This window comes from Sciurus vulgaris (assembly GCF_902686455.1).
Source record: "Sciurus vulgaris genome assembly, chromosome: 6".
In the NCBI taxonomy this organism is placed as follows: Eukaryota; Metazoa; Chordata; class Mammalia; order Rodentia; family Sciuridae; genus Sciurus; species Sciurus vulgaris.
The window spans coordinates 103,384,982-103,457,070 of record NC_136466.1 but is presented as its reverse complement, the minus strand read 5'-3'; positions in this window follow the sequence as shown (position 1 = coordinate 103,457,070).

Here is a 72,089-nt window from a genome sequence, read left to right as displayed (position 1 = left end):
TATGACAAAATATTAAAAGTTTCTCACAGCACAGGAGGAAGAGTTATTCTAAGACACATTAAAGTTGGACACTTTTGGTTTTAAGTTGCACTAGTTTAATGTCCTCCTTGCATAGGCCACAAGGGCCAGTACCCAGCCTCAATATCGATTTTGGGATATCACTTGTTTGTGGAGTTTATAATCAGAGAGTGTCAGATAAAATAGAGAAAACATTCTCAACATAAACTGCACTTCCTGATGAATCCACATCAGTGTAAACTTTTAGGAAGACAGGATTCATATTCTCAAATGTTATGATTGTTTTCCACAGTCCTGCTCTGTCTTCCCCATTGTTTCTGCTGGCTCCTCACCTCTCCTGTCTTTCTCTGGCTGTTCCTCCTGCGTTGATTTTCTCACTGCCCTGGCTGGTTAGCATGTTAAGTATCGTGAGAATAAGCTGCTCCCTGTCCTGGCACAGCTTGTTGAACGAAACATTTCCTTCCCTCATGCAAGCCAAGGAGTTCCTTCCGTAGGGAGAAAGCTGGAGCCCTGATTGGAAACACGCACGATCGCTGGTTTACATTTGGCTTATTTGCAGCAGACAGAGGTTGGGAGAGATAGGAGAAAGGGTTTGTCCTGGTTCTGAGGTGGTTCTCACATCTGCTTCAAATTAGGAGCACTGTGGAGTAGAGATTTTAAAATTAACTTAGTTGTGGAATAATAAGTAGGCTTCTTAATATGGGGGATTATAAATGATTACCCTTGAAAATGAAGGGACAGTTTTTCATCCTCTGGGTGCCTTACTTTTTCCAAGATGGATGGCATTAAATAGAAACTGGAGAGTATCCTGTACTTCTCCATCCCCAGGAGCTGACGGTGCATTTCACTCCCTCTTCCTCAGGGGCCAGGTTCAGGCTTTCAGGGCAGAGTGCTCAGGCAGGTGGGACTTACCAACCCTACCTCCCCAGTTCTCTGGGACCCACAGTGACCAAGGGTGTCCTTGCCCACATGTTCAGACTGGTGTCCACTGGGACAAGGCAGCATTACCAGCTTTACCTGTTCTGGAGTTCTCAGGTGGTACTCTAGATCTAGACTGTGGCACAGTTCTGCAAAATGGAAAAGCATATTTTAAAACTTTCTTGACTTTCTTCCTTGTCATTTTAACAATTGATCTCTTTGGAGGTCAGCCTAGTAATCTGAAGACACCCAACTCTCATAAGTGCTATTTTCTACATATTCTTATTTAATTGTTTTCTTCTTTTTTCCCTTCTTATATCAAATATTGATGGCACAGATGTTGTTACTATCTCATATTCCCTTGGCCCAGAGCAATTTGGAAATTTGAAACACTTCACAGCTGGCTATTGACTAGATGAATCAAGGAAGCACTAAAAGAGAAATGCTCTACCCATAAAAGGTAATTCTGGAGCTGCCTTAGACCTTTGCATTGTTGTCCAATGACTCTGGTTTTGGGACAAAAGCCCTGAAGTTGCCATAGATCAGACTGACCCATCTGAGGTCAACTTGACTTATTTTGGGATCAGGCAGGAGGAAACCTGGCCTGTGGAAATTAGGTCAATGAACTTCCAGACCAGTTTTCAAATGACAGTCAATCACCAGGATGTGGGGAACTGTAGTATTTACTAGGAGCTGCTTCATCAGAGAGTGTTCAAAATATGGACAGTGGGCATCCATTATGTTGAGGATTCAATGAATTCACTTCTTTAATAACCATCTAATTTCATGATTCTCTGATTTTCCCTCATTGAAGAGCCACTGGATTATTGATATTAGAGTTGTAACTAGTCTCTTTTGACTTGAAAGTCTGCTCATAAAATCCATCTGATTACCTTAGGAAATGAGGGCTTATGGTAAACACAGGTTTTACATATTTTTACGAGAATGTAGGCATGACTACTTTGTACTTTCTTTACTGGGGATCACCTCCTTATGGCTCAACTGAGAGAAGAGAAATGTCATCAGAATTATTTTTATTAATCCCATTAGGTATGGAAGAGGGAAGCAGGCCAAGAAAACTCAACACAGGTCCAAGCTTAGCTCTCCTGAGGCAGGATGTCTTCAGTTTGTACTCACAATTCTGATATGGTTATACAGGGAAATGTCACCACAGGGGGCTATGACAAATCACAACCTTTGTGACTAATAATATTTGTTTCAGTACTGGGGATTGAACACAGGGGTACTTTAACATCCCAGTCCATTTTCATTTTTTATTTTGAGACAGGGTCTCACTAAATTGCCCAGGCTGTCCTTGAACTTGCAATCCTCCTGCCTCAGTTTTTCATGTTATTGGGATTACAGTTGTGTGCCACCATGACTGACTGTAACAATCTATTATTTTTTCAAAATGTTATATTGAGTAGAAAAAAGGGAGGGGAGTTTTTGAATAATTGAAATGATATCACTCTCAAAGAGTTCCCAATCTTTTATTTTTTTGCTTATAATAAAAGGTCTAATTAGTGTGGTACCAGTAATGAGAAGTAAATATCCCTAATCTTTGGATAAAATTGTTTTAAATTTCTTGAGTTTACACATAATCCATTTTTACTTTCCAGCTTCTCTGCTTATAATGGTTGGATACTTCCAAATTCTGTGAGCAATTGACTTGTTTCATTCTCTAATTCAATATTTCCAGACATTCAGAGAATCTTATTGGTCATGCTCATTTAGTTGCAACAGGACATGGCCAGTGTCTAGATTCCTACCTGTGGGCCAAGTGACCATTCCAGGCTCCGTCATGTTGGCGTCCATGGGGCTGTCCCTGGAGACCTCTAAACAGAAATTTTCCCTCTAGAAGGAGCCATGCACATGGCAGTGATTCAGAACCCTGGCATGTTCAAGACAAGGTAGAATCAGAAACCTAGCTGATTCAGGCCTTCTAATCCTCCAAAGTCAACTCATTAAAGAGTAATGTGTAAGAATCTAACTTGCGTTGAAGCTGGAAGGAGCCTTGGATATTTGGATGAACTTCTACATTTTAAAGATCAGGAATCTAATGAAGAAATGTCCTAGTCAAGATCACAAGGTAAAGGCAGGACTGGGAAAGTGCAGGTAGATTCATTTGAGGAGTGATGATATGGTTTTGGCCATTATCTCTAGAGTATCTGCTCTCCACATAACCCACTCACCCCCTGCCCACTTTCTTTGGTAAAGAACAAAGTTTAATTTACAAATGAATATATTAATATCATAATTAGGAAATCAAGAAAGAAGGCAATAAATAGTTCAGGTTTAAAAATGTTTACCTCATCTACTTTGTGAAATGAAGGTAACTTTATCCAAATTTTGGTAATGTCACTCGCTCTTTAATTTCTCTCTATAGAAATAGATAATATATCCCTGACTACCTCAGGGCAGCAAGAAAAGATTGAGATTAGTATTAAACCCCTAAATCCCATGTAACTGAGAAAGATGTCAAGTTGATAAAAAGAAACAATTTTTAGAACAAAAAACCATAATCCATTGCTCTCAAGTACATAAAGGAAATACAGCCAGATCAACATATATATGTATACACACACTCACACACATATACTCACATGTACATATGTGTATACATATGTGTATATGTATAAATTAAATATATATGTTTAATGGAGTTTCTAAGAAAAAACTTTTGTGAGTATGTAATTAATATACTACTCAGTACCTTTATTTTTTATGTTCATAAATTTCAAAAGTTATACTTTTGGAGTATATCTAATTATCTAGAAATGTGAATACTACAAAACTAAATTTCATTCCAGACTCTATACCAATGAATAGAAATTTTTACTTAGTATAATCAGACTTAAAAGTTTACATAATTTTGAATATTTTTGTTTTAAAATGATATCCCTCAGTATTTGAGGGTCCTCATTCTAGAATCTGCAGATACCAAAATCTGCAGATGCTTAAGTCCCTTGTATTTGTTGTGTTATTTGCATATAACCTATACAGTACTCCTGTGTACTTTAAATCATCTCTAGGTTATTTACAATACCTGATGCAATATAAAAGACAGATAAATGTTGTTATACACATTGTTTAGAGAATAATAAAGTATAAGTGTCTGCAAATATTTAGTTCAGACACAACTTTTCTTTCTGAATCTTTCTGTTTGTCCTTGGTGGAATCCACAGAGGCAGAATCCCTGGATACAGAGGGCAGATTATATTTTACCAAAAGTTCTCAACAAACTTTACCACAATTAGGTGAGCATTAATAAGTATTATATATGGGCTATATTTTGCTGATGGGGATCTGAGTCTCAGGACTAAGAGGGAAAGGGAAAGGTGGCTTCACTAAAAACCAATTCCTAGACTAATGACTGCCTTAGGCAGGACACCACACCCTGCTGTTCCCATTTATTTTTCATTTAATTCTTGAGAAGTCTGGAATATGGAAGTAGGAAATAAAATAAGGTAAGGGCTTTTTATTATTAGAATTTAGAAATTTTAAAGGAAAAGCAGTCCTTCTTTCACCCTCTGACATATGCTAAAAAACAGGAAGAACAATGCCTTGTAAATTGATATTCAGGGCATGTGTGATTCATCTCCTTTATAGTTCAGGAACAGTTTAATCTCTGCTGTCGGGGTAAAGCTCTGGAAAACAACGAAGCCAATCTAGTCACTTCTGTCCTGTTTGAGAATTGCTGACTTTTTATCCTTAGTCAGTCTTGTAGGAAAATTCAACTTCGTTGGATTTGTTTTGGCAGGTTAGCACAACAATACACACACACACCCGGCTTAATTACAAGAAACGAAAAGAAAGATAGTTCCCTAATGACTGCTGCCATTATAGAGGTAATCATAGCAGTGTTCTTAATATTTTCCATTTTCTACCATTTTAGACAATCCAAAGTAGAAAGAGGGGCTGCTAAGTGTACTGCCAGCAAATGAGAGTGGGACAAAGCACACCAATGATGTGTATGTTAGTTTCTCCTGAGAAACTCTCTTCTAAAGAACCACAAGCTGAAGAAATCTGGGAGAAAAGACGTTTGAATATATTAAAGGACATTCTGCAAACTGGAGGTATTTATTTCACTTTCTATAAAAGGCCCCTTATTAACTTGATTCTATTTTATGTGTAGGGTCAATATCCATTCCGTTGCTCCTTTCACACACCCAAGAGTGACTCCAACTCAAATCACTACAGAATATAACTGCAAGAATCTCAAAAGCACTGACTGGATGCAGTGACACATGGTTGTAATCCCGGTGACTTGGAAAATGAGGCAGTAGGATCGCCAAGTTCAAAGTCAGCCTCAGCAACTTAGTGAGGCTCTGAGCAATTTAGTGAGACTCTGTCTCAACATAAAAAATACAATTAAATGGACGTGGCTCAGTGGTTAAACACCCCTGAGTTAAAAAAAAAAAAAAAATCCCTGAGAACAACAAAAAAAAAAAGATGAAAAAGGAATAATAGAGATTCATATTCCCAGATATATTTCACACACTTTTCTCTTGTTGGCTAACATGTACTCTTAACTAAAAGCACATAAGGTCTTTTTTTCAAGCCATCTTTGAGACAATGAAAGTAGCAACAGGTGACATTCCAACGACAGCTGTGGTGGCCAGAGAATTATTGCTTCCTTCACTTTGTGGCTCTGTTAAATTATCCAAAAAGTACAAGTGAAAAATTAAAGCCAGATGACTTTGTTCTATAGGAAATATTTCTTTAGATTCTGCTATGACTAGTAAGATGAAGGACTTTGCTGATCATCAACCTTCACCTACTAATTTACTTGTTCATTTTTTCAAAAGTAGTATTGAGCTCTGGCTTGTGCTGGTCATTATGTTAAGTGGTGTGTTGCAATTGTGAGTAAAGTAATAATGAGATCCCCCCTCCCTTTGATTTTATATGTATTGTAACATTAAGTTCAATTTTGGCCACCCTATTCAAATTAGTCCCTCATGCACAAACTTATTATCACCCCTCCTTGCCTTTATTATTTCTAGTCTTTATTGGTATCTATGGTATGATGTATTTACTTATGTACAGCTTGTCTCTCCCATCATAATGTGAGTTGTGTGTGTGTGTGTGTGTGTGTGTGTGTGTATTCACAGCTATATACCCAACACCTCAAAATGTGCCTGCAAATAGAAACACCATAAATATTTGTTTAAGGAAGGAAGGAACAAACAATTAGAGGCAATCACATAATTACAGAATGGTACCAAAGACCCTTCCTGTTTTTTATTTGAATTCATTAATTAGTATATATTGTATTTGATTTGTCAACTTCCTAGATATTTTATCATATCTTCTCTGAAAACATTAGGAATGACAGCATCGAAGACTTGGTGAAAACACAATGAATTACATTTGTGGATTCCTCTGATCCACACATCAAAGGTGCCTAGAAATAAAGATTGGATTTGCCTGGGAAAAACTTGTTCTTGATAAATTGACAATCATATGCTTCCAAAGGGCTCCTAAATAACTGGTTAAAATTTACCAATTGCTTTAAGAATACCCACTTTGCTGGGTTCTTATGAAATGTGTATGTAATAAAGTATATGAAAACTTTAAAAGTCAGCATTAGCAGTGAGTGGAACACAGAAGAAGCTGTGAGAAAGAGTGAAAAAGGACAATCAGAGAGGTCAATACAACTAGTCTCAGTGGTGTCCAAAAGACAAGTGACAAACTTTGTCAGTATAGTTGACAGCTCAACTTAATGCTTGTTAGTAATGCTTGTTAGTAAAGGTTCAGCTTCAGTGGGCTGGTAGGGGAAAAACTTTCTTAAAATAAATTCAAAATAGAATGGAAGTTGGAGACAATGGGCATAGATGATACTCCTACAGACTTTTGCTATGAAGAAAAGGAAAGAAATGGAATATGAATTCATGAATTTTTTGTATTATTTTATGAATCCCAAAATAGTAGCCTGTTGATATGTTATTAGAATTTTTTGCTAGAAAAGAAAATATTATTGATGTGATTTAAAGAAAGGATGATGCTTGGAGGAGTGTTTTTGGTAGATGAAGAGTGGCATCCGGTGGGTAGCTGACATTATTGGCCTTAGCTAGAACAGAAGAGATGCCCCAGGATTTTTGCCCAGACCTTGGAGGAAGACATAGTATAATTAATACTATGAGTTTGGTAAATATAGATGATACTGAATACTAAAATTGAAATTTGAAATGTCTTTTATTTATCAATATAAAGCAGGAACAGATAATCTGAAAAATGTGGACCTAAAAGAAGATAAGCTAAAATGCAGATAATAAAAGTATATAACTTAGGAGGGAGATAATTGGCACTAAAATGTTTTAAGATTTACATGTGTTTTTCAAGATGAATAAAAATTTTCAAAAACTTTAGACTATGTTAAATTAATTATGAAGGTTAACAATTTTTAAGTGCAATCACTGAAATAAAGAAATAAAGTATGTAAATAATGGAGTTACAAGTAAAAAATAGCTTTGTCAGCTGGAATACATCTTCCTTAGAAGAGTGACTAAAATATCTGAGAACCTGGAAAAATGGTTAAAGGCATAAAAAGTTGGTAGTTTGGGTAAGAAAATACTTTTCTGTGGAGGTCTTAATGTTCTTATCATTTTTCCAATTTCAAAGTCTTCATATATTTTAAAATATATCATGAAAGGAAGAGATTAAATACATTACTTAATGTTAGAAAATTGCACTAGGGCTATGGATATGAGTTATGCGGGACTTGAGTGTTTACGTTAAGGGAAATATTTATAAAAATGGCTACATGTGAGATACTGAGCTCTCCATCAAGGTTGTAGAATCATCTGGAAGGAAATGTTTTATAGGTCATTGGGGGTCAAAAGTTGAACTAAATGAATTCTTTCCCAACTCTAAGATTCCAAAATACTAGTAAAATTTTCTAAAAATTAGCTAATTGCCATAACATAAGTGTTTTATTCAATATTTGAAATAATACCACAAGATGACTGTTACAGATAAGATGTGAATTGTCCCTCAAAGAAGGTACGGGCCTTTGTAGACCGGTCTTATGATTGGGTGGTAAGGGCTTTAATTTCATCAGGGGATTAATCTATTGAGGGGTTCACAATTCGAATGAAATGTTAGGAGGTGGTGGACAGTGTTGGAGGTGGGACCTGGTGAAAGGGGGTGGGTCCTTGGGGACATGCCCTTAGAGGCTATATCTTGTCCCACGTTCTCTCTCTCTTCTTCTCAGCTGCCATGACCTGAACAACTTTCCTCTGCTATGCCCTGCCACTATGATGTTTTGCCTCATTTTAGACTCAAAGCAATGGAGCTGGCTGACCATGGCCTGAGACCTCTGAAACCAGGAATCAAAATAAGTCTTTCCTTCTTTAAGTTTGTTTATGTAAGGTATTTTGGTCACAGTGACAAAAAGATGATTAACACAAAAAAACTTTTTTCTTTTTTTTTCAGATGAAGATACTAAAGTTCAGAGAAGTTAAACAACTTGCTGAGAATATGTGACTTACATGGGACATAGTTGTGATTTAAATCCAGAATTGCCTTACTTGAAATTGAGAAACTTTTCATTTTGTTATGTTTCTCTCAATCCCAGGAATAGTATCATCAACCTTCTTCTCCTTCTCCTTCTTTTTTGGTATTGGGAATTGAACCCGGTTGAGCTCTATCAGTGAGCTACGTCACTAACTGCTTTTTAAAAATTTTGGGACAGGGCCTTACTAAGTAGCTTAGGTTGGCATCAGCCTCTGAAATTGCTGGGATTACAGGCCTGTGCCACATTCAGGGATCATCAACTCAATCTAATCTTGTCTAATTCTGAATGAGAAAAGTTCCCTCTGTCTTAAAAGAGCTGTATAGGATATCGTAAGTCAAAATTGTCAAGGGCAGTTTGATATATATGCAATATTACACATATTTGTAAAACATTTACATATATGTTTATAATTTGTACTTACACATAATATATGTAAAGAAGTCATCTTCATCCCTCAAAAATAGATTTCTCAAAGTGAACTTTGGGGATAATTTTTTTTAACTAAATGCTCCAAAGGTATAAAGGAAACATTAATTTTCATATAATTGTTCTTTTTTTTATACTTGACCCATATGTAATTGCTCTTCTTTTTTGGCATTTGATCTTTTAACAAGTCTGATGATATTGATATCTAGTACAAATCCTGATAATAAATTTCAATATTGATTTGTCTACTAATGGGAAAGAATTGGCTTAAACACACTACTACTTTATGTGAAGAAACTTAATTTGAAAGGTTCTTTTTAGTAAGTCAGTTGGTGTGTAGTGACATTTAAGACAGAAATGAAGAGCTGGGATTGTGGCTCAGTGGTAGAGCACTTGCCTAAGCAGGTGTGAGGCACTGGGTTTGATTCTCAGCACCACAAATAAATAGATTAAAGGTATTGTGTCAATCTACAATTAAAAGTGTTTTTTAAACAAGGATAGGAATGAGGTAGATGGGAGTTGATTAAAGTTATTTTAGACAAAATAGAATAAAAATTAAATATATCTCTAATCTGAATTTGTACTAACTGAAAAATCTTGGAACAACTAAGTGTAGAAAATATCCGTTGTGATCCTGAACTGAGATAAACAAAAAAGTAGATATTCTGATATGCTGATTTGAGATGCAATATTTCCAGGGTATTTTCCACAGACTTGAGTTAGATGGAATTTTCCTGGGAGCAAATTTTCTAGTGAGATTCCCAAGCCCAATTTGATGGCACTTGGTTGAATTGGATGAACTCCAAAGCAAACAGTACAAATCTGATTTCTTGTCTGGACTGACTGGTCAATCTGTTGGGTTCATGTCACTGGGGAAAAATGGCTTTGTTTGGGAGAATAGATTTGGTTGCAGCTTCTAGTAATTATCTCTTGGCTTAGAAAAGCCATGGAAAAATTCAGCCCGAAAGGAAACTGTGTAAATGTGGTATGGTGCAGTTGGGACCTTGTCATCTCTGAAGTTCTTATTCACATTTATAATTAGTGTAGATTCTCTTCTTTAGTTGTGTAGGGGTTGAATTCCAATTTCAATACTTGACTTCTAGGGGTGTCATTTTTACTCTTTTAAAATGACCAATATGCAACCATTGCTTTAATTATCGCTGGGTTTTAGAACTGTACTTCAGCCTGAACACACACTAAGCTTATTATGTGGAAGTGGAGATGGTGCAGGACTGCTCATGCCTCTCTGTTCTTGCTGCTGCTGGAAATTCAGAGATGGAGAAAAAGAGAAATGAAGACATTTGTTGAGACTCATGGTCCATTTTGGCTTAGTCAAAAAGATCCCATATCTGGTGTGGTGGTGGTGGTGGCAGTGATAGTAGGTGTGTGATAGGGGTATTATTTGAAGGTCTCTTCTAATGGTTCAAGCATGTGACTCATTAACAGTATTGTTAATATTCCTGTTGTTCTCAGCTTTCAGCAATCTTTTTTTGGAGAGCTATACCTTTCTTGCTTTAAACAGTTTGGCAAGGAAAGCCATGCTCAATTAGGGAGGAGCTATGCTAAAATATGGCTCTCTCACTGAATTCAGGTGAACAAGGGAAAGTACTGTTAAATAACAAAGTTTTCAGATTTTAGCTGTTAGCGATCATCTTGCCTCCCATGAAGAGGGAACCCACATGCAGAATAAAGTCAAGCAAAGAGAATTGGAGTTTAGATTACTGAGGGAGAAACTCTATGAATATAGTTTTGCCCAAATCCAGCTCTATCTCTTGATATTCCAGTGACATGAGTGGATGAATTTTCTTTGCTTACGTTTAGCTTGAGTTGCATTGTCACTGGCAGCCAAACCATGCTAAAACATCTACGACATCTAAGAGTCAGAGTGAGACAGAGCAGATACCTATCTCATCTCAATGATTATAATAGCAAAATGTTGTGTTTATCCAGCGTTCTGGGACTTTCACTAACAGACCAATACTTAGCAATTCCGAATGGACTCCTTTGCATTGCTCAGAAAGAATTACATAGTTCCTATATTTGTGAATTCTTTCTGAAAGCATTATGTTTTTTGTATTACTTTCCACTCACCCTCCTCTCCCATTTTCCAGCTAGAATGCTTATAAATAAAGATGCTCTTTACATTTTGGTATTATTAGAATATGATAGACATGGAATGCTAAGTTAAAGCTGACATTCTTCTTAGTTCATTCACTGTGCCCTATTTATTTCAAGCACGAAAGTTAAGGATGCACTGTTAGTTTTAATTGAATTTCCTGAGAACTTTTATGATCTAACCTTATTCTACAGTCAGAATTTTTTTAAAAAAGTGAGGTCCATATTTTTACTAGATATGTGTTTATAGTCATGTTCACTTTCACCAATTCCTCTGCCAACGTGGCAGGTTTTCATTCTGAGTACCATAAAAATGCATTTGTTTTAGTGGACAGAATTATGGAATTTTAATGATGATGTTTTCTTTGTTCAGCATCCAGACCATTGCTATGATTTTCCAGTCCGGTCATGGCTAAAATGTTTTAGGCAGTATTTAGGATGGCTAGACTCCACCAGGCAAAAACATGCTGCTAATATCATAAACCCTTGTAACGTTGGAGATTTTCTCAAGTGTAAATACAAAAGTGTTGGATAGATTTTGCTTTTGGTGGTTTCAGAGGGGTAGCCATGCAATAAATTGTTTTCAAAACAATCACCCTTACCATCTGTGCAGCAGAAAATAGTTTCAAGGGGCTGATAGTAACCCTTGGGCACCACTAGCGCAGAAGAGCTCAGGAAGCCAAAGACCACCTACTCTTTATGAGAAAATAACTGGAATCGCATGGTTTACACAACTGACTCTGCCTGGTGGAGGCCATGATAAAGGCTCTAAGATAAGGCTTATTTTTGAAGTTTTTGTTTTCTCAACAAAGCCCATTGCTACCTTGCTTGCAAAGCACTATCTTTCCTTCATACCTTTACTATTAGAGGTTCAGCAAGAAGCTCAACTTAAAAAACAAAAACAAAAAAGAGTATAAGTGAGTCAAGACCATAGAAATGATGAATTTACAAAGATAGACTGCTTTCCTTAGGTAAAAATATCCTCCTAATTTCAAACCCTCTCCAGGGGGCTAAGGAAAGCTTTAAATATCCATTCAAAATTCTTCACAGCCAGACATCCCTTTTAAAGGAATTGGGTTACATCAGTTGATGTAATTAACTCAGATTGTTTGGGTGATTCAAGTCCCAAAGGCAGCGATACATCTGTGCAGCATACACATCGCCCCTTCTGTGCAAAGGCGCCAGTGGTTTCGATTTTGGGTGTATATTTGAGGGAGGTGAAGGAGTGGGGGCAAGAGAAGGAGCTGGTGAAAGGTAATACAGGAGAGAATCGTGTACTAAAAATTTTTTTCGATGCTATCTGATTTCTGTTTAAATCATTCTTTGAAAAAGAAATAAAAACAGTTTAGAATCTGGTAGTGGTGAACATGTTAAAATAAACCATCTTTTGTTTCATTAGCCCTGTTATTCTTTACTGCCCTTTGAGCATCTGTCCAGCAGTGCAGAGCTTGAGGGAGAGGGATCATTTAGTCAATTGCTGAACTGGAAGATGTACCATTTTTTCATCTCTGACTTACAGGAAAGGGGCTTGAGAATCTGTGCTTTTTGGAGGAAATCCAGTTGCTTTATTTTATATTTGAATTTCATCTCACATAGAATCTTTAAACAGTAAACACATATTCATACTCAAATATTTCTGTCTCCAGATGGTGTTGCACCTGACCCATTTCATATAGTTTTCTGTTTAACTCTTAAAAAGATACTCAGAGCATTGGATTATGTTCTCTTTCATGTTAATTATTATAAAAACTCATTCCACAACAACCCACTCTGTTTCTTGATCAGAATCTTCATGGCTTGGCTAGTCTCTACTTAGTTTTAGTGCCACTTTGGCAAATATGGAAAACAAAGGATACTATCTTTATATATTGAAATTTTTTGTGTTATTTTAAAACTGTAAGTCTCTGTTACAATAAGAAGAATTTTTAATAAGAGGTGGATATAATGCACTCTATTAATCAATAGCATGGTATATATTATTAGACTTGAACTGACTATAATAAGATTGCCAAAATTAAAAATATAGATATTTTCCCAAGATAATTTTTGTTCATATTTAATGTTGCTTAGTTCAGTATTGCATATTCATTTATGGTAGAAAGATACCATTTTAAGAAAAAGTAAGAAATCACACATTTTTGACTAATTAAACTCAAGACTTTTTAGTTTTGGGGTACTCTTCTGGAGTAAAAGATTTTTTTTCTTTTTTTTCTCTTTACCATTTTGTTCATGTTCCTAAGAATGCTGGTAAAAAGATATCTGATTCTTAGTCAAAGGGTACAAAATATATGAATTCCAGGGCCAACCTGTACAACTCTGGCCAACTGCTTTCTTTCTCTCCCATCCAGTCGATATCCCTTCAGGGGACTTTCCTGATTGGTAATGAAGGAATTTACCTCTCACTCTGTGCAGGTCAGGGAAGGGGCTGTGATTAGATCTTATGTGCTCGTTCAATCTGGCTCCATCATTCTTAGGGGTTTCCAGGCACCTAGAATATGCTGGGTCCTGTCAATAGTCTAAGGTAAGATAAGAGCCAGTCCCTCTGGCAATGCCCTCAAAAATTGGAAAGTTGGATGTATGGTTCCATGTTTTCCCATGTCAGGGTGACACAAGAACTGAGAGTTTCTTTTCAATTGTATAGCAGTGTGCTGGGGTGAAGATTATGGTGGGAGGAGTGACTCCAGTTTTCATTTTTTAAAAATTCTTGTTATTTTTTAATTCATTGTATAAAAATGGGATATAACTTGTTTTGATGTGACTCATTTGCCTGGGGTGCAGGAGCCTCTCAACTAGGTTTTGAGTTTCTCACAAGAAGAATTGACACACGTGTCGCTGTTGATTCAGTTTGACCCTGGAGGGAAGGAGAATCTAGGGATTTTGTTTCTCCACTACCTTGCTTATGTTACTAACTATTCCTTTTGTATTTGAGGAGTCTGTGTTCTACAGAGGTGAAGTAAGTTTTCTAATACCATATCAGGAATCTCTGTCAGAAATGGACTTGAAAATCACTGATCATTCTTTTCATACTTAGCTTGTGGAATCATTATTCTAAATAGATTTATATATTTTCTCTCCAGATATGGACAAATTGTGCATTCTTATAAGTTTTAGGACATTTAAAAAATAAGAATCAACCCCTGTGTGTGGTGATGTCATGAAGGACAAATCTGATTTTGAGTTAAGAGACATACTGCTTCAATGTGACTGATATTTAGAATAGTGTTACACAACTTTTTGTAAACTATTTGTTACCAAACCTTCAGTTGGACAAGTTTCAGTTCCTTCATTTGCAAGTTAGGAAATATTTCTGCATAACTAGAACACCTTCCTTCTGTGTAAAGGCTTACATCAATGACTAGTTTACCTTGTTCACAGATTAATGGAATATTTTTACCAGCAAAATCCTAAATCAAATTATTTGATACTCCATAAGAGCATGTCTATAAGTTACACTGAACTTTCCTAGAATAATTAATACTCAAGTGGAAGACAGAACCATATGGGAACATGGTGGAGAGAATTCTCAGAAATCACCCTTGTTTCATGTGCTGCCATCATAGATGTGAAGTGTGTGGAAGGTTTGATTTTTCTATAGTTTAAAATTATTTCTTGCAGGAGAGAGAGCAAGATTCTCTTGAAATATGTAGAAAGGAAATTCTATAATCAGCAAAATACAGATTTTTCTTAGATACACAACATACCAGGAATTTTTATAAAAGGGTGCTTAAGTTTGAAATGTGAAATAGAACCTTCTAAGAATTATGTTTGCATGTGGCAGGTTTTCATAATGAATATTTCATAACTTTTATTTTAACAAATCACAACCCAATTTAGGTAGCAACAATTAGTTAGACACAGCAAATACAATATCAGCAAACATGTCTTTGGTATATTCCACATGGACTAAATTTCATTTTCTAATAACATTATCTTTTTATTTAAGGCTCTTGAGGCAGCAAATGCTAAAGAGGTTTTATTATAAAAACTACATTGTTTTTACTCTTTTACAGAGCTACTATTTTATTTATAAAAGTCAATACAGAATTTCACTGAAAAGGTGCATTCTAAATGTATAATTAAACAAATTAGAAAAAGCCCAAATATACAAAGATCTTAATCACACTGCCATTTGTAATCATAAAAGAGTGAAATAAAATTTCTGACATTGGAGAAATTGTAGAATAAAATATAATCCATATATTTTATTGCGTAATATGTAAAAGTGAATATACATATGCATATTTTTTGACATGAAAGATGTTTATGATCCACATTATTAAGCACAAAAAATAAATTATAGACTAGTATGTATGTATAACATGATTACATTTTGGTAAAAAATACACTCACAAACAATTTGGAAAGATACACCATAGATATAAAAATACATACATACATGCATATGTACTTATGCATGTACACACATACACACACTATACCTATACATACACACACATATGCACTGGTAAGATGTGTCCTAAAATATTAACAGTAATTTTATTCTTTTTCTATTTTTCTCTAGAGACAATAAGTTTATTTCCATATACTAAAAATACTCCATGGAAAATTTAAACTATTTACTCTCTAAGAGATAGATTGTTAATTTCTGTTCTTGGTCCAAGAATAGGAATATCCAAGGGGAAATTGCCTGCTTCTCTAAGAACTGTTTCTGGGTTTATAATGCAAGGACTTTGAATACAAAGAGCCCAATGGTTGTTTTCATTGCTTGTTTATGGGGACAGATAATGAATGATGACCCTTTAACGTAGACTGAATTGGAAGAGAACAGTGTTGTGGGGGGTGATGAAATAAATAATTCTGTTTTGGCATATTAAGTGTGAATTCTTTTTTAGAAATCCAAGTGATGATGTCAGTTGCACTCTTGAGTATTTTAGTCTAAGTTCAGGACAGAAATCTGGACTAGGGATGCACAGTTGGGAATCATCAGTGTAGGGTGGATGTTTAAAACCATGTGTCTGGATAACATAACCAAATGAGTAAATGTGTACATAGAAGAGAAGTGTATGCTGAAAGAGTAGGGCAATCAGAAATTAAGGGTTGCATGGTAGATTATCTGTTTAGTCAAAGGAGCAACTTGAGTTCATTCTCTGGGGTTAGAACATATTCCTTATTGAATCTAAATTTGTCTGTGAAAAACACCAATAAATGTCAGAAATCAGCTCTGGGGCTCTAGTACTGTTGCTCAGATGGCATTTTACTCTTGCTCAGATGGACTTTCGCCTTCAAAGCTACCAAAGGCTTTGGTCTGCAACACAGGATGTTGCATAATGACAGGGAAGTCCAGAGATACAGGTTCTAGTCTATGATCTTACTCCTAACTAGCTGGGTGACATTTACCAGATTTGTGTTTTCATCTGTTGAATGCCCTTTAATATTGAACATCATGAATTACAAACCAGAAAGCTGCCACTGAATTCGTTTGCTTGTTTATTTGTTTTCTGAGGTAGAGAACTAAGTTACAGATTTTGACATATTTATTTGCTTTGAGAACAGTAAAGCAGCCTCAAACTCTGGTCCCAGTGGAACTCCTCCAGAAGAGAACTGGTCCTCCAATCTGGACTCTTGAGCCTTTTGGAAAGCAGGACAGGATTTGAGCATGGTGAGGCACAGCATAGTTATTTAGTGACTTTAGAAAGTTCTTTGCTGAGGCCTGGCTTTCTCTGCTGGAACATGTCTGCAGAGAAGGTACCAACGGATATCTCAACTCTCACTCTAAGAGAAGACAAAGGTACTCTTCTAGTAATGTGGGCAGAAGACAATCTGCAAAAAAGAATAACAATTAGCAGAAAGCAATTAGGCAGCCTGGATAAGCCAGACACCATAGTTCAACAGCTGAAAAAAAGCCAATAGACAGAGAGAATATTCACAGAGGAATGACTTTTTAACATTAAGAAATGGGAAGGAAGAGGTGGTAGGGGAAAGAGATAAACAAATAGGGCTGTAGAATGAAGTCAGATAACAAATTTTAGAGCACTTGTTCATTCATTCCACAAATGTTTATTGAATACACATTCTATGTTGGGCACTGCAATAGACCTCAGGTTAGTGGTTAATACAATGAAAATGGCCCTTGGTCTTCATTTTAATGGGGGAGACAGAGAATTTAAGAAGAAAAATAAATAGACTGGACCTTATGGATGAGCTATAAAAGCACACTACTTTTTGGGGGGAAAGAGGTTACCAGGGATTGAACTCAGGGACACTTAACCACTGGGTCACATCCCAAGCCCTTTATTGTATTTAATTTAGACAGGGTCTTACTGATTTGCTTAGTGCCTCGCTAAGTTGCTGAGGCTGGCTTTGCACTCTTGATCCTCCTGCCTCAGTCACTCAAGATGCTGGGATTACAGATGTACTGTACCACAGGTATGTGCCACCAAACCCAGCAGAAGCACACTACTTTTGGGAACTTGGTCAGGGAAGGCATTCTTGAGTAGGAGAAGTCATTTTGGGCTAAAGAGTTGGGGAAAACCTAACAAAAGAGACTGAAACCAGTCCCTGAGGGAGAGAAGAAATTAGGTAAGGAGAGAAGAGGACAGAGGAATTCTGGCAAAAATGTTTAGACTGGAAACCATGGTGTTTTCAGAGCATTGTGAGTTGTAATGTGGGATCATTTTGGTCAATATAGATGTAGGCTAAGGCCTGGATATTCTTACCTAACATAATGAAGACCTAAAAATGATAAGAAATGACAGAAAATTAGTTCACACTGGTGCTATTTTCTTCTCTACCATATGTTGGGTATAAATTATATAAATTGGTTTTCTATCAACGATGGTTGAATTGGGTTCATGCCTATAATCCCAGTGACTTGGGAGGTTAAGATAGGAGGATCCTAAGTTTCAGGCCAGCCTGGGAACTTAGTGGGATCCTGTCTCAAAATAATAATAATTTTAAAAAAGGGTGTGTATGTAACTCAGTGGTAGAACACTATTGAATTAAATTCCCACTATCACAAAATTGTTAAATTCAAAATGTTTTGAGAAATCTATAATCCCAGAAAAGTTATTCAAGCAAAATCCATTCTGAGACTTTGTAATTCTTAATATATTTGTTCTTGGTATATATACACACATGCACAAACATATGCATATACATATGTGTGTTGTGAACTTAAGAGAACTGATTTCCTAGGCTTAAAAATACCGATATTAAGTGCTAAGAAGATGCTGCTTACAAGTAGAGCATGATGTGCCTTGGTACTTTGCCTTGGAAGCCTGGAGCTGCCTATTAGTTTAATATCTCTTATGTCTCCTTAATAGAGTCAAACTTTCTTAAATGGATAAAAATTGTGATTGTAAACTCCTGAAAGAATTTTCAACACACCTTTATTTTTCATCCAAAGTATAATTGGAGCTTAGCTCAAAAAATAGCTGTTTTATTTTCTAAAAATAGTGTGGAGAATAAGTTGACCTCAATAGCAGAGATTTATTAAAATACATAACAATAACTTTAAATTAATTAGCTTCCATCATCAGATTGGACTTTCGACTCATAAAGTCACCAAACCCCTTTGATTTGATTCTGTTTCTTAACATTCGTTCCAATACATTCTAAAACTCTCTTCATTCCCTCACCTCCCCCCCTTTTTAAAAACATAGTACACACACACACAAACATATTTGGGCACTTAGGCTCACTTTCTAAAATGCTTGGTAATATGGAGGATCTTTAATGTTTCGATAATTGCATATATAAATAAGATCTAATCTTCCATGAGCAGAAACAGCTGTATCCTGGTGTCTTCAGAAAGAGTGATAGAAAACGCACTCAGGACTCTTAGACGATGTGGCTTTAAGACCTGTTTAACTTTTGTTCTTTCTTTAAAGCACATCTCAGACACACAAGTAGTTAATCAATCAGAGTTGGGCAATTGAATAAATTAACTTCTCAGATGAATCAGAAAGTTTGATTAACATAGTCTTTTGTGAACTCCTAAAGTCTCTCTGTTATCATCTCTGTTTTAAATCTCTTTCAACATCTTCTGCCACTGTTTGTCCCATCTCTGGTGAGAAACAACAGAGGTTATATGCAATTGCTAAATATGACTTTTCCTATGGTCTTGGAGCCCTCAGTGTCTTCTGACTACCCATATGGAGTATATTAAGATTATAAACTAGTTTTTCCCCTTTGCCTTGGAACCCATTTTGAGTGTTAAACACACACACACACACACACACACACACACACACAGATAGTTGGGGCCATCCTAGATGGTTACTGGAGAAGCTATGGATATACCGTGTGTCACTTTACACCCTGTCCTGAGGTGGGGTGATGATGGGTTGTCTGCTTCCCCTAATTTTAATTTTAACCCCAACAAGAGGGGTTTCAGAGAACAACTTGGAAAGCATGGTATTTGTCCTTACAAGGTTGGGGGATATGAAAATTGGCTCATTTCTGAAAAAATTCAATAGTGAGCTTTTAGTTCTCTTGAGGGGAAAGAAAAAGGGATGACACAGGGTGAGGGACAGACAGGGCATAAAGTTATATCCTAGGAGCCAGCCCTTAAGAAATAAGAGCCAACCATGAGCTAATCTGAAGGGACCCAAAGGACAACAGGAGCTGGGCCTCTAAATCAGGGGCTGAGAGGGGAGTCGTAAGTGACCCAGTGCAGAAACTCCAGCCATACCAAGGAATGGAACTTGGAGCTCTCTAACTGGGTGAATTGGGAAGGAGACTCCCCAAAATGCCCATCAGAGAAGAGTTTATGTTTGTTTTGCTGTTTGATAAAGAGTTCTAATGCCAGATCATGAATGGTCTAATCAATTCTTACACTTGCCTTTCACACACACCTCTCCAGCAACAACCCAGGAGGGGCCAAAGGGATGTGGCTGAGTGAGCGCCAACGGCAGAGGCAGCATGCAGAAACAGCCAAGAGGCAGCCACGCCCCTGCTCAGCCCCCGCGAGGCTTCAGAGCTGGGAGAAGAGGTTTAAATTGGATAAGAAAGCAAAGATTTGGAATCAGTTGGAAGGTTCCTTTTAACCAGGCAATGGTGTTGCCATGGGATTTTATCCAGGGATGAAAATCAAGAGAACTGATAAAGCTGGAGAGAGAAAATTTATAAGAAAGAATCAAATTATTTTCTGTTTCTACTCTATTGAATATACTCATATTTGCAATATTTAGAAAATTTTCTTAGATAGGTAACTTAATTATTAAAGGCCTTTTGGTTTTGCAGAACTGACTTTAAAGAAAACACATTTTATAATGGTCAGAAATTAATCTTCCATTAGACTCAATAGCATTAATGCAGGTTCATATATTGGTTCATCCAGAATGAGGCCAATATATAACTGTCCTAAAATTTAAAGACAATGTTTAGGTCAACCTCTTTCTCCAAGTTGTTATTTTGCCCTCTTGGCCTTAACTCTGAGTGTGCTCTACTAAAGTGTTAAATGGTAGCGATAGAGTCCAATGTAATCGCACTGGGAACAAATTATAACTAAATTAATAATTAAGAGGTTGGGATAGCTGGGATTAACTTTTGTAATGAAACAGTTACCTTTTTAAGGCTATGCTTTAGGGTGTAGCTCTTATTGAGCATACAAGCAAATAATCCTGGACTTGGTGGTGACTAAATTCTAGTAGAAATCTCTCTCCTCCCAATTTCAAATATATTTTATGGAAGAGATGAAGCAATGTCCTCCTTACTCCTTGGTTCCATGGCCACCTACCATCTCACTGAATTTCCACTACTCAGCTATTGTGAGTGATGAACCAGTTATGAATTGGGCAGGCTAGCTGAGAAAAGAAAAAAATGCAATCCAGCCAGATGTGTATCTTGCTTCAATTCTTTCATTATTTCTCCAGGTTGCCATTTCACTCCTGGCTTTCATTGAGTGCTTAGCTCCAGCAGATCAACAACAGTTTGGCAGTGCTGCACATTGAATGAAAGTAGCGTAAGAATTAATTTTGGGGGTGCTTCCAAACCATGGAATTGCTGGCTGAATGCCAACTCTTCTGAATGCCTTTCACTGCTCAAATCAGCAAACTCTTGGCTGTTACAGTCAAATGAATGTTGCAGTTTTCAGGGTACCTGTTACATTAAATCACAGGTTGATGGGGAAAGAAAGCAGAAACATCACGCTATTATGCATAAAAAAATGAGGTCCAGAGCTTTTCTGCCAATAGTAGACTTTTTAATAAGTGAGAAACAGGTTTTGAGTTTTATGGTACTCCTATTTAATTGGATGTAAACCAAAACACAATTTTTCACATGTTAATGTGAGTTTCTATGTTAGCTCTAAGGTTGTTTCTTCTCTAGCACAAGAAAGCCCTGGGGATCATGCTTTCTACACTCCCAGGTGTAGAAAGCAAATAGGTACATAAAGCAAGGCTTGAAAAGCATAGTTAATAATTCACTGAGCTGGCATACAGATTGGCATACAGATTATTAACAACCGTACGACCTTTGAATAAATCAGCAAGTTATCAGCATATTCTCAGATGTGTGAGGCATAATGACACAACCCAGACTTAACTTATGCTGGGCAATGAGGATTAGATTTGTGGAATTCAAAGTCATTCACATCCATCCTTTTAATCCATCTCCAAAGTGGTCACTGTGCTAACCCAGTTCATTTAGGTTGGGGAGTTGGCATGCATATACCATTCTTGTTATTAAACCTAAAGCACAACTGATGTTGCTCCTGTCACCTAGTATATACCAGTCCTGGTCCTGGGATTGGGGTTGTATCTCAGTGGGTACAGTGCTTTCCCAGTACAAACAAGCAAAAACAAAACAAAACAACAAATAACAAAAGAAAAACAAACAATAAAAAACAGAAAACACCAACTTTTCTCTCCATTTCCATCCTGTCCAGTGTTCTTGGAGCAGATATCTTCACTTCTCCATTTCCTTGCCTCCCTTTCATTGCTCAATCCACTCTGATTCAGCTTCTGTTCCCACTACTCTTGCCCAGGACTCCAAGGCCTATGCTGCTATTTCCAAGGAATGGTTTTCAGTTCCTTTGGCTTCCTCTCCCTCTCTGGCTGCTACTCCTGATTCTCCTTCTCAACATGGTCTGCTCTACTTGGACCTTAAGTGTATGAGTTCCTTAGAGCTCTTCTTGGACTCTCTTCTCATTTTATACATACGGACTAGTCCATCTCCTCTGACCTAATGGTTTCATTTGTTGTTCTCTTGACCCCTACATATGGATCTCCTAACAGGTTATTTTTTTCTTCTGATTTTCAGTTATGTGGTAGATAGACATTTAAACTTGGCCTCATGGTAGAGTTATCACAAGAGTATAACTAAACTCATGTATTTTCCCTCTCCAACTTTCTGTTGAAATTCTTTTTTTTCAGGGAATAATGCCAAAATTAATTCACTTTATCTTTTGCTCAAGCTAGAGATCTTGGAGGCATCCCAGTTTTCCGGAATGCCTCTTTTTTTTCCATTGCTTGATTTCCCATTTCAAAACTAGAACCAATTCTAATGAGTTTTACTGTATGAAGTTTTCTTGGATAACCACATTCTCTCCATTCGACTACCTCCACCACCACTGAGGACATTATCACTGTTATATTTTCCTGGGTGTATTAGTTCTTTATATTTGCTTTAACAGTAGCACAAACGTGGTGTCTTAAAACAATCCAAACTGTTTATCTTATGCTCCTGGAAGTCAGTAATCCACAATGTTTCTCACAGGGAAAAAATCTGTAAGTGAAGAGGTAGTGATTAATCCAGATCAGTAGTAATGTATTAGTTTCTTATTACTACTGTTTACATTACTTCTTTAGCAAACCATCACAAACTTGGTGACTTAAAATAACACAAATTAATTTTCCTATAATTCTGAAGGCCAGATGTCTGAAATGAGTCTACAGGCTGAATTCCCTGTAGAGGCTATAAGAGAAATATCCCTTTTCTTGCCTTTTCTGTCTCCTAGAAGCAGCCGCATTCCTTGGTTTGTGACCCCCATCTTTGCCTTCAAAGCCAACAGTGGCCAGTCAAGGCTTTCTCATGTTACCTCATTTTGACACTTTATTTTGCCTTCTGTTTTCACTTTTAAGGACCCCTGGGATGCATTAGGCCCTCTCAGATAATACAGGACAATCTCCCTGTATTAAAGTCAACTAATTAACAAACCAAATTCCATTTACAACTTGAATTCTCCTTAATGTATTCACAGGTGCCAGGGATTAGGACGTGGAGATCTTTGGCAGCAGAAAGGGATTATTTCCTTTAATACAGTGGCCCCGTACAGTAGCCTCTAAAACTGTCCCTGTGGTCATTTACTATGTGGTTCCTGCCTAGGCTGCCAGTCGCATTTTCTGAATTGCACAAAATATGAAACTTACCATTTTAACTGTTATGCAGTATATGTTGCACAACAATCACTACTATCTAGTTTCGGAATATTTTCATCATCTTAGAAGGAAACCCCATAGCTATTATGCAGTCGTTCCTCATTCTTCCCTCCCCCATTCTCTGGTGACCACTAATCTGCTTTCTGTTTCTATGAATTTGCCTATTCTGGATATTTTATAAAAATGGAATCATACATTTATGGTCTTCTGCTTCTGACTTCTTTTACTTAGCATAATGTTTCCAAGGTTCATCCATGTTGTAGCATAGATCAGAACCTCTCTCCATAATATTCCATTAGATGGACCCCTTTTGTTTATCCACTCATCAGGTAACAATGGATCCTTTATGGGTTATTTCCTCCTTTTTGCTATTGTGCATAGAGCTGCTGTGAACTGTAAGCCATTCCATGCTCCTCCCTTCCATGCTCCCCATTCCTGTCTTACTGAATTATATTCAATTTCTCCCATGTGGCTATGTCTGCTGTCTTCTCCAGACCTTCCCCCTCACTGTTTCTTCTTCCTAAAGTGTTCTTGCATTCTTTTGCTCTCTTCACCTTATGAATGTCTACATAACTTTATGATGTCATCCTAGACGTCTTTTCCCATTGAAATATTCTCTGAACTGGAGGGACGGATCTAAGTGTGTGAGACTGGAGACCTTACATTTTGAGGGACTCTTTTTAAGAAAAAGGATACAGCCTGGTGCATGCCTGTAATCCCAGTTGCTCAGGAGGCTAAGGCAAGAGGATCAAAAATTCAAAGTCAGCCTCAGCAACTCAGTGTGGTCCTAAACAATTTAGGAAGACCCCGTCTCTAAATAAAATATAAAAAAGGACTGAGGATATGGCTCAGTGGTTGAGCATCCTTGGATTCAATTCTCAGTATGAAAAAAAGATACAGTTCAACAAATACAAAATTATACACAATATTTTTTTAAGAGCATGAACATAAAACATAAGAAACTGGTAAGTTACATCTTTACATAATTCAGAAAAACAATAGTTTTATTATTTGCTACCTGGCCCACCTACTTAATTTTTTTCCAAGCATTTTTTTGTTTTAATAGTGTACTCACTCTTTAATTATGACAAATGTTTTACAACATCATTACAAAAACATAGACAATTCAATGTTTCCTTTAGTGTATTGATTGAAAAGTTTATGCTTCATAATTTATCAATAATATGTAAAATTTTAGGATTATCATCATATGTGGAAAAATCTCTGTCCAATTTTTATTATAGGCTTTGAGGCTTCTGTGCAGTGACTTATCTTAAACATGCTTCAAACTGATAACAGTATCAATTAATTTGTTTTCTATTATGTACTTATTGGAACTAGCATCTTAGGATGTTTATATAAAATTCATTGATAGCAAAATTTTGGGTCAAATCAGCAACAAATTTAAATAATTTCCCCACATGTTCATATGATTGCCTTATCATCTTTAATTAGAATATTAAACAAAGAAATGCTTATCACATCTATCTGAAATTTCTCTCTTCTTTTTATTACTCTACTTCTCAATGCCAGAATAATTGATGTTGTTTATTACTCACCTTTATCATCAATATTTTGTTATAATAATCTTCTAATTATTTAATAAATAGAATTATAGACCAAAAACCTGTTCCTTTCCTCCTGGTTTAAACTAGGAGTCTGTGAGACATTTATTTCCAAAGCACTTTTAATCCACTATCCTACAACACTCAGGTGCAATAATGTAAAGTAAAAGTTCAAAACTGGGGAAACTGAGTTTAATAAACATTTCATAGACATTTTGTCCATAGTGTGACTGAGAATAAGAATAATTATTATTACTCAAATTATTCTCCATTTTTGTTCATTCTGAGAACAAACTGCCAGAGCATTAAGCCTTGTCATTGTCCAGAAACCTTTAAATTATAGAGCTTATTTCTCATTCTGTGGAGCTGGTCTAAGATCTGAGATGTTAACCTTAAAATATGCGTTCTCATATGTCATGGTATATTATGATAAATTGATCTAGGACAAGTTCTGTTCTTATCTCTTTGTTTCATAAAAACATTCAGTAAGAGGACATTGATTGACAGGTTTTTCATAACGTGGAATATCAATGCATTTTTGAAGTCTAGGAACAACTTTTAAAGATATAAATGGACTTCTGGATATAACTAAGTTTTAAGTAAAATGTGTGTTTGTTGTGCTAGGGTTCAAACTCAGAGTCATGTGCATGCTAGGCAAGCACACTACTGCTGAGCTATATCCCCAGTCCTTAACAAAACATTTTTTAAAATGGAGATATTGAATATCTTTTTTCATGATTTTAGTTTTTTTTTTTTTTTTTTTTTTTTTTAAGACAGGAGATTGAACCCAGGGGAGCTTAACCACTGAGCTACATCTCAGCCCTGTTTACTTTTTCTTTTTCTTTGTTATTTTGACACAGGTTCTTGCTAAGTTGCTTAGGGACTTGGCAAGTTTCTGAGACGGGCTTTGAACTTGTGATCATCCTGCCTCAGCCTTCCCAGCCACTGTGATGACAGGCATAGACCACTGTCCCAGGCTCATGATTCTAATTTTTAACCTGCTTTGAAATATAATATTTATGGCTAATTGATAATTTGAGTTCTTTGATTTTTCTCAATGAAAGGAATAATCGCTAAATTTTTAGCAGAGAAAATCTTATTTATGGAAACAATATAGCAAAGATATTATAAGGAAGCAACAAATTGAAATTTTTATTAATTATTATATATTTGTTATAATACTGTTCATTAATTAATGTGAAAATATAATGGAGAGAAAGAGAGAGATATTACCCTCATTGAACACAGAGATTTCTGGTCAAACTGATACTATTAAATCCTCTTTGATGGGTGCTAAAGGGGTTTTAAATAAATAATCTATTAAATCATCTACTAACATTCTGGGCAAATTTCTGAAGAAACTGTAGAAAGAGAGAGCATTATTGAAATCCTTAGCATGTATTTTCTGAAGGACTCCTTCAATAAAAAGGAGCTCACGGATACGTATCTGTGTCCATACAATAATACGCTTGTGGCAGTATCTCCATGAAAGTTCAGTGAATGAATAAATGGTACATCTGCTCTAACTCCACGTGTATCTTCAGTTGAACACCCACATCACAGAAAGACTTAACAGTTTTAGCTATTAGATAATTTTTCCTATTTTTGAAATCAGATTTGTTGCCCTCTAACTTATGAATTGGCCTTCTTTCAAGCCCATGGGATTAAAGATAGAAAATCCAATTTTCTTGTCCATTCAAATGAGAGAGGACACTATTAAAACTCTTTGAACTGTTTTTGTTCCTTTAATTATATGGTAATGGTATTTTTGATGGTTTAAAGTTTCAAATCTTCACACAAAGTAGTCTCCTAGTCATCTTGGAATAAGATAGGTTCCCCCCATTCGTAAAAATAGCCAGAGGCAAATTTGGCAGAAAGTAGCTACACTAAATCTCATGGAAACTAATTCTTTTTCATTTGCAGAATCATCACCACCACATTTTAAGAACTTCGAGTCTATAGGAAATTATATCTTACTAGCAGGCATTCAATGTCCTCTCCTAGGTCACATAATACTTTAATTGGAAACTATGCAGAGATGGCTTGTTTAAAAGGTCAGGTGTCTTTGCTTAGCACTTATATTATTGTGGAGTGATTTTTGAGATTTCCAGTCTGAACAGATTTAGTTTGCATTGTAGAATATTCTCAGACTCTAGGAAAGGTTTGTAAATATGTACTGAACACTTGAAAGGACCTTGTGATAAATTGCCATTGAATTTGTTGAGGTCACTTGGAAAGGTCAGTGAATAAAAGAAGCATTGTGTTCTTATTTTGTTAAGGTAACTCATTAAGCCAAGAAATCATGTTATTAGATAGTCTCTAATTGTTTAGTAGTGGTCATTAGATTAAAAATAGAGCAATGTGTTTTTATATTACTCGTATGTGAGTAGAAGATTACTTTTATGAAAATGATCAATCAGTCTGATAGGGCACGTGCCAGAAATGTCATAGAAACACAGAAAATGTTGTGTACATGCACTGAATTTCTTTCTCTTTTTTCCTCTCTCTCTCTTTCAGTTATTGTTGTGGTCAGCTCTGCATCCTTGTGACGAGAAGTCCTAAGAAGAACAAATTACGAAAAGGAAAATTTTATTTTGTCTCATGGTTTCAGAGGTTCAGTACACGGTCTGCTGACTCCATAGCTCTGGGTCTGAGGCAGAGGAAAACTCAGAACATGGAATCAGGAAGCAGAGAGAGAGAGAGTGCCACTCACCAAGGACAAAATATAAACCCCAAAGTCATGCCCCTAGGAACCTACTTCTTCCAGTCATACCTGTCTATAGTTATCACCCAGTTAATCCATATCAGTAGATTCATTGATTAGGTCACACCTCTCATAATCATTTTCCCTCTGAACATTCTTGCATTGTCTAAAATATGAGCTTTTTGGGGGAGACTTCATATCTAAACCACAACAGAAGCAGCAGAAACATAGTCTCATGTTGTATGTTTTTGGGCCATTAGCCCATTGACCAGGTTAAATAATTTGTTTAGGTTTCACCTAATTTGCCCTTGCAAGACTTTGTGGAAACATCCCCAGTGCCTGGGAGCTGGTTGTCACAAATGTACAAAAAGAGCACTCTTGGAGCCTTACCTAAGTGAAGAGTTTACTTCTTTTCTATCCATGGCATTTGTGTACACTACACAGCTCCCAATGGTGGGGGTCTACATAGAAAAATTTGGCCTGGGGTAGGTGGCTTTCCTTCTGACTATTCTTAGTGGATGTGGCAGAGGGAAAGAAAACACTGTGTAATCCAGGCAAAGGGCATCACTTGTTTTCTGGTAGCTACTCAAATTAGACTGAGTTTTCTCTCCTCCAAAAGGCAACATGCGAGAGGTCTACTTCTCCTCCGTGTTTAGAAGATGCTACCTTCCCCCCTCACCTCTTCGTCTTCATAAAATCTAGCACTTTCATCAAAAGCCTTAATCATCATCATGAAAAGCTTTCCTCAGGTCAGCGCCATTCCAGGATGGATGGTGGAATACGCTTCCCAGTGTGCCTGTGGTCCAGGAGCTGCCCTTGTGGCTCTGGGGAAAGCTTCCCATGATTATGCTGGAGGGTGGAACACACCACAGAGAAGTGTTTTGCTGTTAATTCTGCAAGAAGACTTTGAGAGGCTTTACATGTATCTGACAATTACCTAAAATGCTGCTCAATGTAATGATGTGTTGGGAAGTGGAAAATGCTGAGGGGTCATTTAGCAATCATATTCTGATAGTGTTCTTTCAGTAGATTATAGCTTTCTTCCTCACTCTTTATCATAATATATAGAAATAAATATAAAACCTTTTCACAGAAACAGCAAATTCATATTCAGATGGCAACCAGTCCTCTCAAATTTAAGCCTTTAGAAAAATCATCTGAGAAGAAACCTCTTGGAAGTGTCTCTGGTATTCGTTAATAAGCCCCAGAGGTGTGTGCATTCCAGCTACCTTTCCTGCTAATAGAGTTTTGAGCTTGTAAAATGCACACAGGTATAGGTACCAATATTCATGTAGGTTTCCACTGTTTCTCACAGTCCCTGTCATAATTACTGTGGAGAAGTGGATTCAAGTATATGGCATTAACACAGTTCTCATGCAAGGCTGTCTATTTTGCTAATAGCTTGCTTAATTTTTCAGGGTCACTTCTGTTGGGACTAATGACACGTTAACTAACCCAGGCTGACTCCTTACTCCCTGGCGAGTGAGCAAGATCAAGGCCTCAAAGGCGGTTTCAATAGTTAATGATGGTAAATCGGACCACCATCAGGGATTGGTTAACAACAGTTCCGGGAACGTGATCAGCTCGTGCTTGCCATATAGTCCTATGGGACTCTCGCCTGCGTGAACCCCCCCCCATACCTTGCTGACCTTTAAGTTGATTGGTTCCCATCTAGCCCCCACCCTACATAAAAACTGCATGACTTCCTCAATAAACGAGTTCCTGCTGTGACTGGTCTCCCTGATGCGTTTAATTGTCCTCCACCCGGAGGGCTGGGTGTGGGCGGTCAGTTGGCCCTACCTTTCCCGGTCTGGCCTTGTTGGGGAGTGTCCCCTTCCCTTGTCGCTGGCTGAGAAGAGCAAGGGGGCTTAAGACCCCGACATCTGGCGCCCATCATCGGGCCTCTCAAGGCTGATCCGCAGCCAAAGCGAAGAGGCAGCTTCGAAACTGAAAGTACCGGCAGATCGGGCCAAGCGAGTTCCGAGGTAAGGCATCCCTGAAAAGAAGGGGCAAACACACACACACGTGGTGACCCTGCGCTCTCAGCTCTTAGACTCATGCTGAAGAGTAGGGGCCTTGAGTGGTCTCATACACAGGCGGAAAAAGCCTGGGGCACCTTTACTCGGGAGGCCCATTGGCTTCCTGCCACTAATCTTTTTGACTGGCCCACATGGGATTGTGTAGAACAACGTGTTAGGAAGAGGGAACTCAATTTAGGGGAGGGTCCCGCATTGGGAGTCTACCCTACATTATCCGCCTTTAAGGCCTGCTTCTCTCCAGGACCTCCCAAAGGGGGCTCCAAGTTTCCCCGCAAAGAGCCGCTGCCTCCAGATGGTGGGAAATCTTCCTGGTGGCCATTTTATGGTACTGGGCAAGAACTCACAGACTCTAACTCCTCCCTCCCTGTATGGCCTTCCCAGCAAATGTTAAAATGTTAGTTTGGGAAGGAATGACTACTGATCACAAATTAGCCTGTGCAGGGATGAAAGATCGCTCCATGGGAAGGTGAATTGTGGCTACCAAAGATATTGGCACACAGCTTCCGCAAGTGAGCGGGCAGATGGAAAGGGATTCCTTATCTTCAAGTCTCTTCTTTCTTGCACTTCTCTGCTCTTCCTGCAAACTTGAACGCCTCCTTCTTCTCCCCCTCTTAATCCCTCCTCCTCCTCCAACTTTGACTCAGCTGTTTCTGCTTCCATCCCCTGTCCCAGCGCACCTAGTCCTCCTGCCACAAGTTCCCACATACGCCAGTGTGGAGGGAGTAACCAGCCCAACCATCAGTGGCATGTCCTATTAAGGAGTATGATATAGTAACCCCATTCCCCACAAGTAGTGGGAGATAATTGTTTCACAATTTTTTGCATCCAAACCTGAATTGAACCAGGAAAAAGGGTTAAAATGCCCTAGGCATCAAGTTTCTGCTAGAACATTTTAGCCCTTTTCAGATTCAAATCTCAATCAAGGCTTACATTGAAATGTAAATGGAGGAAGCCAGAATGCTTAGTACCCCAGGAAGGGAAAAAAAAAAAAAAAAAAAAAAGCAAAAAGTCTTACCTAGACTCCAGCAAAAGTAAATTTTATGGTGCTTTACTGAAGTAATTAACGGCCATCATTTTTTCAGGACTCTTGTTTTTTTTTGAATTCTACATTTTTTTTGAGCTCATGACTTTTTTGATCAGTTCTATTTTTTTATTCAACTAGAATTTTTGAACATCTGTTACATTGCAATGGAGTTTCACCTATAAAGTTACAAGGCCTTTGATTTTGTGTTATTTGTATGTCGTGCTGTCTGATGTCATGTTTGTATCAAAATTAAGCGCTCCTAAAATTAAAATTTAAAAATGGATCCAAATATTTTTAATTCACGTGATTTAAAAAGGTTCAATTTAAATTGGGTAAACTAATAGAAGTAAAATGTCTTTAAAATTAACTCACAAGTCTCTAAGTGGTCAAACTAATAAAATGTTGATGTTTATAAAATGTCTAACATCAATTTTTCTAGGACTTTTCTTCCACAGGAAAGAGATGACAAATACTGTTGTTATACTTGTCTGATATCTTTTTTTTTTTTTACAATAAGAGAAGTGAATTAGAGTTCACATGTATGGGATTACTCAAATGTGTTCATAAAGAAAATTGCTTTGTAAACTAGAAACAAGGTTACTAAGAGTCATGTCCTAACAGGTAAAATTCTATATACAAAGGGTTCCAAAGGTTTCAGTTGTGTTTCAATTAGAGTGCTATGAATAACAAAATATTTAGTCTTATTAAAATGGAGTAATTTATATAAATCAAGAAATTTCTTAAGAGTTTCAGATTGTGAACAAAAAGATCAACACATAGGAAAGAAAAAATGGGGGGTTCTACATATAGAAATATATTTGGTGAAGAACAAAATGTTTCTGGGTGAGAAAGTGCTGTGTGATGAAATACATGAGGGTCTAAGTAAGTGCTAAGAAAGTCTGTGAAGGGCAAGTTTCAACAAGTTTGCATGTAACTAAGTTGGTTCTATGTATGTGACACAGTTAGAGCTATTTAAGGTTTTTCCTAAGGTGAAATACTAATGTTCTGATATAAGCCAAAGTTTAATCTATATGGTCAGATGAGAAGGATTTCTTAGAAACGCTGATTTCTTCTTGGCTTTGTGTCTATTAAGTTTTATTCTTTAGAACAATTAGTCTTAAAAAAATTGGAATTTGTGTAATTATGGTTAAACAACTGTTAGAGTATTGGACTACGTTACATAGAGTCTGATTTTTCTTTAAAAACTAAATTTGGTAAGATAAAAGTGTCACGGTAATTGTGAAATGGTAACTCTTTGTATATTAAATGTGTTCATATTTTCCAGGTATACAAGTTTTTAAAACAGGAAATTTATCAAGCTGCTGTTCTACAAATCAAACTTGTCTGTAATGGTAATTATAAAGAGTAAATTTTATTGGGGATTTATTTCTATCATTTAATGTTCTGTTATAGGACCTGTTATCAATAGCATATATGTAAAATTTGTTGCTTTTTACACTGAGATAAAGAATTTTAAATGTAAATGTATTTCTAAACGTTAAAGCCTGATTTGTTTAAAGGTTAATATTGTGAAACAAAAGCATTTTGCCACTTTGCCACACAAAAGGAAAGTTAAAAGCTCTCTCAGCCTTTCTTTAATTCATGTTTTAGATATAATGTTAAATTGTGTTAACTAATGTTCATATAGACTCAGGAGTCAATATATGTAAACTTCTCAAAATGACGTTTAAGAAAGAGTGTAATGCGCAGTAGCAAAAATGGAACAACAGTGATTGAGATTGGGGTCTCTGACCTCATGACTTTGGACAGTGGACTTCCTTGAGAGCTACACAGAGCTCCTAACATTGAACTTTGCAGCTCTACGATCTTAGATCTACAGGCTCAACTTGATTCCTTGGCCACTGTCATCCTGCAAAATCGTTGTGGTTTGGATCTGCTAATGGCGAAGGAAGGCTTTGCCTGTTCCTTGGTGAGAAGTGCTGTTTCTACACCAACCGCTCTGGCATTGTACAAGATACGATAAAAAACCTACAAGAATATCTGGAACGTCGTAGGAGTGAGTTCCATTCTAATTTCCTCTGGACTGGGTTACATGGGTGGCTCCCCTACCTCCTCCCGCTTAGGGGACCACTAATCACCATTATCCTTGTGTTCACCTTTGGGCCTTGCATAATCAATAAGCTTATCCATTTCCTGAAAAGCCAGGCTAAATCTGTGCAGCTCATGGTGGTTCGACAGCATTATTCCACCCTTCATAATGATGATTGGGAGCCCTATAGGATCATGTATCACTCGTATCAGGACACTGGGGTCTAAGTGTCTCTCCCTGAGGGGCCCGCCTGAAGTGCTAAGGTGGTAGGCAATGATGGGTAAGATCATCAGAGGAGGACAACCTAAGACAGGCACACCTTTGAGTAAGGCGGACCCCCAAACTGCTAGGGTGATGTTCCATGACGGGTAAGACCCTCCCAGGGGCAACCTAAGACAGACACACCCTTAATATAAAATGAAAAAGGGGGAAATGTTGGGATTAATGACATGTTAACTAACTCAGGCTGACTCCTTACTCCCTGGTGAGTGAGCAAGATCAAGGCCTCAAAGGTGGTTTCAATAGTTAATGACAATAAATTGACCACCATCAGGGATTGGTTAACAACAGTTCCAGGAATGTGATCAGCTCATGCTTGCCATATAGTCCTATGGGACTCTCGCCTGTGTGAACCCCCCCATACCTTGCTGACCTTTAAGCTGATTGGTTCCCGCCTAGCCCCCACCCTACATAAAAGCTGTGTGATTTCCTCAATAAATGAGTTCCTGCTATGACTGGTCTCCCTGATTGTCCTCCGCCTGGAGTGCTGGTTGTGGGCGGTCAGTTGGCCCTACCTTTCCCGGTCTGGCCTTGTTGGGGAGTGTCCCCTTCCCTTGTCGCTGGCTGAGAAGAGCAAGGGGGCTTAAGACCCTGACACACTTCCAAGTCTAAAAGTCAGTAACTCTTTAGGTTACCAAGCTGAGATCTTAACTTGCTAGTACATGAATGGCTTCTAAATTTCATCCCAGCTTGTTTAGAAAAAGAGATGTGAGAAGACTTTGAAACTGTTTACATTTTAAATAGACATATAGTTCTAATTTATTGTATATGAATTAATGATGCATTTGAATTGAGTTTTGCCTAAAAATAAATGTCACATTTATTGGATAAATAACATTATTTTAAAATCACTAATATGAAAGAAATGTGTTATCAGATGCCTGCCTGGAATCTAACTCAATTTTCCTCTTTTTGTTTAAATCTGTTTTAAACCATTAAACCATGACATGTAGTTTTATTTGCTTTAAATATCAATAAAAATGTTTTTCTCTTTTTTGAAACAGTAAATTATATGCCTTTAATTCCCTTTCTTCCTTGAAATTTAAATAAAAGCTATAGAGATTTCCTTCTTCATTTGCTTCTTTAATTTTGTACAGAAATCCCACAGACCACAGTATTTACTAAATCAGGTCCTTAGAGAAATCCATTGTTTACCAAGGCATATAAATATGGTTTTCAGTTAATAGGTACTATTTACTGAGGAGAACTGCTGTTTATACAGTACTGTTACAAGGGATACTTTATATCAGATGAATAAAAGTTTTGCACTAGATTATTGTTTTTTTTTCTGATTTTTTTTTTTTTTTTTGTATAGTAGGTGAGGAGAATTAGTGGGTTGGTGGAAGACTACATAGTACAAATGGTGTGTAACTATCTTAGAGTACTATTATGTTGCCAAAAACCATAGGAGATTGCATTGCTAAAGAAAGAATTTGTCAACTTCTGAATACAAACTGGCAAAAATTTTGAGCACAGAGGCCATACACATGTGTTTTGATCTAAAGCTACATTGTGAAATGTCCATCTTTTTAATTTTTGGTTATCTTTACATTGGAATATGATGATCACATCAATATTTGTTGAATACTTAATATATGTAAGGTACAGTTTAGAAATTCTAGATGCATGTCAATTTATTTACTCATCCCCAACCTTTTATGGCATTATCTTTAGTATCATGCATTCAGAGATATGACTTGGTGGCCAATTGCACAGCAAAGAAAAACATCTTTGCATTCTTCCTGAATACTCATCACCAGTCTCTTTTACCATTTTCCCCTTGTGTATACATGAGACTACTTCCTAAAGCCTTGTTTGAAATATGCTTTACTGTTTTTGTTTCCCCTTCTTATAAGTTCATTCACTCTCTGATTCTGTAGTCCAAGTAAATTATATCACATAGGCCTGTTTGCCCTTTCGCCCTCCCTACCTCCCTCTAACACCCAACCCACAGCATTACTGGCACTTCTAAAGAAACAATAGAAGGTTTTTACATGGAACAGCCATCTCTTAGCTCAACTTGATTGTCAGCATGGAATAATGTCCCTCTAATGTTGTAAGAGTCTGTGATTTTAAATGAAAAGATAGAGATCTTTTGTATTTTTGTAAGATCCCTAATATTGGAATAGCAGCTCTATTTGGGGGAAAAATATATAGGTTGAAAATATGAAAATATATAGGTTGTGTGAGGTCTTCGTTTGAACTTCGATCAGCTTCCATCAGTACTTAGCTCAGTGATTATGTTTCTAGATATTAATAAGCAACTGCTACTCTTATAGTTAAAAGACATTCAATCCACAAATTATAAACCTCAAAAAAGTAACTGACAATATAGATTGCATTGCAAAAGTCACTAAGAAATTAATTCAGAAACGCTAAAATTCTCTATTATAAATCCTTTTGTTTTCTTAACCTTTTGCTTTTTCAAGCATATTTCTTATCCTTTTAGTTTATTTAGGTTTATTTAGGTTTTTTTTTTAAAGGACATTAAGAGTTTGAGAATGCAATATCAATTTTAAAGGGAAAAGCAAAGAGAACTCACGATTTAATAATTACGATATTTGGTACTCTCAGAGAAAAATTTTGAAATAAACTTAGCAAATCCTCATGGTTCATCAGTTTGCCTCAGAGGTTTTCAGCATCTCTTCGGTCAAGTGAGAGTCTCACTGTACCTAGTATCCTTTACTCTGTTCTTTGTCATATCCGTAAGGCCTGACAGTGGTAGTTCTATGGAGAAGGAAATTATGAAATTTTTAATCAAGTTTTTCTTACTCAGAGCCTGCTGTCTGTGAGCCCACAGGAGTTCTTTTAGGCTCCCACCTCTGTGACTGAGTCATAGGGTGTTTGCCACTCCTCCCTTGTCAATTCAGGCTGCTGTAACAGAATGTAAAAGACTGGGTGACTTAAACAACAAACTTTTATTCCTCACAGATCTAGAGGCTATTAAGGTTAAGATCAAGGTATCAACATGGTCAGGTTCTTGGCGAATTCTTTTTTTTTAATTTAGCTTTTAATTTTTTACAACTGCATTTTGATTCATTGTATACAAATAGGGCATTTCCTTTGTTCATCCTCATGCAGAGAAGAGAGATCTCTGGTTTTTCATTCCCTTTCAGGGCACCAATCCCATCATGGGCACTTCATCCAATGACCTTATACAAACCCAATTGCCTCCCAAAGGTAGGTACCTCAAATACCATTGCAATGGGGCTAGGGCTTCTATGTGTGAGTTTTGGGGAAACACAAACACTAAATCCATAGCACCTTGCAGTGAAAAGTAGTAGAGACATTAAACTTAATCACTATATGAATTTGGTCAAGTTACTCAACTTTTCTGTGCCTTTATTTCTTTATCTTTAGAATGGGGATAAGAATATCACCTACCTTATAGGTTTTTGTGAGCACTGAAGGAGTTAATAATGTAAATAGCCCTTTAGAATAGTGACTGACATAAATTAATATTTACTGTGTTGGCTGTTACCCACTGACCACAACAAGAAAAACCATCCATCCAGCTGGATACCACACATCAAAGATGGCATTTCTCTCACTCTGTTTTGTGGCCAGGACTGCCAAATGGCTTACGTCATGGCAAAAACATTAAGTCAGTGTTTGTGTCTGGGTGGGACTGAGAAAGTATTCTGTGTTTTACTGTCTTGTTTAAGTATGCACGCACCTTTACAAGCCATCAGTTCTTTCTACCAGGCTCTTGTCCAAGCAGCTACGGAGAACAAGTATGCAAACCCTCATCAGGATTTGCTCACTCAGAATGCGTGGATTCCAGGTGATGTGAGAGGTGGTGGGCTCAGTCTCCAGGGTGCATGGTGGAGGGATATCCAGGCTGCAGCCTGGCATCCTGCAGCTTCTGGTTAGATGTTCTTTGCACACCTAGGGAGAGGGAAGGGAGGACATGAGAGAAGACTTAAGTGTTAGAGAACAAATGCTAAACCTTCCTCATCACAAGGCTTGCCTCCAGCAAACCTTCCAAGGCAGCTTTTTACATAGACTGTCTCATTAGTACCTAAAAAATAAAAAGAGTGCTACTGGGAGTTTTAATATTTTGCCTTTCTTTAGCATTTTTTTCTTTGTTGTATACCAGAGCAATTCTTTAATAAGTGTGCCTTTGATTTTTTCTTAAGCTAGAAAACAAAATATTCACCACTCTTTAAGAAACGTCCTAAAAAGTCACTTTGAAAAATAATGGATGTCAGTTAAGTGTTGTCCAAAATCCTAATGTCTAATATAGTTTTAAGTGAATGGTTAAATTGTTTTCAGTTTAGTGAGAAGTTGAGATGGCATTGTTCTTCAACATAGTCTAAATATATGAGGCCTGTGGTGGGAAAAATAACACTATTGTATAAAAAAGAAAGGCTTCTGGCAAGGGAATTGTTCCAGATTAAACTAAGGAGATTGGACAACTAAGAAAATGCCAAATACTAGTGTAGCTCCTGTAGTAGAAGGGAAAAATGCTATAAAGGATATTATTAGGTCCATTGAGAAAACCGAAGTAAAGGCAGTGCATTAAATAAAAAGACTTTGTCAGTATATACTCTTTTTTTTTTTTTTTTTTTTCCCGGCGGTACTGGGGATTGAACTCAGGGCTTTGTGCTTGCAAGGCAAGCACTCTACCAGCTGAGCTATCTCTCCAGCCCCAGTATATACTCTTATTGTTAAGTAATATGCACTCAGGTTTTGAGGGGTAAGGATCCAGTGTGCATGCAACTTACTTTCAAATGATATAGAAAAATGTTGCACCACTTACATGTGTTTGATATCATATATGCATGTATATATATATAAGCACACATAAATATATATAAATGTATATATGTGTATGTGTGTAGAGAGAGTCCATGTGCAAACAAGAAAACGGTATAGCAAATGATGCAGTGTGTTACCAGTAGGCGAATCTAGCCAAGGATATTGCTATGGTGTGAATATGTCCCCTAAAGTTTATGGGTTGCAAAGTCAATCTCTAATGCCACGAGGTTATGAAGTGATTAGATCATGTGGACTTTGCCCTCATGAGTGGATTGATGCTGTTTATCCTGGGAGATTAGTTATTGTAGGAGTATTTACTTGATAAAAGAATGTATTTGCTTCTCTTTCCTTCCCACTCCTAACCCACGCTTTTGTTCTGTCTTGTTCTTCTGTCTTTTGCCATGGAATGATGCTTCAAGAAGGGTTTCACAAGATGAAGCCCCTAATCATGGATTTCCCAGCCTCCAGAACTGTAAGCCAAGGACATTTCTGTTCATAAATTACCCAGTGGAAGATATTCTATTATAGCAACACAAAATAGACTAAGACAGACATACATGCATGCTGTGTAGTATTCTTACTCATGAAACTTTTCTGTAAGGGTCAAATGATTTTCAAATTTAAAAACATACAATTAAAATTCAATAACAATAAAAAATTAAGGCTTTTGAATTTTCAGCATCCTGTTTTATGGATGGCCTTAGGATTCATGCAGTGCACTTCAGTATAAGCAAAGTGTTTCAGAAAATGCTACAGGTGGAAGGCAAACTTCAATTAGCACTCTAAAAGAGGGCCATTTAATAAGCAAAAACACATGGGTGGTGTTTACAAATTGGCAAAAGAATTCTTAGGGTGGAGAAGCTGACAGAGACTTGAAGGAGAGCCAGTGGGGTCTCTAGGCAGAGGGGCTGACTGTGCAGGACTGTGAATCTTCTTAGATTTCCTGGCAAGCCTGAGGCAGAGACTGGGTACAAAGGAAAAGGGAGAAGCAGGAGGAAGGGAAAGGAACAGAAGAGGAATGCTAACAGAAAAGAGGAGAGTTATAATAAATGGCTACTATTCACTGAGTGCTTACTACAAGCTACCTTTGTGTTTTCATCCTGTTTACTCTCATTTAACCCCCAGTAAACTTACGAAGTAAGTAAAATAATCTCCATTTTACAGATAAAGAACTTAGTCACAGCTTTTATACTGGTTAGACAGTGACAGAACTATTACTTAAACTGAAGTCTGTCTGACCTCAAAACTATTAACCACCACATTATACGGTCCCCTTAGTGTACCTTGTGAAGAAGGGTGAGCAATGTGTCCCAACAGTTCCCTCAAGGGCCTCTTGATAGCTCCTGGACTGAGCCTTAGGAATCAAGATGTTAAGAACAAGCACCTTGACTTTGGCTGTTGTAGTGTTAACAAAGAACTGAGGGTGTGTCCCAGGGCAGCTACTTAGATGGCCTGGTACCTAAGGCCACGAGAAGCCAATGCCATTGCTCCCACGCAGTTCCAACTCTCTTTCCTTCCTTGCTGTCCAGCCATGCACCGTGGGGTGTAAAAAGCAATTCAGGCGCCAAATGCTACACTATTGATGGAAAACCCTTGCCTTGTGCAGAAGCAGCTGTAGGGTCCTTGATATTATTCTTTCTTCTCCAACAGTTAAAGAAGCCAGGTGAAAATGCACTCTCTGGGATAATAGGCAATTTATTTAAGGAACTGTATGCATCACAGAAGGATTAACTTGACTGCTAGGTTCTCGGTGGGTGAATAGTAGATTTCTAGGTAAAGGCAGTGATACTTATTTACTGACAGATATCTTCATTTTTCAGATTCTCTGACTCCCCAAACATAACACAAAATTGTGGTTCAAACACACTCCTACCATAGTTAGGGCTTATAAACTCATTTCTCTTTTCAGAGACCAGGCATACCCAATTACTTTTTCAAAGACTGTTAATCCTGCTTTAAAACTAAGCTAAAAGCTAAGTTTTTCATGCACATTGCCATTTGAAAAAAGACAAATGGCCAAACTTGCTGTTATAGGGCACATAACCCATTACAAATTCTTTTGGTTCTAGGAAGTAGTTAGAACTTCTTTAGTCTTAGATTTCTTGTATCTTTTGTATCTGCTGACTTATAGATAGTATATCTTGTATATCTAAGTGAAATTTTTTCCAAAGACCCCAAATGATCCCTATTATTAATCCTCAGTGTAGGTCCTAAACTCCAATTATATTGTCTTTGGTTTTCTGTTAGTTGGCTGATAATCTGAGTTTTTATTTATCTATTTTTGTTGTTAATATAAATATTAAACAGTTCTGTGATTAAGAAGTGATTTTAAAAGTGTACTGAACATTTATCTTGGGTTAGATATGGTAGCACCATGATGTAGTTCCTGCTCTCAAGATTCCCATAGTCTATTGGGAGAGACAAGGAAATGTATAAACACCACACAGTAAGATAAGTCATTATGGCTCCTACATGGAAGCCAACTGTGTCTTCATTCCAGTGAAAATATCTACTTAACACTAAAATGGAACACTAAAAGGCAGATTTTTCTCTCTCAGTGTGTGCTCTGAAAAGGGAATTCAGAAAGCAACTAGGGGCCAGAGGGAAGAACTGACTTGAGGTGTCAGATGTTCTTCTAGTTTCATGGTAAACCATTGACGCAGGAGTCCCTAGTTAAAGAAGAACTTCCAAAGATGGAGGTCCTTCTTCTCCTTTGTGGCAGCAACATTGTTGAAGAGAGGTTTCCTGTGGAGCACTGTGGCATCCATTTAAAGCTAATTAAACAGGATATGAGGGACAGGAATGTCACCAAGAGCTTTATGACAGACTTAGTTCCCCTGTTCCGTGGGTGTGGAGTACCATAGGTGATGAAAGGAGAAGCATAGTTCTTGGGATGTAATTTCCAGTTTCAGAGCTAGAGTAAATAAAACACAGAGAAAAGTGAGATATCACCAATTTTTGTTGCAAAAACGAAAAAAAAATAGGAAAGAAAGAAAAAGAAAAAAAAACTTCACTACTTGAACAAAGCAACGAGTGATTTACTTCATATTTATTACATGTAGAAAAGTATTATTTGGAGTACTTGCTAGAACTTCTTCACATAGGTCTCTATTTGATACATGTACAGAAATGCAGCTTTTGATGTATGATTTGTCAGCCAAAGGGAGAGGAAAAAAAAAGAAGGTTATATTTGGCTTCCTAAGAGGTGGTTGTGTGTGATGAGTGGAGGAAATTATGTCATATTTTTGGCTATTTTGAATTTAAATGATAGAATCATGAACTGGACTCAAGAGCTATTTAGGCCAATGTTTTCTGAGAAATTCACCAGATGTTTTGTGGTTATATGTAAGCACACCTGAAAAGGATTTTAAGCACTCACCAGTAAAAGTCTGAATCCAAAATTATTCTTTAACTTGTTTAAATTTTTCTTATAAGGACACTTTAGACTGAAGAAGAATAATGTTTAGAAAGTGAGCTTATTGGCCCAATCAGTGAAGCCAGAGCTACATGAAGTACCCAAACCCTTCTTCCTGGTGGGGACTTAGAATTGTCTTTAAAAAGTGTCCATGACTTCAAGAGGAAGTAGTCAGTAAGACAGATAAAATCGTACCAAAATGGGGCACTTTTAGAATATTTTTCATTAATGGACGCTATAATAAACACCAAACTGAAACAACAATGAGATTACTTCCTAAGAAATTCCCTCCTTTCTTCTCTACTGTTTGAACCTTCAACACCCCATATAGGAGACATTACAGACAATAAAGAAAAAAAAGCTCATCACACCCAACTTGATCATACATGAGAAGTAAGGTGTAACTGCAAAGCTTGCAGCTTTGGAGTTGCCTGAACAGACTTCCTAGGATATCTCTGAGTCCGTGAGGGCCACTTAACAAGATATAACTGACTCTCTGGTAAGGACAGAGGACCTTGAACAAGTGTTTCTTTAGTGCTTCTTTTTCCTCTTTGGCCTTATGCCTTCTTGGCTAGCAGCCAGAACTTTTGCTACTGGGATTGCAACAATAGAAAATGGTCCCCTGTCTTCTTTTGCAATCATTTTATTTTCAGAAGATTTGCAAAGACAGTCAAAGAATCTCTGTCTGCCTTTCACCAAGCTTTCTCTAATCTTAGCCATTCTATGTATTACCACCTCATGGTTTGAACTTATATTTACCTAACAATCAATGATGGTCAATAGTCTTTCATATGCTTATTTGCCATTCCAAAATTTTTTTTGTTTAGAAGATAAGCTTATCAGGGTCCAATCAGTGAAGCCAGATCTACATGAAGCACCCAATCCCCTTTTATCTGGAATCTTACTGATATTTAGTTGCTTTTAATTCAGGCAATAAAAACTCATATATCCTCCCTTCCAACAGAATTTCAAAAAATTATTAACATTTTTAATTGTATATATTAATGAGTTTGGTGTGATGTTTCTATACATGCATATAATGTGCATCAATTAAATATAGCGCTTTTCCCACAACTTGCTCCTTATGCCCTTCTCAGACTCTATTAATTGCTATTCTCCTTTCAGGTCATCTTTTTTTCAGCTTCCACATATTAGAAAGAACATATGGCACTTGTCTTTCTGTGTCTGGCTTGTTTCACTGAACACAGTGTCCTCCAGTTCCATCCATTATGCTGCAATTTCATTCTTGGCTGAATAATACTCTATTGTGTATATATGTCACATTTCTTTATCCATTCATCTGTTGATCTGTAGTTAGGCTGATTCTATGTCTTAGCTATTGTGAATAGTGCTGCAATAAATGTGGGTGTGCCAATTATCTCTTTGGTATACTGATCATTTCCCAAAAGTGGAATAGCTGGATCATATGGTAGATCCACTTTTAGTTTTTTGAAAGACCTCCACACTGTTCTTCACAAAAGCTGTGCTAATTTAAAATTTCTACCAACAGTGAATGAGGCTTCCTTTTCTCCACATCTACATCAGTACTTGATTCTCTTGTTTATTTTATTTTTTATTATAGCCATTTTAACTAGTTAGTAAAAAGCGAGATGGTATCTCATTTATAGTTTTGGGTTTTGATTTGCTTTTCCATGATGGCTCATAATAATCATTTTTTCATATAATTATTGACCATGTATATTTCTTCTTTTAGAAAGCATCTAGGCCTGGGGTTGTGGCTCAGTGGTAACGTGCTCGCCTAGCATGTGTGAGGTCCTGGGTTTAATCCTTAGCACCACATAAAAATAAAATAAAGGTATTGTTTATTATGTCCACCTACAACTAAAATATAAAAATTTTTTAAAAAAGAAAGCATCTATTCAAGTCATTTTTCCATCTTTTATTGGATTACATGTTCTTTGTTGTTAAGTTTTTTAGTTCCTTATATATTCTGAATATTAACTGTCTGTTACATGAATAATTGGCAAATAACTGGCAAACATTTTCTCCCTTTCTGAAGTTGTCTCTTCATTTTTTATTTTTTTGTTTCCTTTGTTGTACAGAAGCTTTTTAGTTTGATGTAATCCCATTTGCCAATTTTTACTTTTGTTTCTTGGAGTTCTATCTAGAAAATCCATTCCTGTACCAACATCTCAAAGGGATTCCCCTGTGTTTTCTTCTAATAGTTTCAGGGTATCAGAGTTTACATTGGTCTTAGATCCATCTTGAGTTGATTTTCTGTTCAGTGTGTGAGATAGAGATCAAATTTCAATTTTCTCTATGTGGATATCCAGTTTTCCCAGCACCATTTATTAAAGGTTCTATCTTTTCTCCAATGTATATTTTTGACACCTACATCAAAAAATCAGTTGACTGTAGATTTATTTCTGGAATCTCTATTCTGTTCCGTTTGTCTATGTGCCTGTTCTTATGCCAATGCTTTCTAGCAGAAATTTTGAGCCAGTTACTCATTTCAGTTCTCTAGTGGTATCAAAATAAAGTCACAAATTTGAATCTTATTTAGCAGTTTTTTTCATTATAAGGCTGAGAGTTATATTCTTTTCATTTTAGAATACCAGATAAAATACAGGACCCCCAGTTAAATTTTAATTTTAGATAAATGATGAAGAATTTCTCAGAGTAATTCCATGCTATACAAAATTTAAATTTAACTGATTCTTCTAAATTTTTATTTGCTAAATCTGGCAACCTCACTTTGAGCTCCCTGTTATCCTAGTGAAAAAGTGGAATTCCATTTTTTTCCTTTTTCTGTGAAGTCCCATCACAAATAAGTTCCATGATTCCATTTTAAAAACCAAAGACATTTTTATAAAGGAGTTGAACAAAAATGTCAAAATGAGCACAAATGAATCAAATAATGGTGACAGTTGGAGTTTCAATGTAGAGGATAATTTTTACCTGGGATGCTCTTATTTTACTTCTCTATCACCCTTCCAATCATAACGTAAAAGTGGACTGAAATTTGGGTTTAATGATCAGGTTTATTTATTTACTTTTTTCACTTATTCATCAGCATTGTGAAATTTCTTACTCTGCAAGTATGGAGTTGTGAGAGAAACTACTGGTAAGGGTGAATACTCTTCTGAGAAAAAATTGTATAGCAATTTTTATTTACAATTTCAGTGTTTCATATACCTTGTAAAGACCTTATATAAAACCTTGGATGAGACAGAGGGAAAAATTATTGAACGTTACCTATCATGTCAGATCCATGGGGAGACGCCATGGGTGACAGCATGCTGATTAATAATGAGACATGCCTATTTTGGTCAACAGGATACTTATTTAACTATCTATTACCCAGAGCAGTATTTTACTTGAATTTTCAAAGTACAAGAGACACACTGTGAAGCTAAGCTCAGTTAAGATATTAGTGCAGACAGGCCCTTAGTATTTTCAGTTGTGTTTCTTGTTGTTGAAGTTTTTCAAAACTATGTTTCTACTTCCATATGGACCACAAAGTTATCTCCCCTCTTTCCATATATTTTTATGTATCAAAATAATGTGACTGAGCCTTTGGGAGAGGAGGAAGGATATCAGAAACAAAAAGATGTAAATTTAATTTACTGTTGTTCTAGTTTCTTATTCTAGACAGGAGTTTGAAAGACTGCTGGCAGGCTAGGCTTGTATTTATAAATAAAGCTTTATTGGAACACAGCCATATTCATTTGCTTTTTCATTGCTATGACTATTTTTATGCTTTGGGGGCAGCCGAGCTATTGCAACAGAGGCAATATGCTTCACAACCATGTTTAGTATCTGGGCCTTAAAGAAAAAGTTTGCTGACCTTTGTTTTAGACAAAGGACAAAGAAAGATAAGAAAAGAACAAATTTATACATGACCAATGGCTGCTCTGTGACTCATTTAGTTTCCACAGCAAGGTTGTTGCTATGTGAAAATTACTTATTTATACTTAAATTCTTTAGAAGGCCCCAAGTTGCCCTGAGAGGCTCAGAGGCAATTTGAATAGGCTGTTCAGGCTCGTTTGGAAAATCTCCTCAATTCTCTTTTCTGCTTTCATCCCTCATTAGTCTTGGGATAAAAACCAAGTAGAGTTGAGAGCCAATCAACTTGGCTTTTAGGATTAAAAATGAAGCAGACTTGAGAGAGAGAATTAAAAGTTTTATCTCAGCATGGGCTCAGGAAGGGAAAGAGGGAGAGCGATGTAATCCAAGAACAAATATGTTTGTTGGGGGGCTTCCTTTATCATTGTTGGAAATTTTGCCAATGACTTTAAATGAAAACTAATTTTCTTTCTAAATTAGGACTTACTAAGAAAGCATCACACCTTTCTTTAAAAAAAGTATATCTGAATTTATTGGAGGGTCAGTTGTAAAATGGTCTCTCTGTTTCCCCTGCCCCACACTGACACACATAGACACACACATCTAAACACACATGCAGACACACAGTCAAGGTTTATAAAAATTATTACCTGCATTCTGGGGCAAAGACCATGTGTTTACCATCTGAGATTTGGCTGTCTCTTTACTGGGAGCTGTCAGGCATTATAGAAGCTCTATAGGAGCCAGTATCATTTTGGAAATGTTCTGAGCTTGCTGTGTATCTTGGGGTCTAGATGCAGTTGTCCACATATCTGATTCTATCAAAAATTAGAGGTGTTATTTTATTCATATATTTGTAAAAATAACAAGGGATTAACTGAGAATCAAATCCACACCATGGAATTAACTAAAGCAAATACATTTGCTAAGCATCCTCAATTGGTGTATGATAGACTGATGAATCACAGACATTTGAAGTTGGTCACTACTTTTGGCCCAGTGTGCAGTGTATGTGAGTTGTGATTCAGTGTATACACTGTTGTGACAATGTCTGTCAAAGAGAATGTTGAACTGAACAGGTTTTATGCCTGTAAGACAGGAAATGCTATAAATAAGAGAGGCATTGGGTAATAGTAAGCCAAAGAAAGAATATGTGTTTATTAGAATATGCTGGAAATTTCCTTCTTCAATACGTAAGAAACAGAGTCATTAATATCTTAACAATTCCTTTGTCTGGAAACACCATGGTGAAAGGAGACAAAATACTTTAGCTTGGGTTCCTACTCCCCAATATAAAAACAGAGCCTGAAACTAGAGCTTGAGTTTATTTTGTAAAATAACTTCTCTGAGAAGAGGTTGAAGGATAAGAGGAAAAGCTAATGAAGGATGCTATAACCAGTGCTCGATCACACTGGGTCCTTGTGAGAGTCTGTATAGACTATAGGCCAGAACTATCCAATTGGGCAACACAAGAGGGAAGATGTTTCTACTATTTCCTGTCTTGACTCCATTTGTCCATTGGGCAGTAACTCTCTTGCATTTCTTGGTTTGCACTTGTGTAATGTTGATCAGGTTCCTACAGGAGTCCCATAGTGGTAGTGTCAGATAGTTGAAGGCACAAAGTGAGAAACCATGTGTACAGTTGAGATAAGTTCAGCGATAGCTGGACTAAAAGGTGTACTCTAAGAATATAAGGTAGGAACTAAAGAATGCGTTAGAGTTATCTATTGCTATGTAACAAATATTCCTTAAGCCAAATGGCTTGAAATAGCAGCTTTTATTATCTCTACTTTTGTAGGCCAGCAATCCTAGAATAGCTTAGTTGAGTCCTCTCCTCCTCTCACAGGCTACAATCAAGATCTTAGCCAAAGAAATAATCATTATAAGGTTCTACTTGGGAAATAGCTGCTCCCAAGTTCACTCATATGGCTATTGGTGGGATTTAGTTCCTTGTGGGCTGTTGCTAGTTTACAGTATGAAATACTGTGAGGTGACACATTGGAAGGGCCAGACTTACAAGAATGAAGAATCTCTCACTTCGTGTCTACTTTCTTTCTTTCTTTCTTTCTTTCTTTTTTTTTCTTTTTGCGGTACTGGGGGCAAACTCAGGGCCTTTTGCTTGCGAGGCAAGCACTCTACCAGGTGAGCTATCTCCCCAGCCCCATGTCTATTTTCTTAATATCTTAATTTGACCAATTCAGTTGTCACTCAAAATAGTGTCAAAAGTATTATATTGTGAATCATGATGACAGAAAATAAAATCCAATCTCATTATCCCTAAAAATAATAAGATAACATTAATCTAAACACTGCCTCCTATATTGGAAATAGATTTTTTTCTAAAATTACTTACTTAGAGCAGAGAGTTGCCAGGTGAGATTTCCCTAACTGGGAGGTAGGCCGGACCAAAGCCAGGCGAGACTTCCCTACTGGTCCAGAGAGCTGGGACCAGACCAGCTGGGCCCCTGTTTACAGACTAGTGCCCCTGCAGTTGACCATCTGTCAACACGTGGAGGTGCCTCTGCCACTAGCAGGGAATATACCCCACCTGGAGTACACCATCCCTAGAGGGGCAACATACTTTTTGGGTCACTGCATTATCAAGTGCTTCCAAGACTTCAGGCTACTGAAGACTAGGAGAGGGGAAGATACATAAGCAATATGAGAAAACAAGGGAAGAAAGTGTCCCCCAAAAAACCTAAATGCTTCATCAATAAAATCCAATGACAGCATGGCAGAAGAAATGTCTGAAAGGGAGTTCAGAATGTACATAGTTAAAATAGAGAAGCAAATGATGAAATAAGAGAGCAAATGCAGGCATTGAATGATCACACCAATCAAAAGTTAAAACAGCAAATGCAGGAAGCAAAGGATCATTTCAATGAAGAGATAGAGATTCTGAAAACAAACAAACAAACAAACAAACAGAAATTCTTGAAATGAAGGAAACAGTAAACCAAATTAAAAACTCCATAGAAAGCTTAACCAATAGGCTAGAACACCTGGAAGACAGAACCTCAGATTGAAGATAAAATATTTAATCTTGAAAATAAAGTTGGTCAAATAGAGAAGATGATAAGAAATCATGAACAGAATCTCCAAGAATTATGGGATATCATGAAAAGACCAAATTTAAGAATTATTGGGATTGAGGAAGGCAAAGAGAAATGAACCAAAGGAATGAATAATCTATTCAATGAAAAAGTATCAGAAAATTTCCCAAATCTGAAGAATGAAATGGAAAATCAAATACAAGAGGCTTATAGGACACCAAATGTACAAAATTACAACAGACCCACACCAAGGCACATTATAATGAAAATACTTAATGTACATAATAAAGATAGAATTTTTTTTTTTTTTTCACATAAGGGAGTTTATTAAGCAAACAGAGTGTCTCCCTGCAGGGTAAGAGAGAAAATGAGAGGAAAAGAGAAAGGAAAAGAAAGGGTGTGCGCTACATAGAGTGGAAAGCCAGGGGGATAGAGAAAAGTGAGGAGGACAGACAAAAGGATGGGAAAAGATGGCAGGGAAGCTACATTAAACAGTTGAATTCCGCCAGGCTAACAGGGGACCAATATTGGAGAAGGATACTTACAAGCTGACTGATGAACCAATAGCTAGCTAGGATGTTCACAGATTGACAAGTGGTTGGGAGGTGGGGAAAATGGCTGCAACAGAAAGGGCAGGGCAGCAGCTTTATACATTACATTCCCCCGTTTCTGTTTTTATAAGAAAATCTTTTGCTCTCCAGTTCTTTCTGAAGCCTTCTCTCTCCTTCCTGCCTAAGTGACTGGGGCTGGTTTTGCAGGTGAGATGTAAAAAGTCCATTCTCCTTCCAGACTTCCAAAGGCAGATGGTTTTCATGGACTTCATTTCCTCGATTTGACTGATCCCCTATTTCTACACTAACTGCCTATCCCCAAGTCTGACTTCATTTACCCCTCTAATTCTAGGAACTCTTTCACTGCTGTTGGGAAAAGGGGTGATGACCAATCTGGCTTCTTCGAGCTGGAAAGGGGCAGCATGGAGCAAGCAGTTTGGAATTCCCCTTTTAGAAATTGGGTCAATTGAGGGGTCCAAGGTAGAAGTCCGGTTGGGGAAGAGCAGGTTGTAAAGGCATCTGGGGATGGGTGCTTCTATAAGAGAAGAACAAAAAGACATGAGTACTGAAATGAGATTGATACAATACAAATGTTGCAGAATCTGGAACATGCCAATGCATATCATAAGGATGACAGAAGTCAATAATTCCTCACCAGGGGGTGGAAGAACTGAGAAGTTGTTCCCATAACAAGGCCTAGCAAAGGCTGGAGAGGAGAAGGCCTTTATTTGGGAACTTTAACATTGTCCAGGTTATCAGGAATTTAAACATAACATTTAGTAAAGATCTCTATACTTCTGTTACTAGCAAACATAGATTAAGCCTATCTGTGTCTGTAGGCCTTAAACTGACTAAAACTTCTGACTCTGACAGTTTCTCTTGATAGTTATCAGGCACATTTGCCTAAGAATCTCTCTTTTGTAGCTTTTAGTCTTTATTCTAGTGGGCTAACACAAGTGTACATCTTAAGTTACATTTAAATATTATTTCTTTTAAATGCCCAAGAATGGCTATATTTTGGTTTTAACTGTTTTGCTAGGTGTTTAAGATCAAGCTGGTCAAAGTAACCTGTTCCTGTTTGTTAAAGAGTCAGCTGAGTTCCCACAGGGGTCACTCATAGAGAACTTAAGAGCAGCTTCTTAGCTCCATTAGTGCCATTGGTTAGGCAGGTCTTCTGGATGAGGTGGCTTCCCTTGGAAGCATTAGGGGTGTCTCCCTTTTTCCATGACCCTCCTCTGCAGCAGGTGCACTGAGTGGCTTTTCCTCTAGTGGCCTCATCAATCTCCTTGGTCACGAGGTTGTGTGACCCAGAGTTGCAAAGCTCCTTGGAGAAGTCCTCTTGTTCCCTGGGTTCAGACTGACTTTGAGGGCAAGACCCAAATATGGACTTTTCTTGACCTCTGTATTTAATCTCAATCTCTAAGTTTGATCTTAACCATCAAGCAAGTCAGTCTCACCAGTCATAAAGTAAGAGTACTGGGCTTTAGCTTCAATGTCTATAACTTTACAGTTATTTACCCCCTTTTATCTAATTGGGGTGTTCGTTCTTGAAGCAGTACTTCTACAAAATATTGATCTGGCAACAATTAGAATTTACAAGGAAAATACAAAATGGAATCACCAACAGTAAAACATTCAGTTTGTGCAATAGCTATCTTGAATTTTGGCTGAGTTCTCGTTTGAGATCACAGTAATCTTTACAACAAACATCAGACTTTTGAAAACAACTTTAAATGAGTTAAAGTCTGGCTTACTTTGGAGCCATTCTGATGTGTAGCAGGGTTGTGAGGCAGAGCCTTATCTCAGGTAAGGCAGGGCTTTTAGTTCTATTCTCTGATGGAAATGCAGATCTAAAGAGTTATGTCAGCAATCTTTAAGAAGTTTACATATATTGACTCCTGAGTCTATATGAACATTAGTTAACACAATTTAACATTATATCTAAAACATAAATTAAAGAAAGACTAAGAGAGCTTTTAAGTTTCCTTTTGTGTGGCAAAGTGATAAAATGCTTTCATGCTTAACCTTTAAACAAATCAGGCTCTCAATAACTTTAAGAAATACTTTTAACAAATTTTACATATACCCTATTGATGACAGGTCCTATAATAGAACATTAAATGATAGGTTTACCATTACAGATAAGTTTAATTTGGAGAATAGCAGCTTGATAAATTTTCTGCTTTAAAGGCTTGTATACCTGGAAAATGTGAACACATTTAATATACAAAGAATAATGTTTTTAAGTATGTTACTCCATGGAATAACTTTGTAAATTAATTAGATGTCTCTTACAAACACATTTGCGTAATCCCATACATGTCGACCCTAATTCACTCATGTTATTGTAGAAAAACCAATATATCAGACAAGTGTACCAACAGTATTTGCCATCTCTTTCTTGTTGAAGAAAAGTCCTAGAAAAATTGATGTTAGACATTTTATAAACATCAACATTTTATTAGTTTGACCACCTAGAGACTTGTGAGTTAATTTTAAAGACACTTTACTTCTATTAGTTTACCCAATTTAAATTGAACCTTTTTAAATCACACGAATTAAAAAATATTTGGATCCATTTTTAAAATTTTAATTTTTATGTGTGCTTATATTTAACCAAAAGCAAAGGCCTTGTAATGCTTATCTCCATTTCAATGTAACAGATGTTCAAAAATAACTCTAGAGTTGGATAAAAAGAACTGATCAAAAATCATTAACCTAGGTATGTAGGATCAAAATTGTGAGCTCAAAAATATAGCATTTAAGAAAAACATAAGTCCTAGAAGAAAAATAATAATGGTCATTAGTTATAGCATGAGAAAATGAGAAGGAGAGAAAAGGTGAAAGGGAGAAAAGTATTTTGAGTTGTAGCCCAGGAGAAATTTAAAATGAACACATTTTTTTCCTTTGGGTTTGAGACTGGTATCCCACTACACCTTCCTCCATTTATATTTCAATGTAAGACTTGACTGAGATCTGAATCTGAAAAGGGCTAAAATGTTCTAGCAGAAACTTATGCTTAGGTCCTTTTAGCCCTTTTTCCTGGTTAATTAATTTAGGTTTGGACGCAGAAGATTGTCAAACAATTATCTCCCACTACTTGTGGGGAATAGGGCTGCTTATATTACATGGCGGAGCAGGGGAAGGTGGAGAAGCAGGGTCTGGAGGTTCTTGAGCCTGCAGGAAGAGCCAAGAAGCAAGAAAGAAGAGACCTGAAGATAAGGAGTCCCTTTCCATCTGCCAGCTCACTCACGGAAGCTGTGTGCCGTTACACAAATGGATTTTGATGGCTTTAAGTACCGGGGGTCGGGCAAAGGGTTCCCAGGGTGGAATCTGCCAGATTGGAGGACCCAGATTCCACGGTGGGGACTGATACAGCCGAGTCTGTGGCCAGGGCGTCCTCAGGCCAGAGTACTGGGCTGGAGATGAGGGGAAGCACATTGATTGTGTCGTCACACAAGCACCAATGTGTTTGCCGGGCAAAAGCCGAGAAGGGTTTGAGGACCTGATATCAGGATTTTCGAGTTCGAATGCGAGGGTGAGATGAGCCTCAACCCTGAAAGAATCTCCACCACAAAATCAGGAATCCACCCGGCAGATAAGACCGACTATAGGGGTCTGCCGTAACTATAAAAGTTGTGGCTGGGGGTACCCCCATCCCTCAGCCTCCTCGAGGGTATAAATCGGCCTAGGGGACTCACCAACCTGAAGTCCGGTGATGGATGCAGAGCAGAGCATCCAGGCAGAATGGAAGATGGGGCTGTGTCCGGGGGGCACTGGGGCTTAGATGGAGTTCCACTCACGACAGTGGAAGGACCCATCTGAGTCACAGCGCCAATGTAAGGGAAATCCCACGGAACCAAGCCGGACACGGGAAATCACACAAGGGAGTTTATTAAGCAAACAGTGTCTCCCTGCAGGGTAAGAGAGAAAATGAGAGGCAAAGAGAAAGAGAAAGGGTGCACGCTAGAGAGAGTGGAAAGCCAGGAGGATAGAGAAAAGTGAGGAGGACAGACAGAAGGATTTAAAGATAGAATGTTAAAGACTGTGAGAGAAAAAAATCAAATTACATTCAGGGGGAAACTAATATGGATATCAGCAGATTTCTCAATCCAGATCCTAAAAGTTAGAAGGGCTGGAACAGCATTTTTCAAGCTCTGAAAGAAATGGATGCCAACCAAGAATATTATACCCAGCAAAACTTACATTCAGATTTGACGACAAAATAAAATCTTTCCATGATAAACAAAAGCTAAAAGAATTTACAAATAGAAAGCTGGCACTACAGAACATTCTCAGCAAACTATTCCATGAGGAAGAGATGAAAAACAACGATGTAAGTCAGCAAAGGGAGGAACTACCCTAAAGGAATAGCCAAATAAAGGAGAAACCAAGTCAAGTTAAAAACCAGAAATAAGCCAAATGACCAGGAATACAAATCCCATCTCAATAATAACCCTGAATATTAATGGTCTGAACTTATCAATCAAAAGACACAGACTGGCAGATTGGATTAAAAAGAAAGACCCAACAATATGCTGCCTTCAAGAGACTCATCTCATAGAAAGAGATACAGACTAAAGGTGAAAGGATGGGAAAAAACATACCATGCACACGGACTGAACAAAAAAGCGGGGGTATCATATCAGAAAAAGTGGACTTCAAGCCAAAGTTAGTCAGAAGGGATAAAGAAGGATATTTCATACTGCTTAAGGGAAGCATAAATCAGCAAGACATAACAATGATAAATATTTATGCCCCAAACAATGGCTCATCCATGTACGTCAAACAAATCCTTCTCAATTCCGGGAATCAAATAGACCACAACACAAAAATACTAGGTGACTTTAACACACCTCTTTCACCACTGGACAGATCTTCCAAACAAAAATTGAACAAGAAACCATAGATCTCAATAACACAATCAATAATTTAGACTTAACAGACATATATAGAATACCCCATCCATCAATGAGCAAATACATTTTCTTCTCAGTAGCGCAGGGATCCTTCTCTAAAATAGACCATATGTCATGACACAAAACTACTTTTAGCAAATACAAAAAGATAGAGCTACTACCTTGTAGTCTATCAGATCATAATGGAATGAAATTAGAAATCAATCACAAAATAAAAAACAAACTACTTCAACAACTGGAGATTAAATAATATGCTATTGAATGATTCATGGATAACAGAAAACATCAGGGGGGAAATAAAAAAAATTCTTAAAGGTAAACGAGAACAAAGATACAACATATCAAAATCTCTGGGACACTATGAAAGCAGTACTAAGAGGAAAATTCATTTCACTGAGCACATTCAATAAAAGAAGAAAAAGTCAACAAATAAACAACCTAACACTACAGCTCAAAGCCCTAGAAAAAGAAGAACAGAACAACACCAAAAGGAGTAGAAGACAGGAAATAGTTAAAATCAGATCTGAAATCAATGAAATTGAAACAAAAGAAACAATAGAAAAAATTGACAAAATAAAAAGTTGGTTCTTTGAAAAAATAAAGAAAATTGATAAACCCTTAGCCACACTAACAAAGAGAAGATGAGAGAAAACTCAAATTACTAAAATTCAGGATGAAAAAGGAAATATCACCACAGACACTATTGAAATACAAAACATAATTAGAAGCTATTTTGAAAATCTATACTCCAACAAAATAGAAAACTCTCGAAGACGTCAACAGATTTATAGAGAAATATGATCCACCCAAACTGAATCAGGAGGACATACACAATTTAAATAGATCAATTTCAAGCAATGAAATAGAAGAAGTCATCAAAAGTCTACCAGCAAAGAAAAGTTCAGGACCAGATAGATTCTCAGCCAAGTTCTACAAGACCTTCAAAGAAGGGCTCTTTCCAATTCTCCTCAAAGTATTCCATGAAATAGAAGAGGAGGGAACCCTTCCAAATTCATTCTATGAAGCTAATATCACCCTGATACCAAAACCAGACAGAAACACATTGAGAAAAGAAAATTTCAGACCAATATCCCTAATGAACATAGATGCAAAAATTCTTAACAAAATTTTAGCAAATCGCTAATAAGTGGAGGATGACACATAATGGGGGGGAGGGAAGGGTTAGTGTTAGGGTTAGAGTTAGGGTTAGGGAGGGGGGCAAGTATGGAGGAAGGAAGTACTGTATAGAGGGTAAAGAGGGGTGGGAGGGGTGGGGGGAAGGGAAAAAATAACAGAATGAATCAAACAACATTACTCTATGTAAATTTATGATTACACAAATGGTATGCCTTTATGCCATGTACAAGCAGAGAAACAACATGTATCCCATTTGTTTACAATAAAAAAAAAAAGAAAGCTGAAATCGAAAAAAAAAAAAAAAAAGCATATTAAAAAGATAGTGCACCACGATCAAGTGGGTTTTATCCTAGGGATGCAAGGTTGGTTCGACATTCGGAGATCAATAAATGTAATCACCATATCGACAGACTTAAAGTTAAGAATCACATGATTATTTCAATAGATGCAGAAAAAGCATTTGATAAAATATAGTACCTTTTCATGCTCAAAACCCTAGAAATAATAGGGATAGTAGGAACATTCCTCAATATCATAGAGGCTATCTATGCTAAGCCTATTGCCAATATCATTCAAAATGGAGAAAAACTGAAAGCATTCCCCCTAAAAACTTAAACAAGGCAGGGATGCCCTCTTTCACCACTTGGATTCAACATCTTCCTTGAAATACTAGCCAGAGCAATTATACAGTACAAAGAAATTAAAAGTATATGAATAGAAAAAGAACTCAAACTATCCCTTTTTGCCAATGACATGATTCTATATTTAGAGGAGCTCAAAAATTCCAGCACAAAACTTCTAGAACTCATAAATGAATTCAGTGAAGTAGCAGGATATAAAATCAATGCTCATAAATCTAATGCATTTTTATTTGTAAGTGATAAATCCTCTGAAAGAGAATTTAGGAAAACTACCCCATTCACAATAGCCTCAAAAAAAAAAATTACTTGGGAATTAACCTAACAAAAGAGGTGAAAGTCCTCTACAATGAGAACTACAGAACACTAAAGAAAGAAATTAAAGAAAACCTTAGAAGATGGAAAGATCTACCATGTTCTTGGATAGGCAGAATTAATATTGTCAAAATGGCCATACTACCACAAGTGCTATACAGATTTAATGCAATTCCAATTAAAATCCCAATGACGTACCTTACAGAAATAGAGCAAGCAATCATGAAATTGGAAAAATAAGAGACACAGAATAGCTAAAGCAATTCTTAGCAGGAAGAATGAAGCAGGGGGTATCAAATATCAGAACTCCAACTATACTACAGAGCAATAGTAACAAAAACAGCATGGTATTGGTACCAAAACAGACAGGAAGATCAATGGTACAGAATAGAGGACACAGAGACAAACCCAAATAAATGCAGTTTTCTCATACTAGACAAAGGTGCCAAAAACACACAACGGAGAAAAGATAGACTCTTCAACAAATGGTGCTGGGAAAACTGGAAATCCATATGCAGCAGAATGAAATTAAACCCCTCTCTCTCTCACCCTGCACAAAACTCAACTCAAAATGGATCAAGGACTTTTTTAACGTGACTCCCAAAGCACAAGAAATAAAAGCAGGAATCAATAATTGAAATAGATTCAAACTAAAAATGTTTTTCTCAGCAAAGAAAACTATCAGGAATGTGAAGAGTGAGCCTACAGAGTGGGAGAAAATCTTTACCACACATACTTCAGATAGAGCACTAATCTCCAGAATCTATAAAGAACTCAAAAAACTTTACACCAAGAATACAAATAACCCAATCAACCAATGGGCTAAGGAAATGAACAGACACTTCACAGAAGATCTGCAAGCAATCAACAGATATATCAAAAAAAAGTGTTCAACATCTCTAGTAATAAAAGAAATGCAAATCAAAACTACCCTAAGATTTCATCTTACCCCAATTAGAATGGATATTATCAAGAATACAAGCAACAATAGGTGTTGGCGAGGATGTGGAGAAAAAGTACACTCATGCATTGCTTGTGGGGATGCAAATTAGTGCAGCCACTCTGGAAAGCAGTGTGGAGATTCTTTAGAAAACTTGGAATGGAACCACCATTTGACCTAGCTAGCCCACTCCTTGGTCTATACCCAAAGGACTTAAATCAGCACACTACAGTGATGCAGTTACATCAGTATTCATAGCTGCTCAATTCACAATAGCTAGATTGTGGAACCAACGTAGATGCCCTTCAATTGATGAATGGATAAAGAAACTGTGGTTTATATACATAATGGAATATTACTCAGCCATAAAGAAGAATGTAGTTATGGAATTTGCAGGCAAATGGATGAAGTTGGAGAATATCATGCTAAGTGAGACAAGTAATCCCAATAAGCCAAAGACCGAATGATCTCTTTGATTAGGGGATGATGATATATAATGGGTGGGAGGGAGGCAAGAATGGAGGAAGGATGGATTGTATAAAGGAATGAAGTATGGGAGGTGTTGGGGAAGGAGAAAATAACAGATTGAGACAAACATTAGCCTATGTACATGTATGATTATGCAAATCATATGACTCTACTTGATGTACAACCGGAGAAATAAGTTTAACCCCAATTGTTTATGATGAATCAAAATAAATAAGTTAAAAAATTTATTCTTAGAGAATTGAAATTACACATTCATGCAAAAACTTTAAATAAGTCATAATAGCAGCTTTATTCATAATATGCCCACACTGGGAACAATATATATATGTCCCATCAATTGGTAAAAAAATTAAAACAATTATGATTTATTCAATGATACAAAACTGTTCTTCAATAAAAAGAAAGAAATTGTTGATTCAAAAATAAAATGAAATAAAATTACTTACTTACACTTTAAGGTTTACAATAAATCTAGTCAAAGATTTTTTGGAGAAACAAGTTTTCAAGTCTAGAAACCTAATTCCACTTACAACTTGTATTTCCCTTAATGTATTCACTGGTCCAAGTCTAGATTAGCACCAGGTAGGATTCTAGTAACTGGAGTTCTATGCTTGCCTTTATCTCTCCAGAAAGAATATCAGTTTTCAGAGACAAAAAATTGAGTTTAAAATCCACTGATAAATCCAGATATATGAATAGTCTGCATTCACTGGAATCCTAGGTTTACACACTCTGGGCAGTTTCTTTCACATTGCCAAAGCAAATGTGAGATATGCTGCATCTTTTCCTAGAAGTTATTTCGGAATGGTATGTTTCACAGCTATTAAGCTGGATGTCTTAGATCTAGATACTTAGTCACACGGAAGGATGTTCATGCTTTGTGGAGAAAGCACATGGGAAAAGAGCTGATGAAAGTGTTTAGAAATCAAGCTAAGATGAAAAGCAATGATGGTCATGGTAATGTAGATTTTAAACTTTTCCTTCAAATATTTTGAAAATTTTGATTTTTAAAGAGTACTGAATTACTCATGCAATTAAGATAAAGATCAAATTGAAAAACAACAATAACAACACTATTGCCTAACCTTTGATTAACAGGTAGATTTCAACCTTCCTCAGTCAGGCTTAAAACAAACTTCTTGATTTGGCTTCCACCTACCTCTGGTCTTTCCTCTCAGAATTGCTTCTCTGTACAGGACACATTCTGGGCAGCAGAATTAATTCCTAGAGATACTACTCCCTCTTTGTGGAATACCTTTTCCCCTTCTGTTTACTAAATAAACCTGATTTCTTCTTTAAAGTCCAACCCAAAAGATACTACTTCCCAGAAGTACTTCCTATTGCCCAGGTTTCATCCTCAGACCTTTAAGAGCCTTTATCCTGTGGCGTTTTACTCATCCATCTCTATCCTGTCAAGTGGTGAACACAGGAGTGTTCATTCTGAAGGTTTCATCTGCACGTGGAAGGCACAGGTTTTCAGATGTTTGTATGTTTCTTTCTTTGTCTTTCTGTATTACTATATTTGGAGCCATTTAGCTCTAGTGGTCCAACAAGGCTGAGTCACACAGTTATAAATTAAAATGAGTAAATATTTTTCTGTTCTCTTAAATTGTATTTGTTGTTGAATTTATAATCAAGAACTTGAAATACATTATGAGAAGTAAATTTACAAAGAGTAAAGGAGGGAAAATGGCAAAATATTAAATCTGGTAGGTTTGATTTTGTGATCCAAGTCTCACTATACTCTGAAATTTTCTTTTCATTTAACAATTTTGGATATGCATGTGTAAATATATATAGTTTAAATTATAGCTAATTTCCTCATAAGAAACTGAAGACATGGAAGAGGGAACTGGATTCTGTTTCAGTAAATCGAGCTGACAGCTCTGGTCTGAACCCAAAATCGAACAGGCCACAAAGAGATAGAAAACAGCCCCACTTGCAGCTCATATCATGAGTGAGTTTGCCAAGCTACACGTTAACAGAAAGCTCCACTGGATTTATAAACCATCCGAACTTGGAACATACTGGACTTGATTTTATTCTTAGTCTGTTCACACTTCAATATCATGTTTTAGAATAATCCAAAATATCATGCTGAGGAAGAGCAATATGGTCTATGTAGTGATTCACTGGGAAATAATATCCCCCAAATTCACAAGGGTGTCTATGTTTTAATTTTCATGTCTCCCCAAGGCATAACAGATGCTTCAAAGACAGTAAATAGAAACTCAGAATCAGTGTCCACTGTTCTATCAGTCTAAATTGATTTTTACTTAAACTTTCAAATCAGAATTGAAAATTTTAGAAAGTCTCAATATGTGAGGACAGAAGACAATTCACATTGTTTCATATTTTAAGCTTCAACACAGCTTTGATGTAAAGAGAAGTGTTTAATTTTGTCAGTGACTGACTGCCTGTGCTAGACAATAGTTAGCAAGACCCTAATGTGGAGAAGCATCAATTATATCAAAGTAAACATGAGAGGGAAATGAAGCAATCCTTCACTAACAGCTAAGTGCCAATAAAAATGAAAAATCAAAATCAAAATGAATCAAAAGGAAATTGTAGGCCTCCAAAAATCACTGGGGAAAAATGGACTATCTGCTAAATCAACTGTCGTTTTGTTATACTAAGCTCTCCATTGGGAATGAAAAATAGTCCAATTATACCAATATCTTACCACCTGTGCTGGTTGTTTTCTGCCTACCAGCTCTCCCTTTAAGTCAGTCCTCTGCTGTTCTCTGTTCTACTTTGGACTTCAAAAAACTGAGCCTCTAGGAACACTATCAACTAGGTTCCCTGGTGAATGAGGTTGGTCAATGACAGGCACCAGCAGTAGAGAAGAGGATGGCATGAGAGAGAGAAGGAGAAGACACACCTCTTCCCTGCATGCTGCTCACTTTGAGATATGTTTCCTGGCTTTGACTGTACCCCTCCACCATTGAGAAGTTTTGCCAAGTGCATCTTTGTCCATGGTTCTTTCTTTTATTGAGCTTCAGGTTCTTCTACTTCTTTAAGTAGGGCATGATAATGGGTTCCTGTGCTACTGATTCCTGGGGATTCCAGTGTCTCTTTGGGTTTCCTTTGCCCTTACCTCTTCATTAATGTCCATTTTATCATGAGAGTGGAATTTTTTTTCCAATGGGGAGTCTATGATATAGTCCTCCTATGAACCCTTAAGGGTTGTTAAACTTACTCCTAAAGAGACTTTTGCATCCTTAACTCTCTTTTCTTGTCTTGGAAAATTTTAATAACCTGTGCTGCTATTTGTTTGCATACCTTACTGAAAATTGGCTTCAACTATATAAGAAAATGAGCCTGTTGACTGTAAATAACTTGAGGCAGTTCTGTGCACCCTACTTTTCTCCCTTATTCCCCTTACTGCAGTTTTCACAAAATTCCTTCAGTCACCTCCATCTGGTTATGTTGCTGCCCAGATTACAAACCACAAGCCAGTCTTGCCCCACAGCTGATTTTATGCACAGGATGATTGGGTAATGATTGTCATAAATCATCTTTTTATTTTTTTATGAAGGTATCACATCTATTTGTGGAAAATTTAGGCTTACTTTCTATTATAAGGCTTGTTCCCTCAGAGTCCAGGCAGTATCATGTAGTGCTGTGTTCATGGATTCGAAGGCAGACATCCTGGACTCTGGTCCTTCTCTGATACTTCTAATCATGTGATTCAGAGAAAAGACAAAGACTTTCTGAGCCTAGCTGCTTGGCCTGATAGCCAGACGGAAATGATAATAATAGCACCTACCTTTGAAACATTGAAATAAGATGTTTTAAAAAGTACTGACCTTTTAACACAATGCTCAGAGCATAATGTGTGCACAATATAACTATTATTAATGGGAATATTTATAAGCACAATCTTCCCTCTCAATTCCTAATTTTCTAATTAATAAGAAAAAAAATCCAAAATTCTTTCTGTATAAACAATATTTCATTAGACGTATGGTATCTTACTGAGAGAATTGTCTGTTATTGAGCTAGAATTTTCTAGTCCCACACAAGTAATAATAGTTATTAAAAGGCAAAGTTGCTTGTTTAGATCTAACATTCTTTTTATTATATTTAAAAACAAAGAGCCCATTTAAAATATTATCCAGGAGGAAATTACCTTTGGTTTCTGTGTGGCCATGAGAACTACTGTTTTATTTTTATTTTTTCTTATGAAACTAATTCTATTTTTTTTAATGGTTATAAATATGGTTAAAGTGATTCTATGCCTTGGCTTAGTTTCATCTTGTATTCAAATTTAAAGACTAACAAGAATATTTTCTGAAAAGGAAAATATTGACCTAGAACATTGAAGCACATAATTTAGATCCATAATCTTTCTCTCTTCCATTTATATCCTAATAACTTAATAAAAGTCTTGACATACTTTTTAAGTGAATTTTCACCTTTAATTATTTTGTTCTTGCACTTCAGCCTCTTAAGTATGTTGAATTATAGGGGCATGCTATTGTGCCTGACTATAATGTACAGTTTTAGTTTGAACTCCTACAACTGTAATTATATGTATAACCCATGACCAGAATAGTCTTTCTCAATCCAATTTTATTACCCAGGTAGCAAGAAGGAAAAAGAACAAGATGGTAAAAATGCTTTACTAGAAATGCCACTCCATATCTTTTGCTTTTATCTCATTTGAAATCTTTGTAAGGCAGGCAGGAAAATAAGCTATTTGTAAGGGGAAAAAAAGAGTAAAGATATATCACAGTAAATCCCATTAATGTGTATAATTTAAAGGTTTATTTGTACTGTTAATATGTGTCAATAATTATAATAAAAATAAAATGGAAAAGAAGGCAAGAATAGATGCTTAGTTGGCAACTACCATTTCTCCTACCCATCCAGTCTTGGTTGATGCTAATTCTTCTACCCAGCTCTCCCAGAATATTAGACTCCTGTAAGTGTTTATTCTTACATCATTACCATATTTTACATTATTCTTATATATTTGATTTTTTTTCACTAAAATCTACTGCCCAGGCTTATGGCCTTATGTTATCTTCAAACACTTTAAAATCAGAACAAAAAATATAATTTCAGTAGAGGAGAAAGACCAAACATATTACCTAGTCACAAATGAAAGATAAATAGGGGGGACAAATGAGTACAGTAGATCACTAATGTGTGTTTGGGAAAATGAATTATTATTGTGGATAGAGAACAGATTGCTCTATCACAACCTAAAAAATCTCCAGGAAATTGGAGGAAACAATTGCAATTATGCTTTGTTTCATTTTCAAAAAATAGTTTTAGTTGTAGATGGACACAATAGCTTTATTTATTTATTTTTATGTGGTTCTGAGGATCAAACCCAGTGCCTCACAAATGCTAGGTAAGCACTCTACCACTGGGTCCCAAGCCCAGCCCCAATTTCATAACTCTATTATTTCTCCTGCTTCTTCTGATTTGACCCTGCATTACATATGTCTCCATTCCTTTGTGCTGCTATAGCAAAACACCCAAGACTGGGTGATTTATAAAGAACAGAAATTTGTTTCTTGTATTTATGGAGGCCAAGAAGTCTAAGATTAAGCTGCTATTATATTTAATGTCTGGTGTGGGTTGCTTTCTGTTTCCAAGATGGTGCTTTGTTACTGTATTTTCTGGAAAAGATGACTGTTGTATCCTGAAATCGTGGAAAGAATGGAAAAACAAAAAGGACCTCAAGTAATTTCTTTCAGCATTTTATTAGGCACTACTTCATCAATTTCCCTAAATCTTCACTTTTTTGTGAGTATGATGCTGGGGATTGAACTCAGTACCTCACAATAAGCAAGTTATCTGTCACTGAGCTATATCTCCAGTCCTTTTTATTTTATTTTGAGACATAGTCTCACTAAGTTGCTCTGACTGGCTTCAAACTTGTGATTCTTCTGCCTTGGTCTCCCTGCATGCTGGGATTATAATCGTATGCTACCAAGCTTGGCTAGTCCTCGCATTTTCATATTATCACAAGGGTAATTAAGATTCAGTATGGCCTTTGGAGGGGACACATTAAAACCACAGCAATACATTTTTGGTTAGCTTGACTTTTGTGTGTAAAGCTGGCTGCAATTCCTGAGCTCTGTAGAATGATTTGATCTCTTGAAAGTTGTTAATGTTCAAACCAATGAGAATATATATCCATGTGAAAGGCCAAAATAATTCCATGTTGTTCATAAAGCAACAAAAGTGAAAACACTTAACTTCAAGAGTGGAGAATAGTTATTACATACTTGAAAGTTCACTACTAAGGTGTAGTATACCTGGAAAGTCTAGGGAAAAATGGGAAATAGTTAATTGGAATTAGGAACACTGCACTGCTGGGTTAAATTAAAAGTGACATTTGCCATTCTTGCTTAAAATACAGTGAAACTTATTTGTAATTCTGTGATTGTGATAGGAAAAATATTACCCTTGTGTTCTTAAAATCTGTAGCACTTGGAATTCTATTTTTGTTCACAATGTCCCAGGACACAAAACAATAAGCTAAATCATTATGGGGTCTGCAGGTTTAGGATTTATTGAAGATTTGGTACCAGGGACTTAGAAGTTGCTTTTGATAAAAAGCAATAACTCTTCACTTGGGTGTGCACATGTAGAGTGGGTAATTAAAAGCAGGACAAAAGCTTGGCGTCTTTGCTTTAGTTTACATTTGTCTCCTTTGTTACCTTACACTTTGGATCAGTTTCCTCCTCAGATCTGCATATAGACTTGTTACTCATTTAAACATTATTCATCTAAAACTGGTAATCCTCCCTCTTCAAGACTGAAAAAACCAAGATAAGAATAACCAAGACATTTTAAAGATTTTCAGGGGCTTCACAATCAACCGAATGTCAACATCCAGTTTTTACCATGTCTTATTCCCGGCCACCGGGACAATTGGAGTGGCACCTTGAAGTGTCTAGTCATTGCCCTAAGCCTGAAAGAATTCACTTCATCTTATCTTTTTTGATAGTGCTTCTCTCTGGTTCATTCTCACCTGCAGTCACCTTGGATTCCAGTAGCAAGGGTCTGATCAATGCACGCGTTGTGGCAAGAGTTGAGACTTGTCCTAGGCGACAGCAACTGTCTCATTGCTGGCAAGGCTCCACATGGCATACTGAGATGATGATCAACCTACTGCAGGTTGACCAAGATGGATTGACGATGCATGCTTCTTGCTCCCTGACTTTTGTTCCTACCCTATATAATCCTGAAACTCTTGTAAGTACCCTGAAGACAGGGCCAAGGTTGCAGGCCCAATTGTTTCTTCCCAGTATGGCTATACTTAAAAAAAAAAAATTCCTTTCATACCTCAGCACCACTTTTTCTTTTTGTTTTGGGACAAATGACAAAACAGGATTAATTAGAAGTCTCCAGAGCCAGGCCTCTGTCCTACCTAGGACTATGGTAACAAATTTAGGAATTTAAAATCCTGTTTTCCTAACTACCTTTTCATTGTCTGTCTTTTAATGTCTATTACTTCTGTGAAAAAAGAAAATAATGTTTCATCCTCTCTAGAGTTCTGTTTTCAGCCTCTGAGTCATTTATTCAACAGATTAAATCAGCTTAGTAAATGAGCTTGTGCTTAGTGGAGAAGATACTTCTGCTGCTCTCAGGAAGCTCTCAAGAACCAAATAAATGGTACAGAATATCTTTCCAAAATACACATGCCTCTAGAACTCTGAGTAACCTAGTAGTTTTGAGTGGAAGGTTTTTAAGAATGCAATCATCCTTTTTTAGTTAGAAAAGTTAGATATCATTAAAAGGCAATGTAGTTTAAACTATTTTTATCACATGAAAAGGTATTCAGTATCATTAGCCATTAGAAAAATGCAAAACAAGAATACAGAGGGAAATTTCTGGTTTCTGGTTTGGCATATAAGAAGTTCAAAAGTCTTCCTCCACCTTAACAACTGATAAACCTGAAAAATCAACAGCTCCTCTTACATCTGCCAGAGAAGTGAGGTTACTGGGCATACCACTATTCCCCAAATCGAAGAGACACATAGGTGGACCAGAGAACCACAACTTACTAAAACAGAAACTCAAGGGTAGAAACCGTTCAGGAACCAATGTTAGGGGAGGAAAACCTGTACTGTGGCCAATGGACTGTTGGAGGCTCGAAGTGGAAAAATTCAAGAGTCGAAACTTCAGGGAGAACCAGTCAGAAGGTGATTCTTACACTTTTGTGAGTTTTATCTCCTAGACCTCTACCAGTTCTCATTGTGAATGTTGGAGAAAAATTGCATCATATTTCTGGCCTTCTGGCAGAGGGAGGAGGAAACAATCCAGTTTGAAATATGCCAGAGCATTCTGCTTTTTTTTTGTTTTGTTTTGTTTTGTTGTTTTTAAGCAAGGTCTGCCCTTAGGAGAAAATGTTTAACCAGAGCCTAACCTGTTGGATTTTATCAGAGCCTAACCTACCTGGGAAAAGGAAAATACCTGACTCTAACTCTTCACAGACATTCAGTCCACACAAATAGAATGAACAAAAGATAAGATGAACTGGAGAAATACACAATCCAGGGGCACAGGCTCAGTAGGAGGTTGAGATTTAATCATGGAGCTATAGGATGCTTCTTCTTCCCCTACACTCTAGGACCACATTAACAAAGACTTATTTACCGGCCTTTCTTTTACCCACTAATTATGTCCACTTTTCAACAAAAAAATTACAAGACATAGTAAAGAACAATAAAAATAGCTTGAAAAGACCAAACAAGAACCATACTCACATGGGGCAGGAATGTTGGAATTAATAGATAAGTTATTTAAATAAAGTATGATTTTTGAGGGTGGGGTATTGGGGGTTGAACTCAGGGGTAATTGACACATCTCCAGCCCTATTTTGTATTTTATTTAGCGACAGGGTTTTACTGAGTTGCTTAGGGCCTTGCTATGTTGCTAAGGCTGGTTTTGAACTTGCAATCCTCCTGCCTCAGCCTCTGTAGCCACTGGGAATAAAGTATAATTAATATACTAAGGACTTTAATGGAAAAATCAAAAAACATGAAAGGATAGATAGAGAATGTGAGCTAAGAGATGACAGATCTAAAAAGGAATCAAAAAGGAATTGATGGCCAGGTGCTGTGGTGCACGCCTGTGATCCCAGAGACTTGGGAGGCTGAGGTAGGACAATTGAGAGTTCAAAGCCAGTCTCAGCAAAAGTGAGGTGCTAAGCAACACAGTGAGACCCTGTTTCTCAATAAAATACAAAATAGGGCTGGGGATGTGGCTCAGTGGTTGGGTACCACAGAGGGAAAGGGGTCACTGGGAGGCAGTCTTATTCCTGACTTTTCAGTTGCCCAGGTTATGAATGGGGAAAACCCTCTGAGTCACACAAGACACATACCATACCATTTAACTTCAACCCACATAGAAATTTAAAAAAGTGAAATAATGAAGGGGAAAAAAAAATCAATGTATAGCAATCAGGATAACTTTTGGTGTTTGTATTACAGAAACATGGATGTTCTTCCAATGTTCTTCTCTCAAAGCTTAAACAGGCAACACCCTTATTACACAGTTGTGTGTGAAACAAACTGACTTTCGAATGTAGGTATAGGTTATAATATTCTTTCTAAAACTAGGTGCCAAGCAACTCAGTGAGACCCTGTCTCTAAATAAAATACAAAATAGGGCTGGGGATGTGTCTCAGTGGTCAAGCGCCCCTGAGTTCAATCCCTGGTACCTCCCAAAAATAAATAAAAAGGAATTGATAGAGACAAAAAAATAAAACACCATAACAGAAATGAAAAAAATGCATTTGATGTGTTCAATAGTGATGGAGGAAAGAATCTCTGAACTTGAGGTTACAACAATAGTAATGTCCACAACTGAAAATCAAAGAGAAAAAAGATGGAAGGAAAACACAGAGTAGAATATCCAAGAACTGGGAGACGACTACAAAAGGTGCGACCGATGTGTGAGGGAAAAGCCAGAAGGATCAGAAGGGAACACAAAAAATATTTGAAATAATAATGACTGGGAATTTTCCCAAGTTAATACCAGACATCAAACTACTGATCAATGAAACTTAGGGAACACCAAGCAGGATAAATGACAAAAAACCAAACAAACAAAAAACAACTGCCCCCCCTTACCAAAAAAAAAAAAAAAAAAACATGATTCCAACTTATATCATATTCAAACTTCAGAAAATCACATCTTGAAAGAAGCCAGACAACAAAAGCACTCTATCTATAGAGGATCAAATAAAATAACTTTGCTGGACTCCTCAGAAACTGTGTTTGAGTGAGAACAGAGTAGAGTGAAACATATAAAGTGTTTAGAGAAAAACCATCAACCCAGAATCATATGCTCTGTGAATTTGTACTTTAAAAATGGAGTAAAATTATTTCAGTAGTCAAACAAAAATTAAAGGAATTTGATGCCAGCATATTGCCTTACAAGAAATGTTGAAAGAGGTTCTTTGGAGAAAAGGAAAATGATACAAGGTCAGTAATTTAAAAATACATAGAGAAAAGAAGGAATGAAAGAAGGCAAAATAAAGTTTATTTTTCTTATTCTTAATTGATCTAACAGATAAGAGTGTGTTCAAATAACAATAGCAACAGGGTATTCTATTATGTATGAACACACATACATTTACATAGTGTTGTCCCTTGATATTCAGAAGGAATTGATTCCAGGACATACTATGGATGCTTAAATTCCTTATATAAAATGGCACAGTATTTGCATATAACCCATACATTCTCTTTTGTACTTTAAACTGTAAATGCTATGTAGACAATTGTTATACTGTGTTTATATAATGCTGTTTAAGAGACAGTCTCCACATGTTCAGTACAGATGGAACTATCTTAGCCCTAACTACATTTATAATCCATGCATGGTTTGTTGAATGCATGAATTTGGAGTTGATAGATATGAATATCTATCTATCTATCTATCTATCTATCTATCTATCTATCTATCTATCTATCTATCTATCTGCATTTATATGTGCTTATTCATAAGTTAAACAAAGGATACAGGAGACAGGATGGAAAATTAAGAATATTTTATTATTACAGTGTATTTGCACTACCTCTGAAGAGGTATAGTATTATTTGAAAGTGTACTTGGATTAGTTGCAAAAGTATTGCACACTCAGTAGCAACCACCAAAATAAAAAAGTTTTTTAAAAAGAAGCATAATTCATAATTGGAAAGAAAGTGGAATAATATTAAAACTCAATTAAAACACAAAAATGAAGAAAGACAAGTGTGGTTGACAAAAAATAGGACCAAAGAACAGGGTAATAAATAGAAAACAACAACAAATATGTTGTGTATTAATCCATGCATATTAAGAATCACATTAAACACCAGTGGTCCAATGAAAAGAGATTGTTGGAACAGATCAAAAAACAAGAACCAACTGCATGTTGTTTCTAAGAAACTCACTTTGGTGCAGTGGTGCTTGCATATAATCCTAGTGACTGGAGGTTGAGGCAGAGGATCATTAATTTGAGGTCAGGCTTGGCCATTTTGCATGCATATAAAAGGTGGAATGATATGTCCTCATGTGGCAGAAGGGCAATGAACAAGCAAGGGATGAATGTTATGTAGAGCTTTATTATAAAGAGCTTAATCCCAATCCCAGGGGAAGAGCCCTTTTGGCCCAATTACCTTTTATTTATGTATTTATTTATTTATTTTTAATTATTTATTTATTTTTTTATTTTTTACAGACTGCATTTTGATTCATTGTACACAAATGGGGTACATCATTTTGTTTCTTTGGTTGTACACAATGTAGGTCCAAAACATTCGTGTAATCATACATATACATAGGGTAATGATGTCTGTCTCATTCCACCATCTTTCATATCCCCCTCCCTCTCATTTCCCTCTACATAATCTAAAGTTCCTCCATTTTTCTCTCACCCCCACCTCCCACCCCTATTATGCATCATCATCCACTTATCAGGGAAAACATTCAGCCTTTGGGTTTTTGGGATTGGCTTATTTACTTAGCATGATATTCTCCAATTCCATCCAGTTTTTAAAGGCCCAGCTCAACACTATCACCTGAATTTTGGAGGGGGCACATTCAGACTATGGTAAATAGGATTTATCCCAGGCAGACAAGGTTATTTTAACATTAACAAATCAATTAACATAATCAATCACTAGTAGACTAATGAAGAAAAATTTATGATCATATTAATAAATAGAGGAAAAAGCTTCTGACAAAATCCAGCATCCATTCATGATAACAACTGTCAGCAAGCTAGAAGTAAAGGAAAATTTGCTCAAATTTATGAAAAAATCTATAGTTAACATCACATATGAAGATTTAAAACTTGAAGCTTTCCTAGTAAGATAAGGAGATAAGGATTGAAGCAAGGATATCCCTTCTCACCTTTTTTTTTTTTTTTTTTTTTTCGGTCACAGTATTGAATCCATATCCCCAGCCCTTTTTTACATTTTCTTTAAAGCCAGGCTTTCACTAATTTGCTTAGGGCCTTGCTAAGTTACTGAAGCTGGCTTTGAACTCACAATCCTCCTACCTCAGCCTCCAGAGCTGCTGAGATTATAGGCATGTGCTGCCATGCCCGGCTCACCAATTCTTTTCAATGTCATACTGTATCTCCTAGCTATGAAATAAGACAAGAAAATGTAAAAGTAAGCAGATTGTAAAGGAAAAACAAACAAAAAAAACGAATTGACGAAAACAACAACAACAATAAAAACTCCTGGAACTAATAAATGATTATTATGAAGTTGTATAATACAAAGTTAATGTGCAAAAGTCAACTTCCTATATACTGGCAATGAACAAATAGAATTGGAAAGTGAAACTACTTTATCATTTACATTAACAACTCAAATCAAATAGGCATAAATCTAACAAAATCTATATAGGATCAACATAAGGAAAATTACAGAATTTACTAGTGACAGATACCAAAGTAGAACTAAATAAATTAAGAAATAGTCCATGTTCATGGATAGGAAAAATCATAATTTTCAAGATGTCGGTTCTTCACAATATGATCTATGCATTGAATACAATCCCAACCAATGTCCTAGCAAGTTATTTTGTGGATCTTGAGAAACCAATCCAGAGTTTATAGGCAGAGGAAAAAGACCCAGGACAGCCAACTCAATATTGAAGGAGAAGAATAATGTCGACTTCAAGATGTACTAAAATGCTACAGCATTACAGAAGTGTGATTTTTGGCCAAATAACAGACAAAAGATCAATGGAATGAAAAAGAGGGCCCAGAAAGAATCATTTAAATAAATCAAGTGATTTTGATAAAGGAGCAAAGGCAATGCAATGGAGCAGAGATACAATCTTCTTTTTAACAGATGGTGCTGGAACATCTGGACATCCATATATAAAAAAAAGAACAAGAATCTAGACACAGACCTTGTAGTCTTCACAAGAATTAATGCAAAATATTTTATAAGCATAAATGTCAAATACAACAACTATATCTGATCTCAGGTGTAACTCAGTAAAGAGCTTGCCTAGCATGCAAGAGGTCTTGGGTTTGATCCCCAGAACTAGAAAAATAAAAATAACCTCCCACATACTCAAAAATATAAGTCATAGAAGATAGTATAGGGAAAACTGAGATGACTTTTGGTACGGCAATGACTTTTTAGATACAACACCAAAGGCAATTTTCTTTAAAGGAATTAACTAATAAAATTAACTGGGCTGGGGAGATAGCTCAGTCGGTAGAATGATTGCCTCTCAAGCACAAGGCCCTGAGTTCGATTCCCCAGCACTGCAAAAAAAAAAAAAGATTAACTTCACTAGGATTAAAAACTTATCTTTGAAAGACAATGTCAAGAGAATGAGAACACAAGCCATAGGTGGAAGCAAAATATTTGCCAAAGAAATATCTTATAAAAAAGGACTGTTATCTAAAATATATAAAATGTTTGTAAAACTCAGCAATAAAAAAACAAACGACCTGGTTAAGGAAAAAAAAAAAAAAAACAGGTCCCAGATCCTCACAATAACTCATCAGAGAACATGTATAAACAATAAGTAAGTAGAAACATGTTTAACATCATAGGGATGCATCATCAGGAAATTGCAAATTAAAATGAGATACCACTACACATCTATTACAATGGCCAAATCCAAAACACTGACAGCACCAAATGCTATTGAGATTGTGGAGCAACAGGAACTTTGATGGTAATGCCACATCACAGCCACTTTGAAGACAATTTGTCAGGTTTTTCCAAAACTGAACTTACTCTTACCATACATCCCTTGGTATGTACCTATATGAATTCACGTTGGTCTATTTGCACTGTTATAATAACAATGATAACCTATGTAAAAACAGAAATTCCCCAATCAAGGAACCTGGCTGATTCAGGTCTGGTGAGGGCCTGCTTCCTGTTTCGTCTGTAGTCATTATTTTGCTGTGTCCTCTTGGTGGGGAGGACAAGGAACCTCTCTTGGACCTCTTTTATCTGAGCACTAATCCCATTCCCAAGAGTGACCCTGCAACAAGTGCACCTGCTACAAAATCAGTTATAGTAGAATAGCTACTAATTGGGACTATGTATACTATAAATTAGTACATTAAAACATGGTCAAAAATACATAAAAATTGTAAAATATGTACATCCATGAATTCATCCACTGTATTTAACACCAAAAATAAAAAAATGAAATGAAATAAAAAATGAACTGAGCACCTGAGATGAGTATCAGGGACATAACAGTAAGCAGAAAAGCCCTCACAATGCCTACCTCATGGAATTCAGTATAATGGATACATGAATTTCCTGTTCTTCTTTCAGTATCATTATATTTAGCTTTTCAATAAATATTTATTGAGTACAGATTTTATACTCAATACTGTGAGATGTTTTATGGAACATTCAAAGGGCATATTTTATATAATTTGTGACCTTAAAGTGGTTATTGATTTGCATGGGAGGAAAAGATTTCATGTGCACATCATAAAAATCAAAGAATGTTGTTTCATTGGCTATTTGTATGTCTTCTTTTGCAAAAGTTCTGTTCAGGTCCTTTAACCATTTTTATCAAGCTATTTGTTTTCTTGCTATTGAATTGTCTGGGTTT